This window comes from Xenopus laevis, chromosome 9_10S, assembly GCF_017654675.1.
Source record: "Xenopus laevis strain J_2021 chromosome 9_10S, Xenopus_laevis_v10.1, whole genome shotgun sequence".
NCBI classification, from domain to species: Eukaryota; Metazoa; Chordata; class Amphibia; order Anura; family Pipidae; genus Xenopus; species Xenopus laevis.
Window position 1 is genome coordinate 32,471,793 of NC_054388.1, and position 60,948 is coordinate 32,532,740.

General features: G+C 38.9%; 2 protein-coding genes and 1 long non-coding RNA gene across 5 annotated transcripts in view; 2 read left to right on the forward strand and 1 right to left on the reverse strand.

Moving 5' to 3' along the window:
• The window catches only part of tgm3l.8.S (transglutaminase 3 like, gene 8 S homeolog), a 22,351-nt gene extending 14,209 nt beyond the window's left edge, over positions 1-8,142 (forward strand). For both annotated transcript variants that reach the window (XM_041578067.1, XM_018237712.2), the window contains exons 10-14: positions 958-1,203; positions 2,564-2,875; positions 3,634-3,791; positions 6,927-7,060; positions 7,867-8,142. In XM_041578067.1, coding sequence (XP_041434001.1) covers positions 958-1,203; positions 2,564-2,875; positions 3,634-3,791; positions 6,927-7,060; positions 7,867-8,017 — 1,001 coding nt within the window. In that variant the 3' untranslated portion in view covers positions 8,018-8,142. The remainder of the gene's footprint in view (positions 1-957; positions 1,204-2,563; positions 2,876-3,633; positions 3,792-6,926; positions 7,061-7,866) is intronic.
• Positions 8,143-40,341: 32,199 nt separating this feature from the next.
• LOC121399019 (protein-glutamine gamma-glutamyltransferase E-like) lies at positions 40,342-60,498 on the forward strand. 2 transcript variants are annotated; one of them, XM_041578785.1, is made up of 5 exons: positions 40,342-40,406; positions 47,782-48,063; positions 48,493-48,653; positions 52,568-52,701; positions 59,290-60,498. In XM_041578785.1, the coding sequence occupies exons 2-5, from the start codon at positions 47,832-47,834 to the stop codon at positions 59,438-59,440; spliced, it is 678 nt and encodes a 225-aa protein (XP_041434719.1). In that variant the 5' UTR covers positions 40,342-40,406; positions 47,782-47,831; the 3' UTR covers positions 59,441-60,498. The 2 variants fall into 2 exon arrangements, with proteins under 2 accessions (XP_041434719.1, XP_041434718.1); XM_041578784.1 differs by lacking the exon at positions 40,342-40,406 and adding an exon at positions 45,892-45,993.
• LOC121399021 lies at positions 58,986-60,057 on the reverse strand. The gene is made up of 2 exons (XR_005964687.1): positions 59,926-60,057; positions 58,986-59,382 (listed from the first exon to the last, which is right to left on the reverse strand). It is a non-coding gene; the product is annotated as an uncharacterized LOC121399021 (long non-coding RNA).
• Positions 60,499-60,948: the final 450 nt, after the last annotated feature.

Genomic DNA, 60,948 nt, shown 5'->3' on the forward strand with positions numbered 1-60,948 from the left:
GACTTTGCAGCACCATTTTTCTTAAAGGACATTTGTTGTAACCTAAGTGAGGTGGTCCTCTTTGCTGAAAAACACACTGGGCATGAGTACTATTCTATTAAGTGCTGTTTCACAATCTTGTAATCTTGTCCAGGGGTCCCTTGCAGCTACACAAGGCAGTGTTCATGCATAGTAAACTAAAAATGTTGGTTCTACTCTCTGACTTTTGATACAATCTACTGTCCATGCACACACTAACCAAAGAGAGTGACGTATTATAGTTGATTAGTGATGGGTGAATCTGTTTTGTCTCGCATCACCAAAAAATGTATGAAACTGCTAAAAATTGGTGAAATGCATTGAAGTCAATGGAATGAAAAGAATTTTTACCCGCAACAATTTTGACACGAGTGCCAATTTTTATACACGCGACTCTTTTGTCCAAAATGCATTAAAGTCAATGGGCATCCAAATTATTTTGTCGCGGATATTTTTCCATACCGAATTTTCGCCACAGTTTTGTGAAAACATTCCCTGCCGGCGAGATGTGGATATTCGCTGCAAATCCATGCCTGGAGAATAAATTTGCCCATCACTATAGTTGATATATCTGCAATTCATAGAGGTTTAGTTACAGACCTAATTAAGCTCATAGACAAAAAAAAATGATCACAAAAGCAGAAAACCTAAAAAGTTGATGCTGAATCCCACATGTAAAAGTTTATTTGCTGGGGAGATTGGGTCGGATTAAGAAATTGACAGTGATTGATATCATAGGTTTAGAATGAAAGGTGTCATGCACGGCGTTGCCAAGATACATTTTAGAAGCTATACTGATGATAACATGAGTCTTTGTATCTTCTAAAATAACCACTGGAAGGTCTTGGTTGACAATAAACTCCACTACATCATTAAGGTTTGCCTTGTCCAATTTAAATTGTTTTTTTTCTGTTCTTCTTTTTTATATTGTTATAATAGGCAGCTTCCGCCTTGGACCTACCTCCCAAAAAGCTGTCAAAGAGGGAGAAGTGACCTTTGATTTTGATACCACCTTTGTATTTGGTGAAGTAAATTCGGACAGAAAGCAATATATTAAATACAGAGATGGAAGACCTCTTTCAAATACCTACACTGACTCTGTATCTGTTGGAAAATTCATCAGCACCAAGGCAGTTGGTTCTTTTGACCGCCTAGATGTAACAAATGATTACAAATACCCCGAAGGTAAAAAAATAAAATAAATAAATATAAAAATATAAATTGTCTACTTCCCAATACATTCCTAACTCGCCATATTTAGACTTTCCCACTTTTCATACCTACAATGTAATTGCAATACATGAAGACTGGTGCCTTTCTATATATTCTATTTTTGTAAGCAGCATGGTATTTATAACTTTACATGTTGGATTTTCCTTTTCTCTAAAGACGCCTCTACAAAGACAGATATTGCCCTGTTTGCTGTTTCTTAACCACAATGACCATCTGCAGGGGCGTTTCGGGGGGTCCTTGCCACCCTGAAGCAGCATTTCTGATGTGGCCCCCCTCGCACCTGGTGCATACCATTTAGAGTGCCGGGGCAGGTGTAGGGGGGGGGCCTCATCATCAATGTGCAAAAGCAGAGCCACAATTCTAATTTATAAATAGGAATTTCAGCTCTTAAAGTTACCAGGAGTGGCTTTTTTGCTGCCCAGTCAACTTGCAGGCTGCTGCTGCCTGAGGCAATTTTCTCAGCTCCCCTCATGGAAGCAGCTCCCCTGACCATCTGGTCATGTGTGGGACGAAGCAAATGTATTTATCTGTTGATCAGATATTAAATGAACTAGGGATACACCGAATCCACTATTTTGGATTCGGCCAAACCCCCGAATCCTTCCCGAAAGATATTTGCATATGCAAATTAGGGGTGGGAAGGGGGAAACATTTTTTACTTCCTTGTTTTGTGACAAAAAGTCATGCGATTTCCCTCCTCGCCCCTAATTTGCATATGCATATTAGGATTCGGTTCGGCCGGGCAGAAGGATTCGGAATCCTGGATTCGGTGCATTCCTAAAATGAACTGAGTTGGGAAACACAACTGGCCAAGGATTGCATTAGGCAGTGTATAAAGGCTGAAATACACTTCACCAGATTTCCTTGTGATCCAGTAATTAGCTCAACATCTGACTGCTGTATGAACTTGAGGTGCTTCAATCCCCAGAATCCATCACTCAGGTTGGGGATGCATGATACTGTTAGATTAAGTGGGGTAGGTAACTTGAGCAAACATGCACACATAATACAATATGTTTTTGGATGTGCAGATATTGTTATTCATCTTTTCTACATAAGTCCAACTGAATAATCTTATGTCAAAACAGGGGTTCATTTTCCCTTTGACTTGACCAACATATTAACCTATATCTAGACCTGTGCTCTATTCTAAGTTGCTCCTTCTGAACAACCAATATATTATACTGTACATTTCAGATAATAGAATGGCACGTCACTATAACTAAACTAGTGTCTAAACTGAATATTCCAACTAGGATAGCCAGACAACACTATTGTACTGAATTCATATTTTTCTTCCTATTAACTTAAGGTTTTGCCAAAGAAAGAGAGATTTTTAATAAAGCACGGACAACATTGCTAAGCTTTGGAATTGCTACAATGTCTATGAGAATGGAACAAGATGAACCAAAAGGGCCAAAACCTGAAATCACTGGCAGTTTCAAGCCAAGTGGAGAACCGCAGATCGGTGATGATGTTCCATTCATCTTCATTATAAAAAACCCTACCTCTGCAACGAAAAACATAAAATTCAAGCTTACTGTTACATCAATTATATATAACAGAACAACCGTGAAAGAAATCCTAACTAATTCCCAATCAGTCACCGTGGCTGCTAATAAAGGTATATTGCATGCATATAACCACATTTTTTAAAAATTTTATTTCTAAGAAATAGTTTCCTTTTTTGCTTGTATTAGTACTGTCCATGCTAGGCACAGACAAATTTACAGAGCTCTAGATGTTGGATTACTATAGCATTTAGTGTTTAGCATTTCAGAAATGCTGGCAAATACCATTTTAAAGGAGAAGGAAAGGTTAAAACTAAGTAAGCCTTATCAGAAAGGTCCACCTAAATATACCAGTAAACCCTCAAAGTAATGCTGCTCTGCGTCCTATATCAAATCAAAAATAACACAGCATTTCTTTCCTTCTATGGTGTAAACATGGGCTTCTGTATCAGACTTCCTGCCTTCAGCTTAAACTTCCTTGCCCCGGGCGCGAGCATGCTCAGTTTACTCCTCTTCCCTCCTCCTCCCTTCTCTGCTGTAATCTGAGCCCAGAGCTATAAGTGAGCAAGGAGAGACTCAGGTAGGAAGTGATGTCACACCAAGCTAATACTGCAGCTGCTATCCCAAACAAACAGAGAGCTTCTAGAGCTTTTTACTCGGGTATGGTAAAACATTCTACAGAATAAATATAGCATTCTAGCTTGCACTATTGTGGCTAATATTGGCAATAAAATGTCTCCTTAGCTTTCCTTCTCCTTTAAAACATCTAGGGTGGCAAAGATTGTCCTTCTTTCTGCCACAAACTTAGTTCTAAAAATGTGTTTGCTACTCAGCATTGCTTAATATTAACTTTACCTTTTTGGAACTTCAGAGGAATCTATAAGCCTCACAGTAGAATATGCAAAGTATCAGAATGCTCTCACCCCTGACAATATGATCCGAGCTGTGGCTGTGTGTGAAGAAGAAAATGGAGCAACATTGCTGAGTGAAAGTGTTCTTACCTTGAAGAACCCACCAATGCAGCTGAAGGTATACATTGTAATATGTCCAGGAACAAATATGCATATAAAACTCAACAGTCTGGGTGCAAGATGGGCAATCTCAAGGCATTATACGACGTTACTAGCAATTCTTCTACCAACCTTAAGTAACCTTTATGAATAGAAAACAGCACCAACAGTGAAGGTCAGGGCTACCATTGATTGAGTTACAGAGAAGAAGTTCTGTCAGTTGCCTGGCCTGACACAAAAGTAATGGTTCCCCCATACCTAATATAACTCTTCTGCTTTTTTCTTTAATTCTGTCCTCACTAGTGATGGGCGAATTTATTCGCCAGGTGCGAATTTGCTGCGAATTCCTGCAAATAAATTTGCGAAACTGGCGCGAAAATTCACCGGCGTCCAAAAAACAGACGTCGGCATCAAAAATGAGACGCCTGCGCTGTTTTGCAAATTTTACACAGTTTTGCGAATTTCGCAGGAAATTCACGAATTTTTCAGCTAAGCGAAACTCCCCAAATTCGCCCATCACTAGTCCTGAAAAAGTCATTCACAGAGCGGGCTCTGTAAAGTGAGGCAGAAGCTAGGGATATAGTATAGTAAAGCGGTAAAGTAAAGTGCTACCCCAAGGCAGGAACCTCATCTGCCTACCCTTAGTTTCACCCCTGGGATATCTCCAGTCAACATTATTTATTGGACACTGCAGCAGCTCTGCCAGTTAAGCTGCAAAATAGTTATCTCTTGGTTCCTCATAAGAAGAGCCTTAAATCTTACAATACCATTATGGCTGCAGTTGGGGTTACCTTTGTGGCTGCAGGGCTAAAATAAAGCCACAAGTTCATATAAAGCAGACATGCCTCCAAAAACATTTCAGGGATCTTTCTTAACTAGCATTCTATTGCTACCGAAGCTATAACATGCGCAAACCCACAACAGCCTTGGAAAATAGTTTAATGATAGAGCTTGGTAAGAAAGATCTGTGGACCAGTTCAACTTCTTCTGAATTGGAGCACCGACCCAAAGGAAATAATTTGCTATTTAAAGTGACACTGACACTAAAAAACTACTTTTTAAAATATGAATGTACATTAAGGGGCAGATTTATCAAGGGTCAAATTTCAAATGGTGAGTTTTTTTAATAAAAAAAGAGCAACCAAAATTTGTATACGTTTCTTTCTGCAGATGAATAGGCGTTATTCATTCGAATTTGAATTGTTCGAATCAAAGTAACATCATATTCGATCAAATTCGATTCAAAGTTTTTTCCAAAGTCCACCATTTGACTCCAAATAGGTTCTAGGAGGTCTCCCATAGGCTAAAACCGCAATTCGGCAGGTTTAAAATGGCAAATGGTTGAAGTCAAATTTTTAAAGAGACAGTAAATTTCGATATTCCAATTTTCGAATTGTTTTCAAATTTGAATATAATTTGGACTATTCCCTAGTTGAAGTACACAAAAATAGCTTGAAATTCAAATTTTTTTACTTTGAATTTTCACTTTGACTCTTGATAAATCTGCCCCTATAGGTCATGTTGATTGTTTTTTGCTGAGAGGTTTGTTTTTGTAAGTAATTGTTAGCTGAAGTTCCTAAACCTGACTGCTTTGCCAACCTGAGAGTTTCTAATGCTAACGGACTACTGCTGCACAAATATGGCAGCCCCCTCATAGAGGAACATGGGGCATCAGACAGGTAATGTAAAATCATTGTGCAAATACTTTATGACAAAGTTATAATCAGCTTTCAAAGGCAATATTATGATAGATGTAAAAAATAGTTTAATTTTTGGTGTCAGTATCTCTGTCAAGGCCGCCGGGAGCGCGAAGAGGCGCGTCTGCTCCCGGCGGCGAATAATCCAAAATGGCGGCGCCCAGTCGGCCCACGTGGGCGCTGGGACGCCAGCGCCGCAACGTCGACGCACGCGCAAACGCACATGCACAAACACGCCGGCGCAAGCACGCCGGCGTAAGGACGTCAATGACATCACTTTGGCGCCAAGTTTGAATATAAAAAGGCCCCCAGGACGCCAGAATTGCGCCCAAGAATAGGTTTTGCTACTTTGAACCTGGGTTCCTGATTCCTGTTTCCTTTATCCTGCTCCTGCCTTGGTTTTGACCCCCTGCCTGGACTCTTGTTATTTGATCCTGATCTGCCTGCCATTGAACTCTTGCCTGGACTTTGACCTTGTATTTTGCTTAAACCTTTGGATACCGCGACCTTGCACCCTCAAGAGGGCTTCCTCCTTGATCCTGACTACCTCCCTGGAGGGAGCTCCCGGCTCCCTGACAAAAACCCATAGAGGCACATTTATCAATGGTCAAAATTTCAAATTCATGTGAGTTTTTTAAAACTCCCATAACTCCCATAAATTCAAAATACGACTAGTAATAATTTATTATTAAACTCAAATTAGTAAAACTCAGACAAATTTAAATGACCCGAAAATTAGAATCGAATTATATTTGAGTTTTTTCTCTGAAACATCTCCCGATTTATCCCTGGACCTCTCCCATTTACTTAAACAGTAATTCGGCAGGTTTTAGGTGGCATTCAGTTTTCCTAGCTGCCCCAGTCATGAGACTTGTGCCTGCACTTGAGGATGGAACTACTTTTTGGCAGGCTGTTATTTCTCCTACTTAATGTAACTGAATGTGTCTCAGTGGGACTTGGCTTTACCATTGAGTGTTGTTGTTAGATCTGCCAAGTTTCTGTTATCATATGTTAGGAAGCTGCTATCTGGTTACCTTCCCATTGTTCTTTTGTTAGGCTGCTGGGGGGGTCGGGAGGGGGGTGATATCACTCCAACTTGCAGTACAGCAGTAAAGAGTGATTGATGTTTTTCAGAGCAAAAGTCACCTGACTGGAGGCAGCTGTAAAATTGACAATATGTCTAGCCCTATGTCAGATTTCAAAATTGAATATTAAAAAATCAGTTTTCTCTTTTGAAAAATGGATTTCAGTGCAGAATTCTGGTGGAGCAGCACTATTAACTGATATGTTTTGAAAAAGACATGTTTTCTCATGACATTATCCCTTTAAGCATTTCATTATGTTTTTGGTGGGGTATCCAAAGAACCTCCTTCAGTTTTAGTTTATTCTACTGAATTTACACAAACAAGAAAGCCGTGAATAAAATGTTCTTTTTCCTTCTTTCACTTTGTCTATAGGTTTCTGAAAAAGTGATTGTAAATAAAGCAGTGTCTGTGGAAGTGATTTTCAACAATACAATTGGAGAAACGCTTAAAAACTGTTTATTAACTTTAGAAGGCAGTGGTCTGATTAAAGAGGCAATGAAAATTCAGTAAGTTGCAAATCTGATTTGAAACACTGGGAAGACCATTTATCAAAGTCTGAAGTTTTCTCAATATTTTCTGAAAACAACTCCGACCAAATCCGTACGGGTTTTCTTCTCCTTATTTATAAATACACTTTGTTTGCTGGGGAAAAAAAAACAAATCATACAAATTTTTTGGATTTTCCACTCAAAATCTCAGATTTTTTTCTGATTTCTGCTTGAAAATCACAAAATGTTCCGATTATTGCATGAAACCCAGTGTAGATTAGAATATCTTTGGGACATCTCCCATTGATCTATATGCAACCTCGGCAGGTCGGACATGCCGGATTTTCTGATTCTGGCTTTTTCCATCCTGGGAGGTAAAATGAATTCAGAAATATTTGTATATTTTTTTTCCACTATACTATACTAAAAAAAACCAAGAATTGTTTGTGTTTTTGGCATTCAGAGTATTGTAAATAAGCCCCTTGTAGTTGTGAATGACCGATTAAAGGAGAACTAATGCAGAATAAGATTAGAAACTTACTGTACTATTACAGAAATCACTACACCAGTAATGATTCATGCCTGCAAAGCTATTCATAGCAGTATAATAATCTTATTATCCTATTAGGCCATTTTGAGAGCCAGACTGGGGAACTATTGTATGTATTTGTAGAGACACAGATTTTCACTGGTAAAGGGTTGTGGTGGCATTGGGCTGGTACATATTTTAGCATTAGCAGCAAAGCAGGACAGATCACTTGGTATTTATATACTATTTATTAAAAACATAATAATGATTTCTAAATTTCTTCTTCTATTTTCAGAGTGCCAGATCTGAAACCCAATGAAAAATATTCAACCAAAGTTGCCATCACTCCATATAAAGTCGGTGAAAAAAACTGCTCAGCTAACTTTTCTGCCAACAAATTATCTGATGTGAAGGCATACTATATTGTTAAAGTGGATTCTGCTTAGAAATGACTGGGGCAACTGTACAGGATGAAAATAGAACTGCAGGAACAACTTTGTGTTGTGTCAATCATTATTAGTAGAATAAAAAATAGAGTGCTATATTCTGAATAAATATTACTTGTACAGGCTACAGAATTCATCTCTTTCTACTAACTAACAAGCAACCAAAGCTCAAATCAATGCAATTAATTGCCAAGAAGAATCCAATGTAAATGCTAATGTAACAACATCAAAGATTTCAACCATGTTGGCTTTTCTGGCAAACAGCAGATTTGGGGTTGGGGCATAACTTGGAGGATCGGGGAAATTATGGGATGTGGCCAATTACCATAAACATTGGAGAAAAAAGGTTGCCGTCTCTGTTATATGCAAAAGATTCTCTACATCACACAGTAATCAAATATTTAGTTAGCTTACCAGTAAATGCCAAACCTCATAATAGAAATTAGTTTATTTCAATTATAGAGACACCACTTTAAATATGAATATGCAATGTATTATTGACTGTAAATCAGTTATTGTGTTACAATTTTTAAATAATGAGTACAAAGTGAATAGTTTCTTAGAATAGTTACATACATAATATACTAAATTATATTACTTAATAGCAATAGCCTTTAATAGCATGTGCAACATTAATGCAAGCAGTTGTCTTCAAGTGCTTCTTACCATAGCACTCACTTTGCCATTAGAGGGAGGACTTCAGTACTATACAACCTCCACAACTTAGTTACAGAGTCAGGTGCATTCCCTAGTACTGTGGATGAAAAGTCCTAAAGCAAAGTCCTGCATTGGGTCAGGTACACAAAATACAAAGGCATGCAAGGAGGAAATTATCATCAATACTAAAAATCAGATCAGAAGGTAAAGGGAGGCAGAAATTAATATTAAAAACAGACACTAGTCATTGGCATAATGCAATGAAATTAAGTCATTATAAATTATGGACCAGAAGAGCCAAATAGAGACCACCAAGTAACTCCAATAAGAGACCTACAAAATGTACAAGAATCTAAGCATGAACTGTCACTTTTAGGCCACTAGCAAGGTCACAGTCAGGCTCCCAAAGTCTTTTTTTGATCGTTAATACGCTGTTTATTTGTATACAGTGTGTATATATAAAGCACAAACATATTCAATTTTGTTGCACAAAAGAATGGTGTATGCATCCAACATACAGATATACAGGATGTAAAGAAGTCCTTGCATATTTGATCTTACAGTCTAAGATGGGAAAGCCTTAGCAATAAACTAGGAAGTTATAATATTATTAGTCCAACTATGAGTACATACTGTAATTCAGTAAGTCAAATGCCAGTCAGATGCCAATAGTAGTGACAACAGTTGGCTAAACAATCTGTAGAATACATTTTATAAATATCAGTCTATACCTTAAATTATTATTGCCCTAAATGTGGCACTCACATATGGACTAATAGAACTGTCTCATTTCTTCATATGTAGAGTTATGCAACAAACTAAAGCACACCAAGTCTATTAAACCGTATCAAGTCAACTACTTCCTAAATTACTAATGTACTTCCCTGTGGGCTGGCCGGAATATATTTTGAAAATATATAAGTGGTATGATCACCAGCTCCAATCCCAACTGCTGGTCCATCAATATTACTGGGTGTTGTTGGCAGGCCCGGACTGGCAATCTGTGGGTTCTGGCAAATGCCAGAGGGGCTGCTATAAGGTGCCATAGAAAGTCAGTATTTTGTGGGCTGGTGATGGTTGTTTGGGCCTCTGTATGGGCTGATTGGGCCTCTGTGTACCTGAAATGCCAGGGCCTATTTTAATTCTCAGTCTGGACCTGGTTGTAGGGTTGCTTCACTCCCAATAAAACACCATTGCATGCAGATATCAAAGTTGGACAAGGTAGGAATTGCACATAGTATAAAGCAGGAATAAACCAGTTTACGGATGAGTTTTATTGGGTTTGTGGCATATATATTATGTGATCTTCGAACAGCCATTTCAGGGAATATTTACTTGTGAGAAATGCAGGTGGGTTTTCTTCAAATTTGAATTGCAAAATTTAAGGGGACATCTTGCAACATTATGGGAGACTGTAAATGTGAAGTTGGATATGCAACTCACTGAGAGGGGTCAAACAGGTTTGTCTCAGTTAAGAGGGGAAGTAGGGGACATAAGAGCAGAGTCGTTGATCCATATCTGGTCCACAACAAAATGTTTTGCTTTTTTTGGCTAAAGATGTTGGGGAAGACAGCTCTGACCTGGCATGTATGGAGGAAGCTGACCCTGGGGGGCAACTAGTACAGGTAGTAGGCAGAGTGCTAGTATGGAAAGGCAGGTTGTAGGAACAGCAGATTCAATTATGGGGAAGGTGGATAGGGTAATCTGTTGCAAGGACCCTACATGCTAAAATGTCTGTTATGCCCTCGTGCATTGTATTTGGCATGCTGTGGAGCAAGTGGACAGATTATTGGGAGGGGCTGGGGAAGACCCAAAAAATGATTTCAAAGCATTATGTGAAAAGCTGAAGGTGAGAAAATTAATGGACTTTATCCTCCGCTAGGGAAGCAAAATACTTTATGAGCCCCACACCTTCAGCTAGGGGAGCAGAACACTGTACAATTGAGAAAAGGTTCATGACAAATTCCAACCGTCAAGCCAAGTATTTAAAAAGTGGAACTTTTTTTATTTAAACAACATATCCACAAAAAAGCGGCTTCCGTGAAGCACAAATCAATGTTTTTTTTGTGGACATGTTTTTAGCATGACAGCTGGCGTTTGTGCAAGATTGTAAGCCTTTATATGGTGTTCTGCTCCCCAAACTAAAGGTTTGGGGTTCAGCACCTAAACCAAACGTATGTACTGGTGAATTTCTACTGCTTAAACTAATTGGGATTTCTTTTTCCCTATTCAAGGTGAGACTTTAACAGGTACCTATAAATGCAAAACGATGTTTTCATCCTTCCATTTACTAGTTTTCTGCAAAGACAGTACTTTATTTGCTTTAGTAGTTATAGTGCTGTCTCAAGGTCTCTATGGTTAAGTTTTACCAAGTCCTTGAGTTCAAAACTAACAACTTAAAGGGGACATGATGCTGCAGCTGAAATCAGCCTATACAGATTTTTTTTCTTCATCAGTAGCCACAAAATGACACTGCCTAGAAATGCACAGCTTGTTATTCACAAAAATCCTCAGATCCTTCTCAATACACGACCATTCAATATAAAACTACAATTTATTTGCTGCCCAGTTTTCCAAATTAGTCAGAGTTCTCAGGATGTTGCATAGCAGAAACATCCTGCGTGAAATATATATCTAGTTTTGCATAATTTAGTATCATCAGCAAAGACAGAGGCAGGACTTGAACAACCTCAAGGCCATTAATAAGCAAGGCCGCTGTGGTACTCCGCTAATAACAACGGTCAAATATGAAAATGTTCAATTTACCACAACTCTCTGTAATCTATCCTTCAGCCAGTTCTCTGTTCAAGTACAAATATTCGGTCGATGCCAATTTGATGCCAATATTCCTTAATTTAGCCAGTGACCTTCTGTTTGGTACGGTATGAAATGCTTTAGCAAAGTCGAAGCTGATTACATTCACTCCCACTAATGGCAATGTTTCTGCTCACCTCCTCATAGAAGACAGTTATATTTGCCACAAAGATCTACTTTATATAATTATAAAATACTAATAGCTATACCTTTAATTTAGATTGCTCTATATATGCCAAAACATACTGCTGGCAAGATTGTACTTGTGAAATTCTTTACAGTCCCTCCTATTCTCAAAACATAATTTAGACTAGATTTCCTTAATAGATCTTATTTAACCAGATGTGGGGTTATGCAACACTTGGGCACAGTTATCGCTGAGTCAGTTAAAACTATTATACCTAATCATTACATTGAAACTACCTATTAAATTATGATTGTGCTCTTCTGTTGGATCAGCATAAATGCTGCACAATGACTGACTGGTCCATGTACGCTTAAGGTAAACTAAACCAGCTGATATTCATTTGCACTAATGGGGGGCAGGATTGCTTTCTAAATACTGACAGATTTCAGCAGGTTTCTTGGCTTCTCATGCCTTTTTGCACCTCCTTTTCTTCATACTTATTCCCTGTGCCATTCCACTTTATTCCACATAACTTAATTTATGGACTTATTTGTTTTGAGTTCTTTGTATGTGTGGATTACTTTGGTTATTACTGACATCTGGTATAAATCTAATGTCAATAGCCCCATTAGAAATGTTATTTTCCCCACTGTACACCTACTCTTAGGGGCAGATTTATCAAGGGTCGAATTTCGAGTTCATGGGAGTTTGTAAAAGCTCCCATAAACTCCCATGAACTCGAAATTCGAAAAAAATTACCAACATTTTTCAAAAAATTTAAATTTTTGAAACTCAGATGAATGGGATTAGCCAGCAAACTCGAATCAAATTCGCTTCGAGTTTTTTCCCTGAAAAAAACTTGATTTTCAGGAAGGCCACAAAGCACTCCAAATTTATCCCAGGACGTCCCCCATAGGCTAAAACAGCAATTTGGCAGGTTCAAGGTAGCGAATAATCGAATTTGAATTCTTAAAGGGCCAGTACATCATAAATTTTGAAAATCAAATTCTAATTTTTTAAAAAACTCAAATGGAATTTTAACTATTCCCCAGTTGAATTCCACTTAAAAAACTTGAGAATTCAAAATTCTAATTTGAAAATTCAAATTTTCACATCAACCCTTGATGAATCTGCCCCTTACTCTACTCTGTCCCTTTCTGAATCAATGGGTTCAAAAGCTCCCTTTGTATTGTATTAATAAAAGAAGAGATCTATATGCAACCCAGATAATAGTGCTGTACCTCCAATGGCAAATTCCACTGATGGCCTAAAAAGAACAAATAGAAACTTGAAGGCTGTTCTTCTGGTATGGTAATTAAAGGCAATGACAGACATCACCAGATGTGCGGTTGTGCAACACTTGGGCACAATAAAAGATCGCTGAGTCAGTTAAAACTATTGTACCTAATCATTACATTGAAACTACTTATTACAATTTTAATGTGCTCTTCTGTTGAATGCCAGGAGCAAATGCAAAAAATATTGAACTGACACAAACAGCAGCTCCAGTTTAACTCTGTCCTGTGTATGGTCTAGAGAAGGGTGCCAGGCTTGCCCTGCATGAAGCAAACTGACCCTTAATTAAGAATCCAACTGAATGCTGTGTGTTTTAATCATCCTTTTCTTAAAAGCCATATACTGTAACACACACACTATACAGTTATTCTGATTAATTGGTATGTCACTAGATAGCATCATGGGACAGGGAATCCCCTTATAGAGGAGGACTCTGGAAGGAAATTGTGCCAATCACGAGGGAGGAGACTGGCCAGGAAATCTATAAATAAGAGAGAGTAGTTGACCTTTTTGTATCATGTTGGGGGTGACTGATGACGCCAAGGGCTTGAGGATATCGACCTCAGAAAAGTGCCCAGAGTGAATACCACTTCCATCTTTGTTCTTTAGTTAGACCAGCAAAGTGTTAGGTAAGGTTTAGTGATGTTCAACTTAGTTTCTAAGAAATAGGAATAGACTAATTAGTTGAGCAGATTCGGCTTCATCAAGGATTAAGGAGAGTTTAGTATCCCAGTTGCACTTAGCCACTCAGGACCACAGTGACAGGCCTGTGAGGAGCTTTAGTTTATTCACCACCAATTTTTCCAATAAAGTCTCTTTCATGATATTCATGTTGATGAGGAGCAAATTTGGCTTTTGTCCAGAAAAGCAAATAACCCAATTTCAATGCGAAAATTCACCGAAATGCATTGAAGTCTATGTGCAACAATTGTTTTTTCACCTGTTAGAGTCTATGGGCATCATTTTCGTGGCGAAACTTAGCGAAAGATTTCGCTCATCACTAAAACCTACACTACACCCAGTTACTCACACTTTGGATACTCATAATATAGTCAAGATACTTGATCTCATTTGTTAAGCTCTAAGCACAAGTGCATGAGTTACGTGTGATATTAGGGCAGGCATTACTAACTCTAAGTAACCCCAGTGTGTAATTCAATTTAATGATGCCTCATTTAAGGCATTATTTTACACAATCTCAGACCTGCTATAACTAATATAATTGAGAAAAATTCAGCATCCAGCATTCTGCTATTTATATTGCCTAAAACCACACAAAAATAGTGCAGATTTTATGCAGTGATGTCTGGCATTCAAACACCAATATATGGCTGATTTACACACCTTTTTTATGCAACATGATAACCAGGGTCATATATGTATTCTTTCCAACATTCCTTTTTATACAGGTACACTTGTGAGTGTATTTTTCCTATCCACTCAGTGGGCAAGGCTGTATTTAGGTCAGGTGATGCCCTATGCATAGACCTTAGCCTAGTCTGCTCTGCCACAGCAATTAGCCACAAGTATCCAGGCTGGTAATGCAATTTTGTATATACAATATAGGCACAGATGGCCAAAGCTGCTAATGTAGACATGGGCCCTCAGGCGCCTATATGGAGATGCCAACCAAAGGTGCATCTTCGCCCTGCCTGGCCCTCCTTTTCACCTTGTTGCCCTACCAAGATCCCTGCTCCAGTAATTCAGACAATATCAGAATACCACAGGGTTCTGTACATGGTCCTCTGTTGTTCTCCTTATGCACTCTCTCTTTAGTAGACCATATATCTTCATTTGGCTTTAAATACCACCTGTATGGCAATGACATTCAGATATAGTTAGACCCCTCACTAACTGCTGATGTTCAGACCTAGATCACAGACTACCTAGTAGCTATCCTGGATTAACCATACCACCTCAAGCTCAACTTTGCCAAGACCGAGCTCATGGTCTTTCCACCCTAACCTAGCCCATCTCTTCCTTTCACCATTACTATTCATGGCATGTTCAATACCCAGTTAACTCAGCACGCTGCTTAGGGGTCCCTCTCCTTCTCTAATCATATTAATAATATTGCCAAAACATGTCTCTTCTTCCACCACAATATAGCCAAGATACACCTGTTTCTTTCACAAACAACAGCCAAAACACTAATCCATGCCCTTATCCAGTTTAGACTATTTCAATCTCTTATTAACTGGACTTCCTGACTCCCACCTCTCTCCCCTCCAATCAATCTGCTACCAAGATCCTTCTGCTCTCTCCTAAAAAGAAACCTGCTCAACCCTAACTAAAATCGTTAACATGGCTGCCTGTTAAGCAAAGGATAGCATATAAAACCCTTCTACTAACATTCAAAACTCTTCACTCCTCTTTTACTCACTACATCTCTTCTTTTGTCTCACTATATGTTCCTGATTGTCTTCTCCGTTTCTATAAGAGCCACTTTCTTTTCACGCAATCCACATCCACTGCCACCTCTCGTCTCAAACCCATCTGTCTTGCTGCTCCTTAACTCTGGAATTCCATCTACAAATTCCTCCGTAAGGAATCCTCTCTCAATCTCTTGAAGAAAAAACTAAGAGTCTGCCTTTTGGAGCACTAGAACATTAGCCTAGTCCTGTACTTACTGAATATGCCTTACCTTGTGCACTTTTTCATCTCCAATTTGTACCTGTATGTTAGCCTCCCATCCACTTGGACTGTAAGCTCTACGGGGCAGGGATCTCCTTCCCACTGTGTCTCTTACCACATAACACTTACAATAAGCTCTTTGTCCTGATATGAATTCTGTATATATTTATTGTGTGACTTGTCTTCCTCGTGTATACTTTTATATATATTATACTTTCATGCAGTGTACAGTGCTGCGCTCCTTAACGGAGCTTTACAAATACATTTTTACATACATACTTACTTCAAGTGACAATTCTATACATTCCAATGGTGCTAGTGTGTTAGGTTTTGGGTGCAAATTACTAACAGCGTGTGGTAGACCCTATTTCTGTGGGTGACCAGATCAGGGGGTTAAATGAGTGTGACTCACAAAATATTGTTGAGTTGACAAGTCTGCCTGTATGTTAAATACAACCCTGTCAGTGGGTAGGACTAGACCACTTGAACCTCCCAGAAAAGATATAAGAACTGGATGACCTATTTATATTTGTTTTAGTAGGGAACTATTTTCAGTACCATCATATGCCACCAGCAAAGGGTCTCCAGTTGGATGTTAGAGCTATAAACTTTTTTAGACTCTCCTGGATTTATATATAAGTATTGGGGTATAGTCAAGGCCTGATTGGTATGTAATGGCGAGTGGCCAAAAACCTTCAAGAAATCCCTTATGGGCGGTTAATATCCTTTTGAAATAAGAAAAAAACACTCTGTGGGTTGACAAAAAAAGGGCATTAACATCAAGGAAGAGAAAGCAGAATGATGGTGGGACCAAAAGCTATAGAGGGGCATTAACTAATTATTCGTGTTGCTACATGTTTATTTCTTATTGACAGTGGGCCCATAAAATTATACTAACATACTTACATGTCACAGTTTGCCCTAAAAAATTATATATATGTATATATATATATAGTCAACTACAAGAGGTCCTCTGCACTCAACCCATTATCAATATATTTAAGACAGCGACATTTTGTGCATACTGCTACTAAAAAATGCCTTACCCTTTAAACAACACAGGGATTGTTTGTCCATATATTGCAATATATTTAAGCTGGCCAACTACGTCAAAGTCATCCCATATCTGGCCAGTCCTACGCTCAATTCTCATCTGATTCATTAAGAATTCTATTGCTTCATTATACATTTTACAAAGGGACTAAGTTTTACCTGCAACTTACTAGCTGCTTTCAAAGTAAACCTCCCAAACTTGGCTGCCCTTTTATTAGACACCAGTGGGATCACCTGACTATAGCTGGGAAGGGTGGGAGCTATAACATGGAGCTGATCACTGTTCCTGTATAACTATAACAAACAAGGGAAAGTTGTGCTCACCACTATTTTTTAAAAAACATACATACATATATATAGATATTTCTAACTCCTAATTAGAGCTGGACAGTTTTTTGTTATAAACTTCCCAAATCAGAACAGATATCAAATGTCCATACTGTGACAGGGTGTATGGAAAACACCACTGTCTTGCAGGAAAGTACATGGAAAAGAGTACATTTAAACTGCAAGATAGGTGTTGCAGAGAGATACTCAGCTCAGATAGGGTTAATATTCCCTCTCAGCCAGGTAATTAAGTGGCAGCTGAGAGAGGATCTACCTGGCAATGTAAAAGGGCTGTGTGAGCATAGCTCGGGGCTCTCCAGGGAAGTGAGGAGCTGTGAGAGACAGAGCTGGGCAGAAGGAGCTTTGCTGCCAGCAAGAGAGTTCTAGAGGTTGGAGCCTAAATCCCTTGTGGGGGAAAGAAAGAGAAAAGGACTGGCAGAGGCTAGTGAGTCTGAGTCCCAGGAGGGGAAGCCAGCAGGGCTGAGTGTGAAGCCCAAATACTTCAAAGTGCAAGAGGGTGAGAGTTTCCCTTGATGGTGAGCGACCAGAGGGGGGAAACCCTGAATGTTTTGCAATGTATTTGCTTAACTGTACCCTGCATGTTCTACAGTGAAGTTGAACTGTAACCTGAACATTTTTCTGTTGCCTTGGGAATGTCCAGTGCTTAAAGCTGTGTTTTGTCCTAAACCTTGGTGTCCCTGTCTCTGAGCTCCAAATCCTACGCTACCTCCCTACAAAATGCTTATTTCCCCAAAAAGTGCATTTGCAGGCCAGTGGCATGTCACAATACTTTTCCCGTGTTATCATTTTAAAATACAGATAGATCCTATAACTGTGTAAATGACAGGCTTACTGCACACTGCATTACTGCCATCTACCACAGATGGGCAGTCATAACCATGAATGTTTCACATTTACAACTGTACTTCACAAATGCCTACTGTATTTTTGCTTCAATGTTTACTAAATTATTAAATAATGATCTTATAAAGAAGTGAACATTTAAAATACTTCTCAGTTACATTTTTTTGCAATTACACAAGGGTAACCTAAGGTTACCTTCATATACTAAGTACAAAAAAAATAGAGTTTTAAAAACAGCAGCAGGCAATAGCCTTCTCCGCTGCCGAAAATCACAGAGCATTATTTAAAATGTTGTAGTTGAGACAAAAAAAATAAATCTGTTTAATGAAATAAACGGACAAACTGTGTTTCTCAGACTGTGAGGGTGGCACCAACCCATGAGAACGCTCCAGCCTGTCCCAGCCAAAATAAGTAATAGAGGAGATATTATGTCAAATCAGCTGAGCTTCTGGGTTCTTAAGAATCATTTAGACTGGTTTGGGCTGTAATTAAATATCGAGCAGCATATGAATGTTTGTAAGGGTTCATAAACATGAGATTAATTTATTATTGTGCCATTCTTTGTTCATTGTTATCTACTGTATTTTATAATTTTATCATTTAGCTATTGACTACAGAACAGGCTACCTGCAGATAGTGGAGAGCAGAACAGAGCTGATTAAAGACCTGCAAACAAGGGAAAGTTGTGCTCACCACTAATTTTTAAAATCATTAGGCGGGGGTGCAATGAGGGTGTGTCCACAAAATACATATAGACAAATACAAGAGGTCCTCTGCACTCAACCCATTCTCAATTTATTTAAGATATGCACAAAATGTCTCTGTCTTAAATATATTGATAATGGGTTGAGTGCAGAGGACCTCTTGTATTTGTCTATCTACACTGTGTATATATATATATATATATATATATATATATATATATATATATATATATATATATATATATATATATATATATATATATATATATATATATATATATTGCTTTCTTTGTCTTTTGCTGTCCCTTGTCTTTGTCCTTTTCTATTGTTCTTTGCCTAATTTTTGTTCTCAAGCTAACTTGTAGTAGAATGTAGACAAAGATACTTTCTAGGGATGCTCCAAATTTGGTTTGGGATTCAGTTGACTCAGATTTTTTTTTTTTTTTGCAGGATTCAGCCAAATCCAAGTGCCTTGCTGAACCTATAAACGTTTATGACTTAGTGTACCATGATAAAGGAAATCAGAAAACATGAATATTCCCCTATGCAAGTTGGGATTTGGTTTCGGACTCCAAATCCTTTGTGAAAGATTGGGTACACCAAAAAGGTTTATAATACCCTGATGCCAATTGATATCTTGAAGGGCAGCAGTTGAATGTAGAAGAGGCATTTAACTTTGGTCTTCATTTTACTATGTTCTTCAAATTGCTTTTTACTCTATAGTTTTACCATATAAATGGGAGGATTATTATTGTGGTGATTGGGCCGTGCTAGGTTCACTCTTCAGCTTAGATGTAAGTTGGTACAGCAGTGCTTACAGAAGTATATATTGATAATTTGAAGTACAGATATGGTCAGCGGCAGTATTTATCTTCACCAATTCTGAGAGCCAGACCCAAGCCTCCCTTATTTCTGGTTTTACTGTTGTACTGTAGGCAGCCATGGTTTTGGTTTTCTGGTGGACCAGTCCAACCATGGGTGGCATCATTTGATATTAAGTGGCCTCTATGTTGTTTATGTGATAGCTACAGTACACAGTTTACATCAACCATGCATTGCCTATTTTTTTTTTGTATTGTAAGTGTGTTTCTGTGCATATCACAGAATGTTGGAATACGAGGACCAGGTGGCCACCATGTACATCTCTAAACACAGGAAGCTTAGTTAAAGGCACTGATTATGTTCTCTTCAGGCATAGTAAAGTAGGAATGAACATTTCAGAGGACACATTTTATCTGAATAATAAGACATTAAAATTGCAATACATCAAAATGCTTACCCATTCCATTAACTTTACTGTACATTGTCATTAAATTTGGCACTTAAAATCTGAACAAGCTGATAAGCCTACATTCCAGCAGCTAACACAATGCTGCTAGTCATACAGTGGCATTACATAAACTGCCTTTATAGCCTGGTGTTATTTTATACCGTGGGACTTAACTATCTAACATGATATTGCACCTTGTTGTTATGTGCTAGTGTACATGTCACTATAAACCAGGGGGGTGAGGGAGAGAGAGAAGATGGACAAAAAGAAAAAGAAATCTGCTTAATATATCTAATTATACATGTGTATTACAGTTTCTAGATTTTTTTTTAATTAGCATAGAGAGCTCTCAAAAGATTTAAAAGGTTTCAGTCTCTGTGATAGAAAAACTGTGGAGCTGGCATTAACTGTGGGATAATGTATTTGTAACGCAAAGAGATGCACACACAAGCACCCAGCATTAATTAGACGACCCAATTCACTCAGGTGCTCCGTCACTGGCAACCAAAGTTTAGCTTCAATTTCGAGTAGGTTAGTGAATTGAGGCAACAGCAGTCAGCAGAATACCTGCTATATTTTTATTGTGCATCACACAACATGTTTCGGGCATCAAGGGCCCTTTTTCAAGTGTGAACAATATAAAGTGCAAACGTGCTTTAAAAGAAACATACAGGAAGTACCACCTCTCAATTAGTGATGTAGTTCACAGTTAACCCTTACCCCTGTGATCCATTACTTTCAGTTAAAAAGTACCATTAATATCCAAATAAACAATATATATTGGAAATAAACAATATACATTGGAACAGTGTGTATCAAGTATAAATAGTCCAACATAGTCAAAATTCAAGTGATGTCGAATTCCATTTTAGTTCCATCGTGATAAAATCTGTGAATGGTAATGGTAATAATAAATATTGTTATCCTAAAAAGTGAAGCGTGTAAAACAATCATTATAGCTAAAAACATATGAGGTAGAATACCCTCATTTAAAACCAAAATTATACACTTAAAGGAACTGCTCGACAAGAGCCTACCCTAGGGTTACCTTGTTTCAACTATCTAACTGGTTACTTTCTTTTTCCAAGTTGTACATTTTTTTAAATCAAAGGTCTTACCCTTAGCCGATATTCGCAACATAGTATTCTAATCTGTAATCATTATCTGTAAAGAAAGAGATACAAACATCAAAACATATTAGCTACAGAAAGGGGGATAGGCTCCAATAGTCATTCAAACCATTAGGAGTCAAAGTATTCATTCTTTTTATCCAGTATGCCTCCCGTTGTCCTAGGGACTTTCGCATATCTCCTCCCCTCTTAGCTTGTATTATCCTTTCCAGAATCAGCCATCTAAGTTGGCTTGCATTATGGCCTAAACTATTGAAATGTCTCGAGACTGGTGTATCTGTAGCAGTATTTACCTTGAAGTTTCTAATATTATTTCTATGCTCCTTGATGCGTTCCTTAGCCATTCTAATAGTTTGCCCTATATATGCCATGCCGCAAGGGCATTTCAGCATATACACCACAAACTTTGTTTCGCAAGTGAAAAAATTCCTTATCTTAATAGGGGTACCCTTAGTTGGATGATTTACTGTGCTGCCTTTTATTACTGACGAGCAGCACACGCAGCTGAGACATGGAAAAGTACCTTTTCTTAAAGTTTTAGTAGAGTTGGTGTCAATTTGCTTACAATCAGAAGGGCAAAGAATATCCCTCAATGATCTGCCTCTTTTGTAGCAGAACAGAGGGGGGTTTTTGAACAGGCCACCATAATGTTTGTCCTGTCCCAAAATTGGCCAATACTGTTTTATAGTCTTTTCAACCAGGTTGCTTTGTTTACCATATTTTGTGACAAAAGGAACCCTTTCATCACTATTTTTTGTTCTCCTTTTTGTCTGCAAGAGTTCTTCTCGATCCAATTGTTTAACCCCTTCCATCAGTGGTATCAATCTTTTCTTTTTATAACCCCTATTGAGGAATTTGTTAGTGATGGTCTGTATGGAGGAGAAGAACTGTGTATCATTTGACGATATACGCCTAGCTCTCAATAGTTGTCCCTTCGGAATGGCATTAATGATACGTGGGTTATGAAAACTATCATATGAAAGCAGTGTATTACGGTCTGTTGGTTTGGAAAACATTTGTGTCATGATTTGTCGGCCACAGAGTGTAATGTTAACATCAAGGAAATTAATTGTGGTCGCTGAAATCTCACTAGTGAATTTGATGGTAGGGTGCTTTTGATTTACCTCATCAATCATACGATGGAACAAATCTTCAGTTCCATTCCAAAGTAACAAGACATCATCCACATATCTCCAGTATTTTATAATATGACTGTTATACGGGCCTTTTAAGAACAACTTCTGCTCCAGGTTATGGACAAAAATATTCGCAAACGATGGGGCTACTGCAGCACCCATCGACGTCCCCTGGCGTTGCCAGTAGAATTGATCATTGAACCTGAAGTAGTTCTTTTGCAAGACCAAAGATAAACAGTCAATTAGAAAATATATCAATTGGTGTGGAAGATTAGTTTCAAGTAAACTTTCCTCAACACAATCGATTCCTTCTTTTTGTGGGATCGAAGTATATAGACTTTGTATGTCTATGCTACAAATAAAGATATCCCCTTGTGGTAATACTGTGTTTTGTAATTTCTGTAAGAGATCAGTTGTATCTCTTAAACAGGTAGGAATACTGGCCACAATTTTCTGTAAATGTACATCAGTGAACTTTGACAATGGTTCTAGCACCGAACCAATGCCCGATATTATTGGCCGGCCAGGTGGATTCTTTAACCCTTTATGCACTTTTGGGAGGAGATATAGAACAGGAGTGCGTGGATGTTCTGTTTTTAGGAATTCATACTCTTTTTGGGTGATAGTCCCATTTAGTTTAGCCTCACTTGAAAAAATTTCTATTTCTTTTTTAATCTCAAACACAGGATCATATCCTATTTGTTCATAATGTTCACATACACTCAATTGTCTGTGGGCTTCCTCCATATAATCATGCTTGTCCATAATTACTATTGCCCCCCCCTTATCCGCTTGTTTAATAATTAACCCCTCGTTCTTTTGAAGGGAATCTAGGGCATTTTTTTCCGACAATGTTAGATTATATTTAACTTTTTTACGGACAGTGTCCCAATTTTTTGACACTTCATGTATAACCACATTGGTAAATGTATCAATAGAACCATTTTCAATCACTGGTATAAAATTACTAGGTTTTCTAAGGCTAGTGGATGTCTGCTTATTGTCACATTCTGGTCTACCCAAAAAAAGCATTTTAAGTTTCAATCCTCTTATGTATTTCAAGAAATCGATTTCCCAGTCCACAAAATCATTAGCATAGTAAGGTACAAACCCAAGTCCTTTGTTTAGAACAGACCGTTCCGCTCCTGTAAGGGTATGAGAAGACAAGTTAATACATAAGTCATTCACCTCCTGTCCTTCCATTTTCTCTGTGGGTAGTCCTCGCGTGGTATCGGGGCTCTCGGATTCTTGTACTGGCGTTGTGTTGATCGCATCTCCTCTGAGTCCCGCTCTTGAAAAAACTGCTGCGAGGTGGAGGAGGAACTAGCCTCATCACTGCTAGTCGGAGCGCCCCTCCATGCTCCATACATTTGGGGCTGGCGATATCGTGGCCTCCATTGCTGTGTTGGCTGTCGGCCCTTGTAGTAACCTCTGTAACGCGAGCGAGTATAGCCCACATCCACGCCATATTCTTCTCTCCTATCCAGAATCTCGTCATGTCCCCCACGTGTTTCCCATCGTGCACCGCGGTCCTCCCGACGTGTTCCTCTTTCCTCTCGCCAGGTATAGACGCGATCCATTAAGTAGTCATTAGTATCTCTTTCGAATTTAGACGCCTTTTTTGCGGCAATGTTGTCTCGTAATCTATGTAACTGGTCTGTATGTTGCGCCAAGGCTTTTGTAACGAAATCCTCTCCTTTCTCCTTCACGAACCTCTCACGTAAGTTTGCAATTTCAGTCCTGGTATCACTAATTTGCACAGTGAGGTTGTCAACCGTAAGCAGCATAAGATCTAAACTGCATTTGTTGCAGATGGCATGCCATTGTTGCATAAACCCTTGGTCCACTGTGCCCAGGTTTGGTGTAATGTCCAATCGCAGACCCCTGGGTATCCTTTTGGATTTAATATACTGGGCTAACGTGCTGGCATGTAAAGAGGTGCTCAATTCCTTCTTTTGAAGATTCAAAATATGCCTGGAGAGGTCAACATCTGTTGTTTTAATGTCCGTGTTGAGGTTTATTTCCTCAACCCGTCCCAAGATACGATCAATATCCTTCTCATCATACGTCAAGGTGGCTGTATGGTGTCCATTGTCTAGGGTGGATTCCACCGACATGTTTAAGGATCAGCAATGTGTGTGCTTAGACGGATAACTTGTAACGCAAAGAGATGCACACACAAGCACCCAGCATTAATTAGACGACCCAATTCACTCAGGTGCTCCGTCACTGGCAACCAAAGTTTAGCTTCAATTTCGAGTAGGTTAGTGAATTGAGGCAACAGCAGTCAGCAGAATACCTGCTATATTTTTATTGTGCATCACACAACATGTTTCGGGCATCAAGGGCCCTTTTTCAAGTGTGAACAATATAAAGTGCAAACGTGCTTTAAAAGAAACATACAGGAAGTACCACCTCTCAATTAGATGTAAAGATGTTGGATGTTGACAGGGGTGAGCATGGCAGAGCTATGGTCATAGGCGGAGGGTGATTTTTGCATTTGGGGAGGCTAATTTTACCAATATTTTACAACAACCTACGCCATAGAGATGTAAATACAGTTTACGTTATACGCATCTAATTTTTTTTTTACAATGCCCAATTACCCAGCTATTAAATACAGGGGTTTACTTCTGGGAAATGAATGAATATTGTGTAGCTGCAGAGCCAGTTTAGTATCTTAATAAAAAGCAGAAGATGCACTGCAATTACAAACATATTACAGTAAAACCTCGATTTTTAGTACCTTGACTTTGTACCATAGTGTAATATTAACGCTGCAATGTTTAACCCTTTCTAATAACACAGTAAATATTGTATCTCAAAGTAAAAGGACTCTCCTGTGCTTATATGCTTTTAGAACTTGAAGAAAAAGTTACTTTAATACATTTCCCTGATTTTACATTTTCCCCAGATTTTACATAATTTTTTTCTGGTCCCCTGAAAAACGTAAAATGGGGGTTCTACTGTATTAATATTATTAGCAGTTACTAGCCCTTCACTAAAATGCTGCTCACCTTTAACTGTTCTAATTCCCACTACAAATAGACAGTAATGACAGTGTAAACCTATACATCGCTAGTATCTTAAGGGGTGCTAATTTGGAGGCTCACTGCTTTTTGGCAACTCTTTAGCGCCCTTGCCAATGATCCTAGTTGCAATCCACAGCCGGTGGAATATTGAATTACAGCTATTAAAATGTGCATATGTGATGTACCTGAAGTGTACCTGAAAAGCAAACAGACTAAAATAAACACACATTTAGAGAAGATTATCAGGTCATATTTACAGAAACAAACAAACTTACATGAACAAACCCAATACACAATGCCCTTATACAGAGGTTCTCATAAATATGCACAACATATACAGACACATTATGTGATAAACAAATTCATGCTGATGCACACACAGACTGGAGCAGATCATAAAGAGGTACTCAAAAACTCATAATAATCTGGGTAAACACACAGAAACACATGCACAGACACACAGCAAGATTTTTTCTCCCTGCACTTTGCATATGACAAGCAGCCTCAAAAAATGTGTAGAATAGGTTTTCACTTTAGACACACATTTTGGAACAAACCACATTAAAGTACTGTATAACATGTTACTAAAACTTCTCTCTCTTGCTATGCCCTATTCAGTGTCAGCAATATAGATTGGCAGTGGGATTGTGCCAGAAGATTTTTACAGTATTCTAATCACACATTTATTTATTAACCGATGGTCCTGACCTGCAGATGAGATTAGATTATATAATTCAGATTGGGCTGCTTCTCACTCACAGCAGTAATACCATTCCCTCCTGTGCATTTCCTGCTGGTTCTTCACTGCTTCCTCCTCTTTGACCCGCCCACCTGTAATTCACCCGATCGGATTCTACTGCCTTGCTTCTGCAGGTGTTGTGCTTGATGCCCCGCCCCAACAAAACGTAGAATTAACTCTGACACAGACAAAACGCTTTAAATCAAATAATGGAATAAATCCCCTCCTGAGGTCAGTGAAGCTGTAAATATAATTTGGTTTGGGGAGGCTTAGCCTCCCCAAGCCTTCATTAAAATCCGCCTATGGCTATGGTAGATGTAACAATTTAAAGCCCAGCAAGTTAAAGTACAGGAATTTTAAGTACAACATATAGAGTTAAGCTGGCCATAGATGATTTTAGCCTTGTATCTGAGGAACAATTGTACGTCGCAATCTTCTAACCTGCAACTAACCATTCAGATTAAATAAAGAAGTAAAAGAACAAAGTGGACGGTGTTTTGACCATGACAGCAATGGTACAAAAGTTATGTCTGCCAAATAGTGACAGGGACCCATTGAGATAGGAAAATACATGCAGAGAAATTATCGTTACCCTACAGAAATCTTCTAAACTGTTAACCAAACAACTGATCGCCCTGGTACGAAAAATGTAGGGAAAATTTAATCAGTAATGGTAATGGTATGAACCTTTTGATTCGTACAACTTTACCTTTGCGTCTATGGACGGCTTTAGGCAGAGTTAAGAACTATGCATGGATTCCTGCTGAACTTCTCACAGTTTCCAGGTATGTGCTACGCCTGCAAATCAGTTCTTTTACTCCTTGCTTTCTGCAACTCACCATTCAAGTCAGCTGCTAAACATTTTAATACAATTGGCAATTCTTCAATTGTGGGGTATGTGTAATATGTTCAATTGCTACCAAGTTTATCTAACAACTTTCCTACTTGCTTGACTGAAGGGTTGGTATGTCCATTAATAGCCAAATCTGTCTCAATCCTATTAATTGCTTAATTACTTATATTCTCTCAGAAAACCAGGACTAGGAGATTCTGGTGTCTTTAAACATGTCTTAATTAATCAACTGCCTGTCCTCACCCATGTTGACCCCCTTGTTGTATTTCAGGGCACTCACATGGGAAAGCATGGCAGGGATGAGCATGGCAGGAGAGCTATGGCAGATATAACGATTTAAAGGCCAGCAAGTTAATGTACATGAATTTTAAGTACAACATATAGAGTTGGACAGCAGTTGGTCAGTAGTTGGATTGGAAACATGCAAACATTGGACATCTCATCTTTCTTGGATCACTTTGCTGCTTGGCTTTCATACTTTCTCTCCAGTGAGACACCTGCTTTAATTTTTGGTAACTTCAATATTCCCTTCTCTTGTCACCTCTAAACTCCGCTCACTAACAACTTAATTTGGTCTCTCTCAGAGAACCAACTCTCCTACTCAGAGGGTCATGCTCTTGATCTTATATTCTGGCACTCATGCCACCCTTCCAGCCTTCAGATAACACTTTCACCTGCCCTATCATAACGATCTCTCTCCACCCACAAATACAAAACATTAACACAATTGCTCCACAACAATTATCAACAGTAGTGGCACAGCCAATCTCTCATATTAACAACCGTTCCTGTCCAGGCAACGTCTCTCTACAACGATTATTATTATTTTATTATCAACATGTATTTATATAGCGCCAACATATTGCGTAGCACTGTAAAGTAAATGTGATTATACAACTACATCACATGAATTACATACATAGAACATATGGAGTAACAAACATCATAATCAATACAGGTACAAAAAGGTGAGGAAGGCCCTATGCATAGGCATACAGTCTAAAGGGAAGGGAGTAATACATAAGGTGTGGGAGTGGGCAAGATCGAATTAAGTGGGTGAGAAATGTGGTATTGTATGTGGTGTTGCGTTTGGTAGTTAAGCAGAGTGAGGGTAGGCTTCTTGAAAGAAGTGCGTTTTCAGAGATTTCTTGAAAGCAGAAAGGTTGGGAGAAAGTCGGACAGACCGTGGGAGAGAGTTCCAGAGGAGGGGTGCAGCAAAGTCTTGAATGCGAGCATGTGAGGAGGTAATGAGAGAAGAGTTGAGTAGCAGGTCAGTAGAGGAGCGTACTAAGCGATTGGGTGATGCTCTTGGCTTCCATACTTTCTCTCCAGTGAGACACCTGCTTTCATTTTTGGTAACTTCAATATTCCCTTCTCTTGTCACCTCTAAACTCCTCTAATCACATTTACTTTACAGTGCTACGCAATATGTTGGCGCTATATAAATACATGTTAATAACTCCTCTAAGCTCTTTCAACAGGTCTTGATTGCCATGCTTACAAATGCCTGGTCCAGCATCTCACTCACAACTCCCCTCTCGACCACCTGCAATCTGGCTTCAGCACCACCTGAAACAATCTTTCTAAAACATAACTGTCAGGACCACCGGGAGCAATGCCAGGAGCACCCGACTGCGACAGTCTAGTTGAAATCCAAGATGTCAGCGGGCATGCTGAACACGTGGGTGCCTAATTATAGGTTTTATTCCTGTGAATTCCTGGGTGCTATTCTATTAGATATATACTGTCTTTCCTGGATTTTGACCCTTGCTTTGTTCCTGACTGCGCCCCTTTGCTGCCTGCCTTTTTGAACACTTGCCTGGACGTTTGACTACGATTCTGCCTGATCCCAGATTGTACTATGAACTAGGACCTTACTCCTTGGGCTTCCTCCTTGGTCCAGACTACTCCTGCTGGGAGCCGTCAGGCCCCCCTGACAATAACTCATTATACTGTATTATCTCCAAGCTCTTTCCCTGTCCCTCAGATCTCATTCAAAGTTAATAACATCACCTTTCATTCGACCATACAGGCACATTGCCTATGAGTTATCTTAGACTGGCATCTGCCTTTTCTTTATCTCTGGCTTTTATTCTTCAGAAAAAGGTATTTATAACCCCTATGAATTGCATGATCAAAGTTCCACAAATTTTATTGAGTTTCCTGCAAATAATTTTCTCTTATGACTATTACACTTCAGGAAAAAAATTAATGCACTGGGCACATCCGAACAGAAAAATTCCATGGTTTATTTTTATGAAGGCATCATCTAATACTTCCTGAGTCTCCAAAGCACAAAAATATTTCAGTCAAAGCTCCATTACACTGTTTTTCCCACATCATAACAGTCTATTTATTCCTTTGTTTGATAATAAAACACATATTAAAAATTGTAACCTCACTTTCATTCTGCAATTCAATTCGCAGTTTGATAAAATTCCATAGTGAATTTTTGTCAAAGGCGTCAAACAAAAGTAATTGCCCTCTATAAGGAAGTTAGCAGAAACTTACCACGCAGAAGGTTACTGATTAAATTAAGGCATATTGGCCTGGAATACTGTATAATATTTTTACTTGGATAGTTACATAGTTAAATCAAGTTGACACAAGACAAAGTCCATCAAGTTCAACCCCTCCAAATAAAAACCCAGCATCCATACACACACCCCTCCATACCTTCACATAAATTATACAGGTATATACCCATATCTGCACTATAGAGTTTAGTATCCCAATAGCCTTTGATATTATATCTGTCCAAGAAATCATCCAAGCCACTCTTAAAAACATTAACAGAATCAGCCATCACAACATCACCTGGCACCTCCACCTCACTGTACTCGCTGTGAAGAACCACTTACGTTGCTTCAAATTAAAGTTATTTTTCTTCTAGTCTGAAGGAGTGGCCTCTGGTGCGGTGATTCTCTTTATGGGTAAAAAGGTCCCCTGCTATTTGTCTATAATGTCCTCTAATGTACTTGTAAAGTGTAATCATGTCCCCTTGCAAGGGCCTTTTTTCCAGAGAAAACAACCCCAACCGTGTCAGTCCACCCTCATAATTTAAGTCCCTCTAACCAGTTTAGTTGCACTTAGTCTCTGCATCTTTTCCAGCTCATTTATATCCCTCTTAAGGACTGGAGTCCAAACCTGCACTGCATACTCCGAATGAGGCCTCACCATGGACCTATAAAGAGGCATAATTATGTTTTCATCCCTTGAGTTAATGTCCTTTTTTATGCAAGACAGAACTTTATTTTGCTTTAGTAGCCACAGAATGACACTGCCCAGAATTAGACAACTTGTAATCTAAAAAAAACCTTGCATTTATCAACATTGAACCTCATTTTCCAGTTTGCTGCCAGTTTTCTAACTTAGTCAAATCACTCTGCAAAGTAGCAGCATCCTGCATGGAACTTAAAGTTCTGCACAATTTAGTATCATCTGCAAAAATAGAAACAGTACTTTCAATGCCCACCTCCAGGTCATTAATAAACAAGTTGAAAAGCAAAGGACCTAGTACAGAGCCCTGCGGTACTCCACTAACAACACTGGTCCAATTAGAAAATGTTCCATTTACCACCACTCTTTGTAGTCTATGTTTTAGCCAAGTACAAACTGTCCTCTATCCAGGTACTGTTCCAGGCCAACAATCTGTAATTTAACCAGTAACCTTCTGTGTGGCACTGTATCGAATGTTTTAGCAAAGTCTAAGTAAATCCCATCCGCTGCCATCCCAGAATCGAGGTCCCTGCTCACCTTCTCATAAAAAGAAATTAAGTAAGTCTGGCAAGATCTGTTTTGCATAAAACCATGCTGGCACACACTCATAGTATTATGATTTGCTATGAAGTCCAATATCTTATCCTTTATTAACCCTTCAAAAAGCTTTCCTACCACAGACTTTAGACTAATTGCCCTATAGTTTTGAGGCTGAGAATGGGATCCCTTTTTAAATAGCAGCACCACATTAGCAATTCTCCAGTCTCTCAGCACCATGCTAGACTTCAATGAATCCTGAAAAATTAAGTAAAAAGGCTTTACCTTTGTTTATCTTAACATGTTCTAGTCTCTTTTGAATTTCCTCATGTGGGAACCATGCATCATTAGTTGTATTACTAGAATTTGGACTATTAAGAAGGAAACCTTCATTAACTGGTTTCTCATTTGTGTAGATAGACGAAAAAATATGGGGCAGATTCACTGAAGGGGTGAAAAAGTCGCCAGCGACTGCTTCGCATCCATCCCTACACTTCACCAGGTTAAAATTCGCTCAGACAACGCTAATTCACTAAAAAGCAGAGTTTCGTCCCATGCGTCAAACGCTGGTGAATTTTTGCTAGCGGTATTTTTCGGCAATGCGAGCATTTCAATGCAAAGATACGCTAGTGTTAATGCATATGGTGGGAAATTTAAAGTTGTATGAGCAAATAATTTACATTGACACTGTTCATTACACATGTGATGGAAGCTTGAGGAATATCTATGTACTCCATTGCACTTTGTCTGCTCTGAACTGGCGAAGACAAGTCTGGTGAAAGAGGTAATGTTCAGTAAAGTCTGCATTTTAGTGAATTTGCGGAGTAACTTCCATTCACCAGAGTGAATTGTCGCCTGGTGATAGAGTACGAATGAATGTTAGCGAATTGGCACCTGTTCGTGAATTGGCTATGTCCCTGCGGGTGGCAGCGCTGGTGAAAAGTTAGCCACTTCGCCCTTTAGTAAATCTGCCCCCATGAGATCAGAATCTCAGCTTTTTTTTGTTCTCATCAACCAGCAGACCCCCTCTGATATTAAGGGTCCCACAACTTCCTGCTTCATTTTTTTACTATTTACATATTTAAAAAATAATTTTGGATCCTTTTTACTGCTTGCTGCAATATCATTTCCATTATTAATTGTAGCTTGCCTGATTTTTTGCATGATTTATTGGCATTCTTGTACCTTATAAATGATTCGCTGTCCCAGCTAACTTGAAAGTCTTAAAAGCTTTCCCACCTCAACACCAACACTGACGTTCCTTGCTTGCAAGGGGAATATACTGACAAGTATATTTATTAAGCAGCATTTTAAAGACTTCCCATTTTGTTCTGTGTTTAACCCTGTGAAAAACATTTCCCACTTAATATGTTGCAGAGATGCCCTTATACTGTCAAAGTTTGCACATTTTTAGTGTTTTAGTTACTCCATGTTATGATCAATATTCCCTAAATGCTCACCCACACAAATGTTAGAGAAGAGTTCAATATTTTAATAGTTATTACAAGGTCCAAAAGAGAGTTATTCCTAGTAGGTTCTTGAATGAGCTGGAATAAAAAGCATATTTACAAACCTATATTTACTAGCTTTTTCTGTCTTGGCAACCCCATTACCCTAGTCAATCTCTTTATAATTGAAGTCACCCATAGTAATAACTTGACCTAGTTGTGTAGCTGCTTTTATTTTTAAAATAGAAGCAAAATAGAGAATAGAGAACTGGCAGAAGAGTGGATTACAGAGAGTGGCGGTAAATGGAATATTTTCTAAGTATTCAGTGTTGTTAATGGAGTAGTGCAGGGGTCTCCTCTTGCCCCTTTGCTTTTTAATTTGTTTATTAATGACCTTGAGGTTGGCATTTTAAGCACTGTTACTATGATACAAAATTGTGCAGAATTGTAAGTTGCAGGATTTTGCCACTTTGCAGAGTGATTTGTGTGTTAAATTGGAACATAAGTTTCAATGTTGATAAATGCAAGGTTATGCATGCCAGTAGAAATAACATAAATTCTTGTTATACACTAAATGGTGTATTGTGTGTTGTGGGCCTTCTTGGTTGAGAAGGATTTGGGAAAGTTTGTATATAACAAACTATATAACTCTAAACAGTGGCTCCTAAAGCCAACAAAGTGCTGTCTTGATAATAAACTAACTTGAAGGATGAATAAAATATCTTGCTTTTTTATAGGTCCCTGATAAGGCATCATTTTGATTATGTAATGCACTTTAGGACCTAATCAAGCTATGGGAAAAGTCTTTACCATTTTCATGATATACTTTTTTTAAAAAAATGGTTTGGGCAATCACTCTCTCTTAAAAGCTGCAAGTTAGCAGCGGGGGAGGATTTAGCCCTCAGACAGAAACCAAGATTCAGCAGACTTCTACTTCAACTAATGCTATTATGCAGAGAGACACAGGATCCTCAATACTATGACTGGAGGTAAACAAGTTAGGGACCGCCATATGGGGTTTACCTTGACGTGGTATGGTGGCTTTTCAACTTTATGATCATAACTTTGTAACTAAAAACCCCTGTCTTTGTGAACGCATGCATTTGCATTTATACTGAATTACTTAGACAGGGGCCCAGGGAATGTGCACTGACCCATTTGGTTATGTCAGTAGCGCTCCCCTTATACTTCTATATATTTCTACTTAGCAATGTGGGTGCTTCCACAACCCCCTTTTGTATTTGAAAGACTTTCAGGAATGGGGTTAAAAAAGGCTTTTGTGAGGTGATATCCTTACTATTTACCAAATATTAGAGGACATTATAGACGGATAATGGATTTTTTTTCACACAGAAAATATCAAGAACAAGGGGATCCCCTTTAGAGGAACTGAACTTTAATTTGAAGCAGCAAATATGTTTCTTCATGTGAGGTTGTGGAATACCCTGCTGGATATGTTGTGATGGCTGATTCTGTTAATGCCTTTAAGAGTGGCTTGAATGTACTGTATAAATAGAGTGGCTTGAATGTACTGTAAAGAGAGAGAGAGAGAGTTTGAAGAGCAGCACACTAACCCCTAGAAAAAGGCAAAAAAAAAAACAGCCTCAAAAAGTAATATCAGCATAAAGAACATGGAATACTCATGGGACTTAATTTATGTGCAAAGCTTTAATGTTGTAAGTCGACGTTTCAGTCCTGCACAGAAGACCATTTTCAAGACATCACAAACAATGTATATGCAATTTGTATATCACAATGTGTATATACAAAGGAGAGCATTTAAAGTGCAGCAAAGTAGAATGTCAATGTGGTATGTAAAATCATAAAACACATGACCATGGAAAAGAAAAGGGAAACAGAGTAGAATGAAGTCAAATAAATAGATAAGGAGAAATCAGAGGAGGAGTTGAGTGACCACCACATACAGAGCCTTCATCTTCTTTCTTCTGTCTTTTCGGAAGTTTCGGCACATGCGTAGTTGGAGTAAATTTCTGGTCCCGAACTACTGCGCATGCACCAAAAGTCACGAAATTTTACGAAAATTGTTTGGTCACATTTGTGACTTTTGGCAGATGCGCAGTTATTCGAGACCAGAAATTAACTCCAACTGCGTATGCAGTCAAGACACAAAGATTAGCGGATAAAAAGAAGATGGCTGCCGTGAACTCCGAGGCCAGAATCTGCATGGAGGGGTGAGTAAAAAATTAGGGGCATTTGCCTGGGGGGGGGGCAGGTAGGCTGGGTGGAGGAGGGAGGGGGTCTACCCAGGGTAGGGGGAGGGTTTTTTTTATTATGGGTTGAATTCTCCTTTAAAGGAGAAAAGCTAGGAGTTCCACAAACTGGGGAGCATGGTACCAACAGCCACAGCATAGTAATGTCCATATTGAGTGGCATACTCATGAGTATATAATAAAAAAGCAACTGTTTCACAGAGAAATAAGGGAAAAAGGAGAAAGAAGAAAAGTAGAAAGAAAAAAGGGGGAGAAGAAAATAATGACAGGGCCATGGTCATACTGAGTTGTCCAAGGTAAAGCAAGCTGAGGCAATGGCTGAGCAATTCCTGTGTGGAGTACAGCATAACCAATATGGTAGCAGAATAGATCATGTCCTATCCTATATTATAAGATCCTATCATGTCAGCAAAAAATATTAGTTAGATAGCTGTAATAGCACATGTGTATTAACAGTAGATAACAATAACAGTCACAAAATAAGTCTCATAGGAAGCAGTGGTAGCTTTTACCTTCATTGAGTCCATGTGGAGCATGACCAGCAAATACTTGGTAATGACCTTTTCCGTTTTCTTACAGAGAAGTACCCTGTTTGCCCTGTACTATACATACTCCCTAAGATTCAGAAGGACGCACAGTTTCCCCCTGGTCGCCCTATCATATCTGCCAGGAACTCATTGCTTCAAGTCATCTCACAATTTCTTGACTTTCCAGGATTACCAAGCACCAGGCATAGGTTTTTGCAGAGGACACAACCTTAGAGACATTTTGGTCCCTCCCATTCTTCCTCCAGTGAACCCTCCACTTGAAGGTCAACGTGGGTGCATTGATTGTACTCCGTGCCACAGCCTTTTAACTGGACCCTCTTCCCCACATCAAACTGGTCCCCAGTTTGTGGAACTCCTGTCATGCAACCTGTTCTCAGTTTATGGTACTCCCGTCATACAGAGAAACCTGTGCTCTGTTGTGCCCCCCATGTATTTATTAAAAATAGACAGTCTTGCAACACCAGGTATTGTGCCACTCTTTGCCCTTGTAGCTTTTCTCTTTTAAGGAGGTTATTCAAATATTTGGGTTCCAGGGTATTCGCATGACACTGCGATGATACAAAGGCTGCCACTCTGCTAACCTATGGTGGTGCTGAAGGCTCTGTCTGTGGTGGTCACTCTAATTTCTCCTTATCTATATTTATTTGACATCATTCTACTCTGTTTCCCTTTTCTTTTCCAAGGTCATGTGGTTTATGATTTTACATACCACTTTGACATTCTACTTTGCTTTGATTATCAACTTAATGACCTACACAGTAATCTACATTGTATACCTCACACCAGTGGTTTCAAGGGGGTGGGATTTAGGTGCCATTTTTCACTCACTACTGACTATTTCAGGTGGTTTAGTTTGAGGAACTGTTTGTGGTTCTTGATAAAGGTCTTCTGTGCAGGACCGAATATATAACTTATTATACCCAGATTGGCTTGATAGACAGCAACATAGTCACCTTTTGCATCACGTAGGCCGGAAATTGCAGATATCCTTTCCCAACACTTGTGGTGAGATGTGTTTATTCTGCTGCACGACGTCTGCCCAACTTTGTTATTTCAGAGTAGTTAACTTGATACTAATATGACTTAATAAACCCACAGCTTTTCATAACTACATTGCATGACTTAACCAAATTCATTACTGGTGTTTTCTTTTGTTATATAAAAGGTTCAGATTTAATTTTTTTATGCAGTCACAGTTTCAGTGGCTTTGCTTAGTTCTACCCCAGGCAGAACTACACTCTCTCCCACTCCCATAGCAAAAACTAGACAAATACAATACTTCCCAGGGCATCAATGTTGTAGCTTTTCTGCTAAGGGTAAATAATGTTTCTTTGTTTCCTGTGAAAAAAGCTGTGATTCTGCACGTACAACTGCAATATTTGCCAGTAAGGAAACAGAGACAGACAGTTGACTTCAAAGAAATACAGTATATTCTATATTCACTATAACTTTTCATAAGAGAATTATTTTTTGTCCTTAATGACACTACTTTATACAGTATAAATTATTTTCAGTTTTGTTCAGACAGCACAATCCCTTCAAAAAACAATATATAAATATTGCTGATAAAAATAACGGCATTTAGCAATTGTGTTGGCATCCACACTGCACAACGATTTTGTTCTGAATCTGAACAAACCCAACCATTTTGACTACCAACAGGAATTTTTTTTTTAAAATGCATGATGATATAAATGCCAAAATGAATATAAAAAGACTAGAAAGAAGAAGAAAAAGGGAAAAATAATAAAATATAGGAAGAAAAGAGAAAACATGACTAAAGAGCCTATGTATGGCTGAGTGAAGAGAAAAAAAGAAAATTATTTGAAGGGGTAGATTTACTAACTGGCGTCAGCGTCCACTTCGCACCCAGCGCAACACTTTGCCAGACGACGCTAATTTACTTAAATGCAGAGTTTTGTCCAGGGTGTTGAACACTGGCGACTTTTCGCGGTACTTTGGCAATGCGAGCATTTCAAAGCGAAGATACGCTAGCGTTCATTTCTGCCAAGTGAAAATTCGCAAGAGATCTTGCGCTCAGGTTAATTTGCATATTTAAAGTTGTATGGACTTCTAATGTTATAAGTTGCAACAAATACTTTACATTTACACTGTTTATTACACATGTCCAGGGAACCTTAATAAAGACAATGGAGTTGTTATAATGCCCTACACATGAGCCCACTGTAACGTTAATGTTCCATATGTTAGGAGAAAACCAGTTACAAAAAAAAAATTTAAGGACTTTTGCAGCCTATCACTCTGAAAAAAAGAAAAGTCGCCAGCATTTTTGGAACTTTGATGCATTTCCCACTCAGAATATGATGTAAGTTACAGAAGATTGAGGAAGATCTATGTACTCCAATGCACTTCGCCTGGTCTGAGCTGGTGAAGGAAAGTCTGGTGAAAGAGGTAACGTTCGGTATAATCCACATTTTAGTAAATTTGTGGAGTATGTCCATTCGCCAGATCGAATTGTCGTCTGGTGCTAGAGTGCGAATAAGTGCTAGTGCCTGTCTCTTTCGCTAACGAATTAGCGACTGCGCCCATGAGTAAATTGGCAATATCCCCAAGGGCGGTAACTCTGCCGAATTGTCATTAGCATTAGCCACCTTGCCCTTTAGTAAATGTAGCCCAGAGAGTTGACCCATAGTCTAAAGTCTACAAGTGGGACCCTGGCTTCTTAATGCAGCAATGAATAATGGCAGGAATAACCAGGAGATACCAATAGTGTTTCTCTACTATCCTATTCATTTACATGATTACACACCAATCTGCTGCAATGAAGTGCTTTGTAAGGTTAATGCTTAATTTAATATACAAAATGCTTCAGTTCGTTAACAGGCCACACCGATCTATTGGAGAAGTGACTTTCACTCCACTAAATAACAGTTGGACATTGCAAAAAACAACATATGCATGTTTTCTATAGATTGCAGTTCAGCATTCATTACAGTTAGACTAACCAAATACATCATGAAACTCAGTTATCTGGAAATTTTGTTAACCCAGGTAAAGTTGACTTTCTGACACTGAAGCCCCAAGTTAAAATTGGCAAAATCAGTTCTTCTATTGTTATAAACACAGGTACACTGCAGGGATGCTTTCTCACACAACTGTGTATCTCCATCCAGTAATTATAAAGTCAACAAGTTTGTTGATGACATCTCCGTTCTGGGCCTTATAAATTAATGGCTGATGAGATCATCAAGTATGGTAAGGATAATGGCATCATCTTCAACGTAGCAAAAACAAAATAGATGATAAATAAAAGGCTCTCCTCAAAGAGGAGACAGAGGCAGAGAATCTAAACTCTAAATCAAAAACTCAAAGTCTTGAGACGACTAATGCCATGGTCACAAATGCATATTAGGAACTTTACTTTTTGAGAAGGCTGAATAGAAGTGAAGAAAACAAAAAGGTACTCTTCATCTTCTATAAATCCACAATTAAATGCATATTTACAAACTGCACTCCAAAATTAACACAGCAGGACAAATAAGAGCTCCAACAATAATACAATTCAGCAGAAATAGGCATCACATTTGGATGATCTTGATTTGACTCCCTACAGAGAGAAGCAGCCATCACTGGTGGCCCAACTCAATTGGCACTCAAACTTCTCAAACAACATGTCTTACAGACTGTACAGTACATGAAGTGCAATATGGAAGTTATTCAAAGTGGTCCAGGTAGTGTGTCTTCTGAGACCAGCTTGGTTATTGTATTGAGAAGCATACCGCTAATAAACCTTCTCCCTTCCTTTAACTGTGTATACTGCTATAATAAAGTTAGCTCATGTGTGGAAACTATTATCTAGAATGCGTGAGACTGAGTTTTTCCAGATAAGGCATGTTTTCATAATTTGGATCTACATACTGTATCTTTTGTCTACAAAAACAATTAAATAAACTCAATAGGATTGTAAGCTACACAGATAGCAACTCAGGCTTGGAGGAGACTCTGCATGACCCTCCTCTGCCCTGGTTACGCCCCATGGTTAGAGTAGTTGGTGAGGGGGTTTGAAGGGGAGTTGGAGCCATCTTAGTATGAGGTTAGGAGGAGCTGGCCACCATATTAGAGTGGTCAGCACAAAGTAAAGTCAACTCCCACTCTCCCTTAGAATGGGGGGGGTGATTTGTTATTTTAATTTGTTGTGTTGCTAGTTGTCACTTTTGTGGCCTTGGAGGGTTGGGAGTACACCAGTTTTAATTAGTTAGATAAAGGTAACTGTCACGTAAAGGTATGAGTTGGGGTAATGACTTAAAGGGGTGGGTCACCTTTAAGTAAACTTGTAGTATGTAATAGAATGGCCAATTCTAAGCAATTTTTCCATTGGTATACATTATTTATTTTTTATATTTTTATAATTATTTGCCTTTTTCTTCAGATTTTTTCCAGGTTCCAGTATTTTATTCAAATCAATGCATGGTTACTAGGGTAATTTGGACCCTAGCCAGATTGGTTAAGATGCAAATTGAAGAGATGCTGAATACAAAGCTAAATAACTCAAAAACCTTAAATAATAAAAAACATAAACCAATTGCAGGTTGTCTCATAATATCACTCTCTACATCATACTAAAAGTTAACTCACAGGTGAACAACCCCTATAACCACTATGGTGGGTGGCCATAATTGTTTGGATTGGTGGTAACATATCCATGATACTGTATATGTTTACAGTTTGGATCCTGACAAATATTAAAGGTGGCTATTGGAGTCAGGAGGTTTGTGGCTAGAGGACTAGCTGGGTACTGTGTGTGTGTGCAGATTGATGGTGGCTCTCTTATTGCTAACTAGGTCCATGTTTACAATTAACTGTTGATGATTCCTTGTATGTTTCCTTATTCATGTCTGTTTCCTTATGTGCTGAATATTCAATTGGTTGTACTCTTTATGTTGAATAAAGCTGTGGTCAGTCTGTATCACACATTTTATTGGTTAGTCAGTGTGTGAGTAGAGGGTGGGAGATGCAGGGTCATGGTTTGCCACCCATATGGATTCATGCAGTTCAGTTACTACCAAGTACAAATTACTGTCTTATTATTACAGACAAAAAAGGAAATAATTAAAAAAATATTTATTTGTTTTAAAATTAACTCTATGTGAGATGACATTTTGGTAATTCTGAGCTTTCTGAATAATGTATCTCCAGAGATAGGATCCTATACCTTTGCCTGGTATAATATATACTGTATAACACTAGTCTCTTGTGATTTTACCCTTGTTGCATTTTACTATGCTAATATGTTATTACTTGCTGCCTGAACCTTCTCCACAGATATATTTCCTATGTACCTAGCACAAAAGGCAATAAACTTGAGCTTGGACTTGTGCTATCTCTAATGTAGAGAGAGTCTAATGCAGGTTAAAAAGATGGTTTCTCTAAATCTGATTATGCAGAATGCCTGCTTTCACTAAACAATGTCAATGCACAATGGTGCAACCTTTCATACACATAGCTGTTTATATACACCCTTTCTTACTTCAAAGCACTAATAAAAATGCTGAGCTTTATATACAATATTAATGTGACAATTATAATAAAATAAGAATATGAAATGGGGATTTAGTGTTTGAATTATTTGGTACTGACTCAGGGTGAGACTCGTGTGACTCGTTTCTTTTTGTATGTGTGTTTTTTTTTTCCAAGAGCAGCTTCCAATTTAGAAAGGCGTTTCCAAAAAATAAAAAGTAAGTCAGAATTGTTCAGGGAACACAGAATCAAGTCTGTGATTCACTAGTGACGGGTGTGCGGCAGCAGAAAGGTGAGTGTTCGATTTCCACGTTTATAGGATATGGCATAAGACAAGATGGACAACTAGGCAATTGCGTGACTTATACTTGTACTATTTTCAACATTAAACTTTGTACAAACTGGTTTGACCTTCCATCTGGAATGTGCATGAGCCCAGAAGGATGGTTGTTTACAGAAAACAAGGGATTCAGATATTTATGTTCCAGGGAGAGCTGAAGTGCACCTCTACAGATGACCAAAAGGTAGCTGTAGAGCCATCAGGTGACAGTTGCAGCTTTGAAGAAAACTTTGAAAATATCAGATACAAGAAGTATTTTGTGGGCTGTACACCAGCAATGAGGTCTTAAGCTGCAGTTCTGTTTGGTATATTTTTAATGAATGACTTAATTCCACCAAAATAGCTGGATAATGAATAGGTGATTGTAATAAGATGTTATGCAAGGAGAGCTCTAATACTTCTCAAGTTTCCTGTATATCTGCTTTGTACAGCTGTCAAATCATTTTTTACAAATGTATTTTTAGTTTAATTTCCTCTGAGTTTGTCCTTACCTGCTTTCAACTTGGACCGACTCCTTCACTGTATCCTGTTCTCATCTTTATCTTCTCTCCCATCAGTTTCTCTTAACCTACTCTCTTTTTCCCAGTAAGCCCACCCAATTATACCCCCCAATTTTACTTTTACAATACTTTCCCATTCCTTTCTTTCAAATGTTACCCACATTGTTTATCTCTATTCAATTACCCACCAAATCCAATTGATTGCACACCCTTCCTATCACCCCTTTTAACAATCCTCCCTCATTTTATTACATTTTTCTTCTTCCTCTCACCACTTCTTAGTTTCTCTCTTTTGTTTTCCCTTTCTCTTATTTGGTTCCCATCTTGTTCCTCTCTTCACAGCCAAACCACAGCTTCACTTTCCCCTTTGTTATTCCTTCTTGTTTTTGTGGTTCTAATGATTCTCTCTCTGTGTCTCTTTCTCGTAAAACGTTCCCATATGCAATTTCACCTCTCTCCGTTATTAGTGCTGTACACAAGTGGCTTCAAAGAGTATTTTAGCAGGTGCATTTACATCTAACAGAGCAATGTAGGCTATCACATGAGCAAGTCCGATCAGCAAGAGTGGCAAACAAAATAGTAACATAGTAACAAAGTAAGTTAGGTTGAAAAAAGACACACAGCCATCAAGTTCAACCTTTTAACTTTTTTTAACCTGCCTAACTGCCAATTGATCCAGATGAAGGCAAAAATCCCCATCTGAAGCCTCTCCAATTTGCCTCAGAGGGGAAAAAAAATCCTTCCTGACTCCAAAATGGCAATCAGACTAGTCCCTGGATCAACTTGTACTATGAGCTATCTCCCATAACCCTGTATTCCCTCACTTGCTAAAAAGCCATCCAACCCCTTCTTAAAGCTATCTAATGTATCAGCCTGTACAACTGATTCAGGGAGAGAATTCCACATCTTCACAGCTCTCACTGTAAAAAAAAAACCCCTTCCGAATATTATGGCGGAACCTCTTTTCTTTTAAACGGAATGGTGACCTCGTGTCAGCAGGACTACTGGTAAATAAAGCATTAGAGAGATTATTATATGATCCCCTTATATATTTATATATAGCTATCATATCACCCCTTAAGCGCCTCTTCTCCAGCGTGAACAACCCCAATTTGGCCAGTCTTTCTTCATAGCTAAGATTTTCCATACTTTTTACCAGCTTAGTTGACCTTCTCTGTATCCTCTCTAATAAAATTAAGTCCTGTTTGAGTGATGGAGACCAAAACTGTACGGCATATTCTAGATGGGGCCTTAACAGTTCTCTATAAAGTGGAAGAATGACCGCTTCCTGCCGTGAATCAATGCCCAGGGCCGGAACTAGGGGTAGGCAGAGTAGGCACGTGCTTAGGGCGCAAAACTTAGGGGGCGCCAGGCACGTACTTTGCACTGCTGCCTACCCCCTGTCCGGTCTGCAAAGCCTGGCAAAGTTTAGTGGTTTGCGCGCCTGTACCAGAGGTGAAGGGTGATCCTACCGGTCATCGTGTATGTGTACGCGCAGCTGCAAAGTGGGCGATGGTGCTGGACGAGTTGCCTGGGGTGCCAGGCTCTGTCAATGCCCCTTTTAATACAGCTCAAGACCTTATTTGCCCTTGATGCTGCCGACTGGCCTTGCTTGATACAGCCAAGTTTATTATCTACAAGGACTCCAAGGTCAGTTTCCATAATGGGTTTGCCTAGTGCAGTCCCATTAAGGGTATAAGTGGCTTGGATATTTTTGCATCCCAGGTGCATGACTTTACATTTGTCAACATTAATTAGCCACTTAGCTGCCCAGATTGCCAGTTTGTCAAAAACCTGTTCCTGGATGGAATTTATTGGGCCGGATAGTTTTGTGTCATCTGCAAACACTGTTTCCTATCCATGTGCAAACGACGTTTAGAATGCAGTCGTTTGTGGGGCAGGGTATCAAACGCTTTGGCAAAATCCAAATAGATCACATCTACTGCCCCCCCCCACTGTCCAGCATCTTACTTACCTCATCATAAAAAGCAAATTTGTCTGACATGACCTATCCTTCATAAAGCCATGCTGATTGCTGCTCATAATGTCATTTACTAGGACAACAATTTGAATGTGATCCCTTCAAATAATTTGCCCACCACAGATGTCAAACTTACTGGCCTATATCTGCCAGGCTGAGATTGTAATTCCTTTTTAAATATTGGAATGACATCAGCTTTTCTCCAATCCATAGGTACCATACCAGATAAAAGAGAATCTGAGAAAATCAGAAATAGGGGCTGGTCTAAAACTGAACTAAGATCTCTTAGAACCTTGGGGTGTATGCCATCAGGCCCTGGAGCCTTGTTAACATTCATTGTTATTAAAGCTTTATAGATCATATCCTGAGTCAGCCACTGACTAGATTGAGCTGAGCTGAGCCATCGGTGCAGCTATAAAGTGAGCCTGGGAACTTAGACTGAAAAACGTAAAATGGGGGTTCTACTGTAGCACATTTGCCTTTTCTGTATCTGTTACAACCATACTGGTACCATTATTTAATGAAGCAACACTCTCAACCTGCATCTTTTTACTATTAATATATTTAAGAATCTTTTTGGGGTTAGTCTTAGCCTCTGCGGCAATGCACTCTTCATTTCCTTTCTTTGCCTTCCGGATAGCTGATTTACAACAATTATTATAGTGTTTATATTGATTAAATTCAGCTTCTGTCCCGACAGACTTGTAGTTTTTAAATGCCTTTCTCTTCTTTCCTATTAACTTCTTTACTTCTATATTAAGCCACATAGGGTGATTCTTAGAGCTTCTACATTTACTCCGTAAGGGAATAAATTGAGAACAGTAATGATTTAATATAATTTTAAATGACAACCATTTCTGTTCTGTGTTCTTAGCTGAAAACGTAATGCCCCAATCAATGCAGCCAGCAGGTAGAAGACTCCAACATTAACAATTGTATTATGTATGTGTAATTGCAGTAAACCACATACAACATATTCAAATGTATAGAAGAACTGATGCTAAAGGGGTAAAAACCTTATTTTTACTATTACTGATAAAAAGCAGAAGCGACATCATTTGTCAGATACTTCTACTTTAGGGAAATGGGTAAATAGTGTATCCACAGATTTTATCAAGCAGTATACATGAGATTCGGAAATCCATTATCCACAAAGCTACGACTTGATTTTGTCCAAATTTTTCCAAACTAAGATATAATTTATCCTTATTGGAAGCAAAACCAGCCTTATGGGTTTATTTAGTGTTATAATAATAATAATAATAATAATAATAATAATAATAATAATAATAATAATATTTCTAGTGGGTGTAAGGCATGAAGATCCAAATCATGGAATGATCTGTTAAAAAAACCCAGGTCCTAAGCCTTCAGCATAACAGGCCCTATACCTGTACTAGTGCCTTTTGAAAATATTCTATAGAGGTTACAAAACACCTCTGAAATCTCTAGGCAGTGCAGTCTTTGATTTTATATATATATATATATATATATATATATATATCTTATAAATGCCTACAAGAGAGGTAATTTTGATTGTGTAGCTGCTTAAGGGTGTGACTCTATGTCCTGTTTCTATTCATAACATGTGATTCTAACTTGGAACTATTTTCCTTGCTTGCCACCCCAGCAGATCACCTAGCACACTCTAATCAACATTAACATATGTTTTTCTTTACACACTCAAGAGGGAGGAGCACGGGAAGCAATCCCTATAGGTAACAACCTGCTCTCCCAATGCTTTGGGCTCAAGTGGGTCAAACATCATACCCGCCTTATTAAATTGTCAAGTATGTCACTCTTCTTAGCTGTTGGGTGGTGGCATTGTACTATAGCGATAAATATGATCTTATCAACACAATATAAGCTGCTTGTTGTTATTGTATGTGTTGGTACAAGTAGTGAATCACATAGCGAATTACATAGGGTGTGAGAACCCTGGAACTACCTTCATGTTGCCGTAGCTCCTGGGTTTGACAGCATCAATAGGCACATTTGCACACAAGGCAGGAAGAGTAGAGCTCAGCACAAACGTGTTGAAGTGCAAAGATCATCTTTAACCACACCTTTATTGAATAGCATCAATACTTGATTATTTGCACCCACAATTGCATTTGCCATCATAAATTATACTTTTTATCGCCTAGCTCCTAAAATGTTTCTACATAGTGTCTTAGAGACTATAAACTCTTAAGGACTATGGCAGATGGGCCCCAGTGCCCTGGGTTGCTGGACCTTTGAAACAAACATTTTTCAATGCCAGTTAAAACTCTAGCTGGAAGATAATAATGCTCAAAGTATCATTGCATCTACCATTACTATGTGAGTTAGACCTTTTCAGGTATATAACTCAATAACAAATAGCCCTGATTATAACTAATATGTTATTTAGTAAAAACCCTCGGGTCACATTAATGGACTTGAGAATGTTTGTAAGTGTAGCTGCTATAGCAATAGACTGAAAATGTACAACAATGTACCACATGCTTACTGGACAGATAATCTTAAGATTATATGATACCAAGTTGTGTATGGAACTCTTGGGCAGACGGTGTCTAAAATTTTTTGAAGGTTTATGAACTTCCAGTAGGACAGTTTGCATTAACCTATGACTTCTCAATGACGCCATGTTTTCCACAAAACAACACAGCTGTACAAATGTTAGGTAAAAGAGTGAAACCCCTGTAATGAATTACCTATTTTTTTAATTATGCTTTATCTCAAGCATGAAAAAACATTCATGCCTAAATTGAGTTAAGTGGAAAATCTGCTCCAGATCTAATGGTTGGATCTTAGGAACCTAAAATATTGTTCATTCTTGACAACAGCATAACTAGGATATGAATCGAATAACTGCATTCTTTGTTTACAAAACAAAGATCATCAAAGCTCCAAAGAGGGAGGGAAGCAAAACCTTGGGATAATCAAGATGTTCTGCAAATTAAATCACACACTGGAGTTTCAAGTAAAACAGGTTGTGCTCTGTCTGATAAAATGATACCTGATCCCTACTTCATTTAGTAATGTGTTGATGATTGAGCAGACATCACTGAACAAGGTAAGGATTTCACAAAGCTAAGCTATGAGTTTTCTTTATTGAGGGAAGCTGTGATATGATCTTTCTGAAAATGTTTTGAAAACATTTTTGTGTCTCAATTTGAAGATGTATCTTTTTAAATGATTGAATGTTTTGAAGATTTTCAAAGAATCTTTGATTTTTAGAGTTCTGGCCATTTTTAATTTAAAGACTCTAACAATGAGATATAAACTGGACTAAAATGCAACAAAATTATTAACCAAAACAGATGAATTAGAGCTCACTTAAAGAAATGATTTCAGTACAAAAAAAAATCTAATAAATTAACTGCCTTTTGCACAAATCCTGCATGTAGAGAGACACGATGCCTGTTGATTTTAATAGAGTGAACTCTAATACATCTTCTAGGCAAAATGAGCCCCACTATAAGATATATTGGATATAACTGTCAATAAATATCTAACACCCTACTCCTGCATGAAGACAGAATGAAGAGAAACAGATGCTGAGAGAGGGATAGTGAAGATAAAATTGATTATATTTAGAAAACTTCGTATTTCAGTATGCTGAAGCGTATATTAAATTTTCATTTTCATGATAGTTCCATGTTTCGTGTTATAAAATGTGAGACCTTGACAAAATAAATTAATAAAGTTAGGAGTCAGAATGGTAATTATAGCAGTTTAGTTAGTGGGGAAATGTAAGCTATCAGACATCTGAAGTATCTTATAATGGTGCAAGACTTAGAACTAGATGATGGGCTCATAAATGCACTAAAGTGCTTTTGCTTATTTGTTCAGTGGTGTGCTGTGGTTGGTTGGACCTTTGTGGCACAATATGAAGCACATTATGCTAAACCCTGTACTTAACTGCCTGGGGAAGGGGCCCTTTTAGAGCATTGCACCTGCACTGAATACTTTCCAAGTACACCCAAGGAAACACATTCTTGCTCTAGCTTCATGCTTCTTTTATATAGTGAATTTAACAGGGATAACATGGCATTGGGAAATGAGGAATGACTAAGTGCCCAGAAGGCACAAAACGCGTAAGGCCACCCTCTGTGATGTTCCTTTTTGTATAATAAAACTTTTTTATTTGCATCTACTTTTGGAGTGAAGTCCAGTTTCTGTGCCAGCCTACCACTGAAATCTATATCTCATATATATAGGTTAGAATAGAAAGGGTCTATTTACTGTAGGACAGTCAACTTATTCAATTCACTATCAATTGATCATTTATTGATGGGTTTCAAAAATGTTTTTGAATGATTTTTAGCAAACAAAAGGATATAGCAAATATATCTATGATTTGTTGAATGCTAGTAGTAATTGCTACAATGTGTCATTAATATACCCTAATATGGACTTTTGTCTTTTTTTCTAAGCTAAAAGTCGATTTAGCTATTATTATGGAGCTATAGCAACAACAATTTTTCAGGTTGCACGCAGCTGTCTAATAATTAGTGATGAGCAAATTCTTTCACAATTTAATTTAGAGTTTTGCCGCTGGCAGTCAGTTTCACATGGAACAAAAAAGTCGCCCATAGACTCTAATATATTTTTTTATAAAAAAAGTCTCTGGGACAAAAATTTTGAAGCAACAAAAATGTCAACCATATACTTTAATGTGTTTTGCAAATTTTCTTGTAGTTTCTCATATTTATCAGCAAAGCGAAAAAGGACAGATTTGTTCATCTCTACTAATAACGTCTTAGTGTATCCAATGAACTCCTAAATTTGTAATTTATTCATAAAAATACCCTCATGATGCTATGTACTGCTTTTTATTAGTGAGTATATTTTCCCACAGGCCCTGATTCAGACACATCCTGAGAAAACTTTCCTACATTTCCTTTAGCCATGTCAAGCTCCTTTCCACTCTCTAATGCCACCTACATATCTGGGGCATTTAAGGTCACTGGTGAACGAGTTGTCGGCAAAGATGTGGCAGTTACGTTGACGATTACCAATCTAACTTGTAACTGCAAGGCCATCAATGTGAACATCACTGCTTTCTCAATCCTTTATACCAACAAGGAAATGCACCAACTATTGAATGAAACCAGGAAGCTTTGCCTGAAAGGCAAGGAAGGTAAGGAGTTTAAAAGAAGCAGTATTTTTCATTTTTTTTTTGTTTAGATTTCAAATACAGCAGGACATAACTCAAAATGACCGCCATTTTTAAATTTTTAAAGGGGTAATCATAATCAGCAGTGCAATAAGCATGGATTTGGATTATGTTAATATATTAAACAAAAGGAAGGGTTTTGTCATCATAGTTACATAGTTACATAGCAGTCTTTTTCCATTGGAATTATTCAGCCTACCCAAATACTGTATGAATGAGTTTCAGTCAGCTGTGGGTCCCTCTCACTTTGGACCCATTTGAGGAAGCTGACTGGTAGACAAAATCTGACCGTTTACAAGGGAGAAACCAGCTTTAAATAATCATATAAAACATATAGATAACATTTATATGAAAATAGTAATGTCCTATAATTTAAACACTATTTCTCTTTAGAGAAGGAGGTTCCACTCACAATAAAATATGCACAGTACGAGGATCTCTTGACTGCAGATAATATGATTGAGGTCCATGCTGTTTGCTCTTCTGAAGAAACCAATGAGAAATTAGTTGTGGAAACAAATATTGTATTGGAGAACCCTAAATTTGAGATAAAGGTATGTCTTTATATTGTTTTTATAACTTGTCATCATGTGTTTCGATAGCTGGGGTATTTAATAACATTAGTGGCCAGACATATGAGGGCCCTGTCTAGGGTGGCAGCTTTATAGGGGTGACCTGTGGGTGATTATATATAAAAAAAAAATCCCCCCAGCACTCCACTGGACACAACCCCCATATGTAATAAAAGGCACTAAGTTTGCCCAGGGGCAGTAATCCTTAGCAACCAATACGATGTTTTCTTTTAAACAGGTGTACAGTAAATACTACCTGATGATTCGTTGCTATGGGTTACTGCTCCTGGGCAAACGTAGTGCCTTTTATTACATACCCCCTTTAGAGGCTTATTCATTAAAGGCTTAGAGGTTTTTGAAACCACGTCTAAACTCACAAACTCTAAAACCACAAATGTCATTGAATTTATTAAAAGATCCAAATATAAAAAGTGTAAAAGTGTAAAAGTGTAAAAATGTGCTGAATGATGAACTAAAAAATACAAATACCTTGAAAACCTCTAAAAATTTTAGTTTTTTAGATGATTCCCATCGAAAAAAAATCTGAAAATTCTGAATTGATTAAAAGGGGTCCAATAAGATCAGCGCAGCTACCATTGACTTCTATATCGACAACTTTAACTTGGCAAAGTTTGGCATTAGAGGTTTTCATGTTTTTTTTACACTTAATAAATCTCGAATTTTTAAAGCTTGTAAGAAATAAAGGCCCATTACTGTTGACAGTGGAGGTAAGGGAGGTGGGATTACCCCTTCCTTTTCCATAGGTGCATGTTTAGACTGTCATGCACCAATCGCCTATGGCAAAGGGGGAAGGCTGATGTCAGGTGCCTAGGCCAGCACCAGACCTAAACACAGTCCTGGCCATTCATAAACACTTCATTTTTTGCTTGTTGTTCTGATTGCCTTAGTCTAGTTGGTTGCTATGGGTTACAAGACTAGCAAAACATTAGCTTTGGTTTTAGATTAACTTAATTGTCCCTTTCCCATCTCATTGGCACAATCCTACTTAGCCTGATAATGAAGGTGTTTTACATAACAGCTTAAGCAACATTCCTATGGAAAATAATAACATGCTTTATTAGACTCAGTACATTCCTGTCATATGAATTTCTATAATTAAAGAAAAGTGCAATAAGAAAATGTAGGGAGTTGCCTGTGCTGCCCTATTGGCCTGACAATACCCATTGTCACATGCCTTAGGGCTTAGAGGCTTATACAGCACCAGAACCATATATATATTTGTACGATTGTCACTTTTGTGCTATTAGTAGGCAGGGCCATGATGTCACGTGAGCGGGTCAGTAACATTGCATGTGGGGCTATGATGTGGGGATAAGTGATTGGCTGATCGCCATGTCATTCAGGGGAGATCTTGCCCGCTTTTCCTTTTTTGGAAAACCAGGCAGACTGTTCTGACCCGGGCAGCCCTTTTGAAAACCGGGCCAAGTTGTATTGCCTCAGGAGGCAATGGCCTGATTCTAAACAACACCACTACAACACAACCTAAATCTCAAGTATTAAGCCTTCCCCATGTTCATGATATAAAAAGAAGCCTGTCTGAAAATAAAATCCTGCTGACATCTAGTGGTGTTCTGACACTAGCTTTTCTCCAATCCATAGGTACCTTACCAGATGAAAGCGAATCTGAGAAAATCAGAAATAGGGGCTGGTCTAAAACTGAACTAAGCTCTCTTAGAACCCGGGGGTGTATGCCATCAGGCCCTGGAGCCTTGTTTACATTCATTTTTATTAAAGCTTTATGGATCATATCCTGAATCAGCCACTGACTAAATTAAGCTGAGCCATCAGTGAAGCTATGAAGTGAGCCTGGGAACTCAGACTCCTCTATTGTATACACTGAAGAAAAGAACTGATTTAGCACATTTGCCTTTTCTGTATCTGTTACAAACATACTGGCACCATTATTTAATGGAGCAAAACTCTCAACCTGCGTCTTTTTACTATTAATATATTTAAAAAAAATTGGGGTTAGTCTTAGCCTCTGCCACAATGCACTCTTCATATCCTTTCTTTGCCTTCCGGATTGCTGATTTAGAACATTAATTATAGTATTTATATGTATTAAATGCAGCTTCTGCCCCAACAGACTTGTAGTTTTTAAATGCCTTTCTCTTCTTTCCACTTAACTTCTTTACTTCTATATTAAGCCACATAGGGTGATTCTTAGAGCTTCCACATTTCCTCCTTAAGGGAATAAATTGAGAACAGTAATGATTTAATATTTGTAGGGCAGCCCTCAAGGCACTGAAATTAGCTTTTCTGAAATTCATGGTTTTTGTGGCCCCAGTATATATTTGTTTTTTGCACCAGACATTAAATGGTCACTATTACCCAGGGGTTCAATGACTTGCACATTTTCTATAAGTTCTGGGTCATTAGAGATCACTAGATCCAGAATAGCATTTTTTCTGGTTGGTTCCTCAACAACCTGTGCCATAAAATTGTCATGCAACAAGTTTATAAACTTTTTCCCACTAACTGATCTGGCAGTACTGTTGCTCCAGTCAATATCTGGGTAATTAAAATCCCCCATTATCATTACTTTACCCAAACTAGCAACCTTTTCTATTTGCATCAGTAGCTTCGCCTCCTCCTCCTCACTTACATTAGGGGGTCTATAGCATACGCCTACAATTAATTTGCTGGACTCTTTACAATTGATAAAGAACTCTACCCATAAGACTTCTGTCCCCTCATTTCCTAACATAACCTCCTCCTTTATATAAGCTTTTAAATCCTCCCTAACAAACAGACATACCCCTCCTCCTTTTCTATTGCCTCTGTCCCTCCAAAACAAAGTATAGCCTCCGATATTAACTGCCCAGTCATGTGACTCATTCAGCCATGTTTCGGCCACACCAATCACATCATATTTTCGGACCAGCACCTCCAGCTCTCCCATTTTACCAGTCAGACTCCTTGTATTTGCAAACATACATTTAATACTGGTACCATATTGAACATATGACATGTGGTCCTCACTATCCTTAACAGTACCCCCAGCCAAATCTCCTCCCCATTTTCCCTTCCTTTGTGCACTATCTCATCTAACCTGTCTTCCACTGAATCTTTTACTGAACCTCCCCCCATGCCTAGTTTAAAATCTCTTCCAACGGTCTAGCCATCTTCTCCCCCAAAACAGCTGCAACATCATCATTGAGGTGCAGCCCATCCCTAGCGAAGAGCCTGTAGCCGGCTGAGAAATCAGCCCAGTTCTCCAAAAACCCAAAACCTTCCTCCCTACACCAATCTCTCAGCCACGCATTAATCTCCCTAAGCTCCTGCTGTCTTCTTAGCATTGCTCATGGCATAGATAATATCTCTGAGAAAATTACCTTGGAAGTCCTCGCCCTCAACTTTGCACCTAGTTTTTTAAAATTGTTCTTGAGGACCTCACCACCTCTTCTAACTTGGTCATTGGAACCTATGTGTACCAAGACACAAAGCCTCACAATCAGATATCTCCCATCTTCTATCCCAAACCAAATCATCTCATTTCCCTTTTGTTCTGGTGCTTGGAGGAGGAGGCTGTTGCGCATACTAGTTGGTTGATGGGGGTCAGGTTGAATGGTATGTTCAGTGGTCTATGCATGGGCCCCTCCTAACAAGCTATATGGCCGATCAAGCTGGTGCAGAAAAGATGATAGGAAAAACGCACACAAAAAAAAAATGACAAATAACACTTACTCTGGAAGGTTCTGTGAATTCCACGTTTAGCCTAATAAAACCATATATATTTAACACCCAAGCACTAGGTCTTATGTGTAATGTTCTGGGTCTTTTGTGTAATGTTCTGGGTCTTTTGTGCAGTGTTCTTTCACATTTAACCCAAGTACATTTTATATGAAAGTAACAGTTTCTTGTTTTTGTTCCAGCTTATGGATAAGGCAATATTAAACAAGCCAGTAACAATACAGATCATTTTCACAAACCCCCTGAACAAAGATCTTACTGACATAATGATCATTGTGGAAGGCAGCGGCTTAATTAATGATACAATCACAAAACAGTAAGTAAAACCCAATGGATGAAGGCGTCTGCTTTATTTCTTCATACTGCCTTGTCATGGATTTTGGCAGGCACCAGTTATCATCCTACTTATAACGGCAGTGGTACAGTTATGGGGCTCATTTATTAACTGAGTACTTATGGGAAGATGCAATATAAGTAGAGATGTCGCGAACTGTTCGCCGGCGAACTTGTTCGCGCGAACATCGGGTGTTCGCGCTCGCCGGAAGTTCGCGAACGTCGCGCGACGTTCGCCATTTTGGGTTCGCCATTGTTGGCGCTTTTTTTTGCCCTCTCACCCCAGACCAGCAGGTACATGGCAGCCAATCAGGAAGCTCTCCCCTGGACCACTCCCCTTCCCTATAAAAACCGAAGCCCTGCAGCGTTTTTTCACTCTGCCTGTGTGTGCTGAAGAGATAGTGTAGGGAGAGAGCTGCTGCCTGTTAGTGATTTCAGGGACAGTTGAAAGTTTGCTGGCTAGTAATCGTTTTGATACTGCTCTGTTATTGGAGGGACAGAAGTCTGCAGGGGTTTGAGGGACATTTTAGCTTAGGTAGCTTTGCTGGCTAGTAATCTACCTTCTACTGCAGTGCTCTGTATGTAGCTGCAGTGGGCAGCTGTCCTGCTTCTGATCTCATCTGCTGACTGCTGCAATAACAGTAGTCCTTGTAAGGACTGCTTTTATTTATTTTTTTGTTGTTTTACTACTACTACTACTACTACTACTATAAGAGCCCAGTGCTATTAGTCTAGCAGTGTTGGGGAGTGGGACTGGTGTGCTAATCTGCTGCTCCTAGTAGTTCAGCAGCACCAACTTTAATTTTTTTTTTTTAATATTCATTTTTTTTTTATTTTACTTTTTTTTATTTTACTACCGCTGTAGTAGTGTATAAGTTGACCTTTTAGGCATTATTTGCCCTGTAGGCATTATTTGCACACTGTTTTCTTCAACCCGCCATCGAGCTGTGTGACCTTGTTCCCATTCTGTCTAAATATCCATAATATTACCGTCTCCAGAAAAAACACCGGAGTCACTTTTTTCAAGCAGCATTCATATATTTTACGTAATCCGTATCCACCGCTGTAGTAGTGTATACGTTGGCCTTGTAGGCATTATTTGCACACTGTTTTCTTCAACCCGCCATCGAGCTGTGTGACCTTGTTCCCATTCTGTCTAAATATCCATAATATTACCGTCTCCAGAAAAAACACCGGAGTCACTTTTTTCAAGCAGCATTCACATATTTTACGTAATCCGTATCCACCGCTGTAGTAGTGTATACGTTGGCCTTGTAGGCATTATTTGCACACTGTTTTCTTCAACCCGCCATCGAGCTGTGTGACCTTGTTCCCATTCTGTCTAAATATCCATAATATTACCCGTCTCCAGAAAAAACACCGGAGTCACTTTTTTCAAGCAGCATTCATATATTTTACGTAATCCGTATCCACCGCTGTAGTAGTGTATACGTTGGCCTTGTAGGCATTATTTGCACACTGTTTTCTTCAACCCGCCATCGAGCTGTGTGACCTTGTTCCCATTCTGTCTAAATATCCATAATATTACCGTCTCCAGAAAAAACACCGGAGTCACTTTTTTCAAGCAGCATTCATATATTTTACGTAATCCGTATCCACCGCTGTAGTAGTGTATACGTTGGCCTTGTAGGCATTATTTGCACACTGTTTTCTTCAACCCGCCATCGAGCTGTGTGAGCTTGTTCACATTTTGTCTAAATATTGATAATATTATCGTCTCTAGAAAAACCACTTGAGTTACTTTTTTTCAAGCAGCATTCATATATTTTACGTAATCCGTATCCACCGCTGTAGTAGTGTATACGTTGACTTTGTAGGCATTATTTGCACAGTGTTTTCTTCAACCCGCCATCTAGCTGTGTGTATTATCGTTTCCAGAAAAACCAACTGAGTTTTTGTTGTTGTTGTTGTTTTTTTTAAAAATAATGCCAGGCAAAGGCAGGCCGCCACGCAGAGGCCGTGCTAGGGGCCGTGCTGCTATGCAATCCTGTGGCCCTAGCAAATTGCCCAGTTTTAAAAAGCCAATGACCCTGAACTCCCAAAATGCTGAAGAGGTAGTTGACTGGCTTACACAGCACACCCCATCCTCTACCGTTTCTAACTTTACCACAACATCCTCCTCATCCTCCACTGCTATGGCCACCCCACGTAACACTTCCTCCACCACCGGTGCCCCTTCTTCACTGGGGTCAGAGGAGTTATTTTCCAATGAGTTTCTTGAACTGAGTAATGCGCAACCATTATTGCCAGAAGAAGATGAAGGAGATGAGGACCTTACACCAGATTTAATTCTGGCAGAGAACACGATAGAGATGGACATAATGAGTGATGAGGAGGAGGTCCCCGCTGCTGCTTCCTTCTGTGATGTGTCAGAAGAAATTGATGCATCTGAGGAGAATGATGATGAGGAGATTGATGTTTTGTGGGTGCCTAGTAGAAGAGAGCAAGAGGAGGGTAGTTCAGATGGAGAGACGGAGAGTCAGAGAGGCAGTAGGAGAATAAGACTTAGAAGAAGCAGGGAGGACAGCCCGCAGGGATCAGTAGGGCAACAACATGTATCGGCACCTGTGTTCAGCCGGCCAACGCACCCGCCATTGCCGCCAATACCGCCAACTCCGCCAACTTCTACTGTTACCGCCAGATCGCACACTTCCAAAAAGTCAGCAAACAGAGGCCAGAACAGAGGCCTCTGTTCTGAGGCCAGAAAAAATATGCCATATAAATGCTGAAAATAGTCATTTTTTGCCATACGTTGACTCAACGTATATGGCAAAAAATGACTATTTTCAGCATTTACGTGACATATTTTTTCTGGCAACTGTGCTTCAGTGGCTGCAACCAAAAAAACTGGGCAAACAATGTCTACAAGGTCAACGTATGGCGAAAAATTACTATTTTCAGCATTTATATGGCATATTTTTTCTGGCAACTGTGCTTCAGTGGCTGCGTCCAAAAAAACTGGGCAAACAATGTCTACAAGGTCAACGTATGGCGAAAAATTACTATTTTCAGCATTTATATGGCATATTTTTTCTGGCAACTGTGCTTCAGTGGCTGCGTCCAAAAAAACTGGGCAAACAATGCCTACAAGGTCAACGTATGGCAGTTGTTTAAAGAGAACAGTAGATTACTAGCCAGCAAAGCTACCTAAGCTAAAATGTCCCTCAAATCCCTGCAGACTTCTGTCCCTCCAATACAGAGCAGTATCAAGCAGATTACTAGCCAGCAAACTTACTATCATCTGTCCCTGAAATCACTAACAGCTCTCCCCCTACACTATCTCTTCCAAGCACACACAGGCAGATTTTTCAGATACATTTTTGCCCTTGATCCCCCTCTGGCATGCCACTGTCCAGGTCGTTGCACCCTTTAAACAACTTTAAAATCATTTTTCTGGCCAGAAATGTCTTTTCTAGATGTTAAAGTTCGCCTTCCCATTGAAGTCTATGGGGTTCGCGAACCGTTCGCGAACCGCTCGCATTTTTGCGCAAGTTCGCGAATATGTTCGCGAACTTTTTTTCCGACGTTCGCTACATCCCTAAATATAAGTCACAAAGAGCAAAACAATTTGCACAAATAAGAATAAAAATTCACATTTTGCAATGTAAAATTCTTCATTAAACTGTTGTTGCATTGGAAATTGTGATTGCAAATTGTTATTGTGTAAATTGATTGTATACTATATAGTGAATAAAGTACCCCCTCTTGTAAAATATAAGGATATTATAAGTTACCGAGGAGTTTTATGACCATATAAAAACACGAAACCGAAAGGCCGAGTGTTTTTATACAGGTCATGGAACTCAGAGGTAACTTCTAATATCCTCATATTTTGCAACTGGGGGTACTTTATTTATTATAATACACACGTTTCAGTGAGTCATGTGACAGAAATGACATCAGAACTCACCGTTTATAACTGATGACATCAGAACTCACCGTTTATAAGGATATAATTTACAAGATATATATGGCTTTTGTGTATTATATATATATTAATATACCTCAACCCTCTTACTAGGGTTCTAGTTCTTTTGAGCAAGCAGACAATGAGTCCACACCAATAAGCATATATTAAAGTGATATATTGCAAAATAAATCAATTGATTGTTATACATAAATGATTACACTTAGACTAAACAATAATTACAATATTTACAGTTATACATTACACAAGTCTACATTGTTGTTACCAAAAAGGCAGGGGAATAGAGTTCAGCTTCATCTCTGCCTTTCCCTCTTGTCTGCATTCCTCACGTTGTCTTGTCCCAGGCTCCTCCAGCTCTCTCTTTCTTCCTCTCAGCTGCCCACCTCCTTTTCCTCTGTCCAGCGTTCTTTTATTCTGGGTTCTCACCTGCCCCCACAGAAACCCTCCCAACTGCCAAGATGCTGTGATAAACCCCCAACTTGCCTTCATCCTGTTGAGAAAGTTTTATCGCATACAGTAAGTTGATTTATGGTCCCCACAGCAGACATAGGACTTAGTAGTCATGGGAAACCTTTTGTTATGATAATTGGGACTTCATGTAAGTTCCCTGAAAAACTGCTTTCCTATTAAATGCCAAAATGAATATGGCAATTTCTTGCAATTGCACATTGCCCATTTGTAAGAAGTGCTTGAAGGTCTCATAATCTTTTGGAGCAAACATAAGTTTTTCAGTAAGAAGTTTTATTACAATCACAACGCACTGACGCAAACTATAAAACTCACAAGGCTTCTTCCACTGAAGAAGTTGGTAAGCAGTTTCCGGGTTTGCAAAAGCTATATTAAATTTGCTCAAATGAAAATTTGTTTATGCAAAGGCTTTAACTTTTCGCATTGTGAATATTTTTCTGTTATTGACTTTATTACATTCCCCGCCTAGAGCAATGATCCCCAACCAGTAGCTCGTGAGCATCATGTTGCTCACCAACCCCTTGGATGTTGCTCTCAGTGTCCTCAAAGCAGGTGTTTATTTTTGAATACCTGGCTTATAGGCAAGTTTTAATTACTAAAAACTAAGTATAGTGCCAAGTTGAGCCTCCTGTAGGCTGCCAGTCCACATAGGGGCTACCAAATAGCCAATTGCAGCCTTTATTTGGCACCCAAGGGACTTTTGTTTCATGCTTCTGTTGCTCCCCAACTCTTTTTACATTTGAATGTAGCTCACGGGTAAAAAAGGTTGGAGACCCCTGCTCTAGAGTGTAAAGTTAAAAATAGTCTTTTTGCTAACTATTTGTCTAGTAACTCATAGCAACCAATCTTAGGTTGCATTTAATAGTCAGCTGTTTGAAAACAAACATGTGGTGTGGGCCAACTTAACACGTTTTTAACACATTACCCCAGGGTCGGACTGGGCCAGCGAGAAACCGGGAGAAAACCTGGTGGGCCTGAACCCTCGTGGGCCCTTCTAGCGCCCACACCTTCTTCACACAGCCTGCGCTCCTGACCTCGACCCCCACCCAATCAAAGAAATGATGCGCACAAGTACGCACTGGCGGGGGGCAGATGCTGATATGCAGCTGGGGAGGGGATTCCGAAGGGGGCTCTTGGGGGGGGTCCCTGATGCAGCCCAGTGGGCTCAGACCCCTCTCTAGTCCGAAGCTGCATTACCCCCAAAGAATCTAGATGAATATTCAAAGGTGTAAAGTATCCCAGCTAGCTTTGCTGGTGAGTTACTTGACAAGACTCAATTTATCTATAATTAGGAAAGTAGTCAAACTCCACAGTACTGGCCCCAGTTCTTCTGCTTAGTGCAGGGTCGGACTGGCCAGTGGGCCACAAGGAAAAAACCCAGTGGGTACCCAGCCCTTGTGGGCCCTGCCGGCCAAGTCCAACTATTGGCGCTGCCCCTTCAACCTCTCTCCCGGACCACAGCTAAGGCCACAAACAAGAAAAAAGGTAAGCGCGGGGGGCTAGAGGGACGTTGCAGCTGTGGAGGGGGGGAGGTCCTGGCTGACGCATCTTTGCTACTGGGACTGGTGATGTGGGGGCCCTGAGGCAGCAGCCCTGGTGGGCCCCAGTCCCCCCAGTGTGACCCTGGCTTTGTGTGAGAATGGTTGTCAGTTCCAGCTCATTATTCTAAGCAATTATAAAGATCAGTTATTCCATTAGTATGAGATTTATTTATTGCTAGTCAGTTGAGTTTTTGGGTGCAACATGCTAAGGACACTCTTGAAGTAACACCTCCTGAAAGGGAAATGAAAGGAGCCTTTTAGTGCTCATTCACTTTGTTACAGTCAGAGGACAATAAAACAGAGCCCAAGTTAAACTTTAGAGTTTTTATTTAAAAAATACATTTTCATATTATCCCATGGCTGAATTCTACAAACTGAGAGCCATCCAGTGGGGTAACAGCTACTGGCTGCCAAGAACAGCACCTACAAATGTCAAATAGTTAAATACGTTATTACATACATGTTTGTGTTTGATTTCGTTCTCCTGTATGAAGTTGTATTTGTCTGACCTCTTTAGTTTACAAAAGTACAGATCCATATAAAATCAGAATTGTTTCCTGCTAAATTATTGTCTGCCATGCAATTGTAATATATCTTCTCTTTCATTCCTTAGAGGCGGCTCTGTAAAAGCAAAAGGCACCATCACAATCCCTGTAACGTTCACACCCTACAAAGAGGGAGAAAGATACTTGCTCGCTGATTTCACCTGTAACAAGTTCAAGAACATCAAAGGTCACTTGGAGATCAACGTGCAGCCGGAATAACCATATTGTTATCATCATGTTCCCACAGCAAGTTATGTACTGACAGTGTTTAAACATACACAAATTAGCCTACTGTTTGCTTTTATTCTTGCATCCATGGCTTATTCTTATCCAGGAATATACAAAGAAGAACACTCTTATGGTTCTGAAACTAAAGCCAGGGTGCCTAATCTGCTGTGATTGGATGGGTGTTTATGGAAACTTTCATCATGGGGTCAATGTATTCCTGTCCACATTAATGATCCCGATCATCCTCCCATATTTCTTAGTCCCTACATATATATATAGTCCTACTGCTATATTACATTCATTCTATCTATGGTGTCAAAACTAATTGTTGGGCCCATAACAACCAGGTTTTATTTACTGGCTAGCTGTTTGCAATAGGATTGATTGTTCTGGGTCCCTTGATGTGGGCAAATGTAAGTCTTTTAATTACATTACAATGGCACAAAGGTGAATATGGAAGAATGTGAAATACCTACTTTTGTTGCTAGGAGAAGCGCTGCAACCCAACATCTCAATGTATGCGTAACTCTCAAGGATCTCTTGGTATCACTGTATAAACAAGCATGGTGATTGGATGGAATATCCATCAGTTTTCTGGTTACTTTCTGTATAAGAAAACAAGTTAAATAAAGGAACTTCATTTCCCACGAGGTTGCCATACCTACATAGTTATTTCCCCTGAATTTCATAAATGATCCCATTGCTTCATTAGTTGCCATACTAACAGTTATTTTCCCTACTATTCATTCCTGTCACATTCCTGCCACCATATGCTTTGACACATCTAGTGGGACAGAGACTGTCATACTTAAAATCATCTTGACCTGGCTGGTTGGACAAATGTCCAGGATAACACAAAGAAACCATATTTTGTTCTTGTTTTTAACATCTGTTGAAAGAAAATGTATGTAGACATAAGTGCAGGTACATGAGAAGTCTTTTGTATATTTTCTTTTTGTAACTGTGTTACATGTAGTATTTAAGGCTCAACACAACTTCAGAGTCAAAGCTCTACGAATGCACCAATAAACTTTGCATGTGAAAATAAATCATGTGTTCTTATTTTGACAATTGTGACGGTATTAAGTTAAAACTATTTAAACCAAACTAAATCTAGTAAAAGTAAGGGGGGTGGAACAAGTAGATGAGCTAGTGGAATGATGGGTTGAGCTCAACCCAGTATAGAAAATAAGCGTTATACTCTTGCATGGGTCAAACAACCTAATTAGAATAATGCTTATTTCATTTGTTTGGGAATATTTATTATGATTTGAGGGTTAATCTCTACTGAAGTTAGCTTCTAGTGTTTCATCTCTACATTTTCTACAGAAGGGACAAATGTATATGTACGTCCTTAGTGTTTGAGAGTTGTCCATGTCTGTAGGGCCAAATATTCTAAACTTTCTGATATTTGAACAATCTATACTGGGTTAGAGCCGAGAGCACAATCTCAATAATCCACATGGCATTCATTCCTACCTTATTTGCAATATACTATA

Coding starts and splice junctions, on each gene's coding strand:
- LOC121399019 (XM_041578785.1), top strand. CDS start 47,832: ATGTCAAGCTCCTTTCCACTCTCTAATGCCACCTACATATCTGGGGCA. Junction 48,064..48,492: donor TTGCCTGAAAGGCAAGGAAG/GTAAGGAGTTTA, acceptor ATTTCTCTTTAG/AGAAGGAGGTTCCACTCACA. Junction 52,702..59,289: donor AATGATACAATCACAAAACA/GTAAGTAAAACC, acceptor TTCATTCCTTAG/AGGCGGCTCTGTAAAAGCAA.